Genomic DNA, 69,154 nt, shown 5'->3' on the forward strand with positions numbered 1-69,154 from the left:
ATCCAATGGACATAAGTGCTAACCCACCAACTTCAATCCATTGTTTTACAACAATACATGTTCTGATGCTGTAACCAAATGCCAGAGATTAATTAATTGAATTAAAATATTTTTTAAAAACTATTATTAGTTAAAATAAAGTAATTAAGTCAAAAAATTGATTTTCTACCAGTGACAAGAGAAATTAATTCCTCTGCTATTATGTATAGTTTTGATTTTTATTTATTAAATATTTAGTTATTTATTTGGATCCATGAATAATGCATCAGAGATGAATGCCCATTGTTTTTGGGCCCTTGGCGTTGAAAAAAACAAAGTAAGATAAAGTAACTTTACTTTTACTTTCTTAAACAAGGTAAAGAAAGACATGTAGATCACTGGTAAAAAGACGAAATATTTGTTTTATCGATTTATGTCGGGCGTGAGGATAATGTAAGCACGTTGTTTCTTGCCTGCTTTAACAGGATAAGGAAACGTGTGCAAAACATATAATCAGATTCAAGAATACAGATGACCCAGAAGTTTCAACTTAAAAATTGGTTTCACAGTCAAATGATTTACCATTAGACTGTTATTTTATCAGATTAATTGTAGATATTTACAAATTTTCCATTCAATTTGTCCTTTTTTTGAGTAAATTGAAATATAAATAAGAATAATCTTTATTTTTAAATTTAATTTTATATTCATGAAGTACTTCTAATTACAATTTCAGAAGATGGACCACAATTCACTATAAAAAAATGGATAAAACTAATTTAATTTGCAACCTTATGAAAATACAAAGTAGTATAATGTAGGAGTATTTGGGGAACAGCAAAAGCATGAAGTATCAACTGACCCAAACTGAAAACAACTGTCTGAGACTGTGGTTTTATTTGAAACCATCAAACTGCACCTGCCAAAGTCCTCTCTTTCTCTTTTTTCGAAAATAGTTTTAAGTAAATGATTTATTTTCTTCGCCAAAACTCAGTATAAATATGTCACCAACTTCAGCAGCTACTCAAACAAAAATATTTCACTTATTTATCTGTTTTTATCAACACTTGTTCGTGCAACCAAATTTTGGAAGATGGCCAAGAGAAATGTCGCTGGTAATTCTTCTTTTGAAAGAACTACTTTGGCTTCTATAGATCAAAAGTTGGCCTTGGCCAAGCGCTGTTCTCACGGTAATACAATGCACAACTTTCTGCAAATTTGACCGTATCTAAATATTATTTGGTTTTCATTTAATTTTTGTTTTGTGCGTAAACAGAGGGTGTGATGGCAGGAGCCAAGGCAGCTGTTGTTGCTACTATTGCCAGTGCAATCCCAACTGTAACTATTACTTCCACCTTTTCAATTTTCTTTCTTTCTTTCATTCAATTATTTTAGGCATAAAGTGTTCATGAATCATGATCTGTTTGCATTGGTTCGATCTGCAGCTGGCTAGTGTGAAGATGCTACCTTGGGCAAAAGCAAATCTCAATCACAGTGCTCAAGCTCTCATAATTTCCACAGGTAACTATTATCATCCTAGGATGCTCCAATTCTCTCCTCATAACAGTTGCTATGGTTGTTGGAATTAGTGATCTAATAAGTAGCACATTTTGTAAACAGCGGCTGGAGCAGCATATTTCATCGTAGCAGACAAGACAGTTTTGGCAACCGCAAGAAAGAACTCCTTCAATCCACCCTCCAACCCATGAATTCCAAATCTGACAACTTGGTTGTTGAATTCAGCTATCGTAGCATTAACCGATCATCCAACTCATCACATATGTATGTATTCAGAAAAATTATAATAAAGAAGGCTTTTTGCATTACAGTGAGAGAGCACTTATGTACCAAACATCAGTTAATTATTAAAAATGCAAATCAACTGCCTTTCTTTTTTGCGAGTGCAATTTTCTTAGTATTGAAAATCTATATTTTCTGGGTAGCCCAATGACAACTTCCACAATTACAAGAATCATATACAAACATAAAGATCGTGAAAATAGTAAAGATATTTTTACAATAATGAAATGAATGGATAACTTACCTACTTAACAACAACCATGTATATGGATTCCCTTATATAAATTTAACTTTAAGAAAAGAAAAATAATTCTTTATCACCCCATCCTTTTAAAAAATATTTAGAAAGTAATATGCTAAAGGCTCTTTCAATATTTTTTTTCTTCTTCTTTATTTCTAATTAAGAGATAATATTTTTATTTAGAGAAATTGTAATTCTTTTTACTTGATAAAATGAAGTTCTTACATTGCTATATCAGTATAAAACCCTGGCTGGTCTCACCGCCTATTGACATTATCTCACCATGAGTTCATCAATGTATATTGGTAATAAATAATTAAGTAAAATGTAGGAAAAAATAATGATAAAATGTAGAAAAACAAATATGAGTGGTAAGTGTATAAAATGAAAATGTTTAAATAATAACATAAGAAATTAAACCTTTTATTCATTTATGTCAGATTAAAAGGTTAAGAAGGAAAATGAAAGAGGGAGATAATAAGTACGTATTGGGTCATGAGCATTGCTGTTAAAATATGTCTTCTTCTGTGCTAACAGCCAAGAGCAGTGCAGAGAAAGCATGGATTATAAGGAAGCATTAATCACGTAAAGACTTTATCTTAGTGGCTTATCAGTTATAAAAATGAAACTATTAATTTTAACTTTTGACAGTGATAATTATAAAAAATTAAAGAAAATATAGTGTGAATAAATAATATCCACAACAAGCCCTTGTGTGTATATATTTTATAGTGTAAGGTAAGATCTAATACCACAGAACAGATAAATAAATGCTTAATAAATTAGTCATGAACACTGAACACTTCAGAACAGGAAGGGTAATAGTTTAACAGTAATTTGCTGTGTTTTACTATTTGGACTTTTAGCATATGCATTCTCATGCCACTGTATTAAAATATAGGAAATTAGAAAATAACTGTCATATGGAGATAATCAGCATAGAATCAGTTCAAATGGGAAAAAGTTGAAGTGATAGAACTCAGGTTGGCTGTTTCATCTTTTACAATATTATATTTTTAGTAATTATTTTACCTTTGGTATATCTAAAAATACGTCTCATTAATATTTTAATTTTAATAAATACTTTTTTAATTTTTAAAATAATAAAAAGTTCTAGAAAATAATTTCCTACTTTCTCTCTTCGAAAATAATAAAAAAAACTTATCCCACAGCTTTTTAGAGTCCCACAGCCAGAATATAGCACATGGGGAGTTCAACACGTGTTGCAATCTAACTAAAGATGCCAATGTTTTCTTATTGCAACTTTAACAGTGATGAATCCAATGTTTCATCACATTGAACCCATTTTTGCAAACGCACTCGGTCTTATGAATATATGTATAATTGTTAATGTTATGGTTGGAAAAGAAATTTAAACATGTACCGACGCTAAAATTAATTTATATGTAAATTTAAAAATATATAGATTATATGAGAACTATACGATAATTTATGTATAAGTTATTTTTAGTTTATAAAAATGATCTAATTTATAAAGAAACTTTATCACATCCTTTATATTTTTATTTTTATTAAAGAAAATGACTGGAGATGCAATTACAATAATCTATTAACCTACCCTGAACATGGTATCATGATATTGACTCTGATATCTTAGTACTGTAAAATATTTAGTTATTGGGATTGATGTAGGAGAAATGCCCATGGTTTTTGTCCATATTCTATCTAAACCACCAGCACTCTTTTTTAGTTTTCTTATTATATTACTAAAAAAGTGGCGGACTAAACAAAGATAATCAAAATGTTTTTTTTACACATATCAGTTGAAAATTACTTTTAGACGTATTATGGTTATTCTTACCGGAATTTTTTTCTCTGTTTTTCTTTTTACATGTGATATAACATGTGATTTTAAAGTTGAAAAGATTACAATTTTATTATTTATAAAAACGAAGTAGTGAATATAAATATGATTATTAGAGTATATAAAAAATTAATTATATTTATAAGATTGTACACTTATATTATAATATTGAATAATATTCTAAAAGTAATATTTATTATAAGAAGATGATAATAACAAAATAATATAATATAATATAAATAAGTTAAACTTATTGAAAATAGAAAATTTTAAGAAAAATTGGATTGAAATATATAATCAGTTTAAGTGGTAGTTTATCAAAAATAAAAATTTTAAGAAACTTTGAATTGGAATAGGATTTTTTATTCCTTTAATTCTTTTAAAATAAAAATATAGAAATAATTAAAATATTTGTTTGATCAAAACATTATTTTTAATTTTTATAAGATATTATCATGATAACAATGTTACATCACAATGATATTGATAGTGTTATGTAACATAATATTAATTTATCAGGTGATATTTTTTTTTAATTATAAAAATTAAATATATTATAAACTGTGTGTACAACGTTAATCTTAAAATATAAAAGAAAATTAATTAAACTACTTTTACAAATAGGAGGAATTAATCGGAAAAAATAAAAGAACAGATTAAATCAGGAAAAACAATACTAGAACCAAGACAACAATTAAGGCTTCAAATTAAAGACGGTGTGATTTGGTTTTGGAGTTTTATGGCAGCTGTGGATAAGACCAGTACTTCCATTCCTCAGTGCACTGTGTTAGAATAAGATAGGACAAAAATCCTCACATGCCCAAACTTGGATAAAGTATGAAAATAATTCAGGGAACAACAGAAGCATCAACAGACCAAAACCGAAACGGATACTTTAGTGAAAAACAACTGTCTGAGACCGTGGATTTCAATTGAAACCATCAAACTGCACACTACCCACTTTTTTCGGAAATAGTTTTAAACAAATGATTTTGTTTTCTTCACCAAAACTCAGTATAAATATGCCACCAACTTCAGCAGCTATTCAACCAAACATACTTCAATCATTCATCTGATTTTACCAACACTTGTTCCATTCTTAGCTTTTGTCCAACCAAATTTTGGAAGATGGCCAAGAGAAATGTTGCTGCTAATTCTTCTTTTGAAAGGACAAGCTTGGCTTCCCTGGATCAAAAGTTGGCCTTGGCCAAGCGCTGTTCTCACGGTAATACATGCACAGCTTTCTGCAAATTTCACCATATCTGAATATTATGTGTTTTCATTTACATTTTTGTTTTGTGTGTAAACAGAGGGTGTTATGGCAGGAGTCAAGGCAGCTGTTGTTGCTACTATTGCCACTGCCATCCCAACTGTAAACATTACTTCCACCTTTTGAATTTTCTTTCTTTCATTCAATTATTTTTGGCATAAAGTGTTCATGAATCATGATCTGTTTGCATTGGTTCGATCTGCAGCTGGCTAGTGTGAAGATGCTACCTTGGGCAAAAGCAAATCTCAATCACAGTGCTCAAGCTCTCATAATTTCCACAGGTAACTATTATCATCCTAGGATGCTCCAATTCTCTCCTCATAACAGTTACTATGGTTGTTGGAATAATTAGTGATCTAATAAGTAGCACATTCTGTAAACAGTGGCAGGAGCAGCATACTTCATCGTAGCAGACAAGACCGTTTTGGCAACTGCGAGAAAGAACTCCTTCAACCCACCCTCCAACCCATAAATTCGACATCTGACAACTTGGATATGGAATTCAGCTGCATTACATTGAACTATCTTAGCTTCAACCCAATCAACGAACTCGTCACATGTATATATGCATTTGAAATAAAGAAAGATTTGCATTTCATTGTATAGTGAGAGATCAAATATTTTTCGATTATCGGTTATATGAATGCAAATCGTTGGCCTTTCTTCTATCCAATTCATCAGGTTGACATACTTTCGTCACCTCTCATTGGGTGAACAAAACCCATCTTTGAGAAACGGTGAAGATAATTTTATTATGTTAAAAAATTAGATTTAAAGTGGCACATTGAATTAAGATAACAAATTTAACAACATACAGAGATAATTCTTTTAAAAGAATAATTATTTTTATGGAAAATTTAAAATAGTCTATGACAGAATATATAGTTTAAATATAGAATTTAAAAAAAAAAAGTTAAGAATTTTACAAAAATAATTGGATTATTTAAATTAGATAATTTTAAAATTTATCTAAAAATAATAATTTTAAGTCTTTCATATTTTCATATTTATTTGTTTCTGTATTCCTATTTTCTTCTTAATTTTATTCCGGTTGGTATTTTGTGAAGAATCAAGAATGAGAAATTACTTTTTATAATTGATCTGTCATAATATTTATTTTTTATTTAAATTGTTAGTATTATTTTTCTTCTGTTAATGTTATTCTTATTTTGCAAGATTTTCTTCCTTAATGTTGAGAAGTTATATTTTTGCTTCAACTAAATTTTTTCGTCTATTTTTTTTCTAAGAATAACAAATTTTTTTATTGATATATGATAGATGTTAGAACTATTTTTATTATTTTTTGTAAATTATATTCTTATTTTTTGCTCAATATTTATCAAAATTTTCTCAATTAATATGGAGGAAGTTATTCTTTTACTTAAACTAGACTCTTTTTTTCGATTAACATATATGATGGTCACTTTTTTTGTTGACTAAGAACGAGATTTTTTTCTACATTCTTTTATTGATGTATGATAAGAATTATTTATTTATTTTTATTTTATTGAGGTTTTTTTTTGTTTTTATATTGTAGACCGTGTTATTATTTTTTATTTGATATTTTTTAAGGATTTCTTCTTTATTAATGTCAAAAAACTATATATCGTGAACTAATTTTTTTCACTATTGTCTATCATGATTATTTGTTAATGTTTGTAATCCTAAATATCAATTTTTCTTTTGCCAATAATTTTTTAGATTTTTTTTTCTATTTTTGATTGCGAAAATTTTGAGTCAATATATAGGTAGGATTTTTGTTTGTTATAATGTCAAATGATAAAATATTTTAGCCAACATTGATCTAAAATTTAAGAAAAAAATCAGTAATATAAAAAATTATTTTGATTAATGTTAATTTAAATATTTGTGGTTGACATCAATAAATAATAATCTTCATCGATGTTAATTGAAAAAAAAAAAGAACTTCGTCAATACATGTTAAAAAAATCTTGATAAACCTTAATTGAAAAATAACATCAATTGTTTAAAAATATTATTGATATCTATATTTTTTAATTATTAACAATAGTTTGATATTTAAATATATGTTTTATATTTGATGATGATTGAATTATTTTATTCAAATAAGTTTGTTCCGGTGCAACTTTATTTGAAATTAGGTCAGATTAAGAAAAACATGTTTCGATGGGATCAAATTAAGTATCTATTCGACCAATTAGTTGAACCTAAATCAAATTCAGACTATCTCAAACACTTGTATGATTGATCTCAGATTATGTTTATTCAGTCGATCCTACATCAAATTAAATCTAATTGTTAAAGTTAATCTAATTTAGATTTAATCTAATTCAAATTGAATTAAAAAATATATAAATCAAATAGTTCTAATTAAAATCTTTTGAATTATAAATTTAATTTATTTTATTGAATTTGGATTAGATCTATATTTTTAGATTTTAAAAATTTAATCCATAACCATCCTGAATTCATTGATGATTTCGAAAGAAATTTATTTATTAGATAATTATTTATTATTAAGAGGTATTGCATGTATCCACACCTTCCATTCATACATTTAAAAATAGTCAAGAAACCACTAAATTCCCACCCACCCTTCTCCGTTTTGGAGAGTAATTTTAAGTTAATGATTTATTATCTTCATCAAATCTCGGTACAGATATGCCACCAACTTCATTAATCATTCATCTAAAGCTACCTAAGTTATTCGTCTGTTTACTAGGATAACTTCCATTGTTATCTTTTGATCAATCAAAATTTTGAAGATGGCCCACAGAAATGTTACTGCTAATTCTTCTTTTGGAGTAGTAGCTTGGCTTCACCGGATCAAAAGTTCACCATGGCTAAGCGCTGTTCTAACTGTAGTGTATTATACTTCTCTGTTTTCTTTCCCTTCTTCTTTCATGTCTCGACAAAAACTTTTGAACCGCGGATACAGTTTCAGAACTATTGTCATGGAAGAGATTTGTGAATTTCCAGATATCTGAATATTGTTAGGTTTTGATTTACATTTTTTTTTTTCATTTGTGCGTTAACAGAGGGTGACGGCAGAGCTAAGGCAACTGTTTGTTGCTACTCTCATCATTGTCATTCCAAGTGTAATTACTCCTTCCCCCTATTCAATTTTCTTTGGTTCATTCAATTACTTTGGACATTAAGCTGTAATGAATCTCGATCATTAATGATCGAGATGGTTGTTAAGTGTAATCTAATATTACACTTGCACTTGCACTTATGCAGAAGAAATGGTTGTTAAGTGTAAACTAATATTCTATTGAACAGAGATGAAGTTTCACCAGCAGTCATTGCATGAGCAAAACCCGTCTTTGAAATGGTGAAAACGGTTTCTATCTCTCGCAATTATTTCCCTATTGAAGATCTTGGATATTAGCTTGGTAGCCGAATGGCAATTTCTACAAACACGAAGATTCTTGACGATCCTAATTGTAGTCCCAGGTTTTGTGCTTATCAAGCCGAAGGCAATAGCCAACTTCTCACTGTGTTGACTCAAAGCCCCTTCCTTCCATTCCTCATCCATATCATAGAGTACCTCAGAAGTATCAGGCACAAACCCAGACTCCTCCAAAAGCTTATCTATCTCGTCCAACATTCTATAAATATATTCACTCTGCGAGTGCAGCTTATCACCAACGAGGAACTCATGCACAACACCATCAATCTCTATGGAGGTGCATCCGGGAACTTTCTTCATTCCTTTGTCGTTTAACCTGGTTCTTATCCTTGCAACATCGTCCCACCTGCCAGCTCCTGCATATATGTTTGACAAAAGCACGTATGCCCCGGAATTTTCTGGCTCTAATTGAAAGAGTTGTTCTGCAACATATTCACCGAATTCAACCTGTCCATAAATCCTACAAGCATTTAGCAGGGAACCCCAAATAGCTCCATCCGGTTCCATCTCCATATTTCCCATCATAACTTTAGCTTCTTCGAACTTCCCACTTCTAGCTAGGAGATCTATCATGCAACCATAGTGTTGCAATTTTGGTGAGATCCCGTAATCTTGATTCATTGAAGTAAAATATCGGTGTCCAAGATCTACCAAACCAGCTTGTGTACAAGCAGACAATACTCCAACAAACGTGATATCATCGGGCTGGAACCCCTCTTTGATCATTTCTTCGAAATGTGCAAGAGCCCTCTCTGCATGTCCATTCATAGCGAACCCTGATATCATGGCATTCCAAGAAGCCAAAGTTCTAGACCCATTGCTTCTAAACACTTGTTCCGCCACCTCAACGCAACCACACTTTGCATACATGTCAATGATACTAGTCCAAAGAGAAACATTATTCGTTCCTTTCAAGATTTTATCAACATATGCATGAACCCACTTACCAAGGTCAAGAGCACCTAGGCAAGCACAAGCCGGAAGAACGCCCAAGAACGTTACATCATTAGGCGTCACTTTTTCTCTGAGCATGAGATCAAACAAAGCCAAGGCCTCTGCGTACAAACTCAAGTAGGAATAACCACCAATCATAGTATTCCACAAAATCAAATCTTTTTCCCTTAACTCGTCAAACAGCTCACGAGCCATATCAATTTCACCACACTTACAATACATATCAACAAGCGCGTTAACAAGCTGAATATTCGAACCAAGCCCCTGATCTCTAACCCAAGAACCGATCCATTTTCCCAACTCTAGCGATCCCAAATGCCCACAAGCAGAAAGAACACTCACCATTGTACTCTTATTCGGTGACACGTCAGCCTCCTGCATGCTGCTAAAGCAAGCCAAGGCTTCTTCAAAGCGACCACCTTGAACATACCCAGCAATCATGGCATTCCACGAAACCACATCTTTGGCGGGAATTTCATCAAAAAGGCGTCGGGCATCGTCCACGTGGCCCTCTGAGACATACCCAGTAATAAGAGCGGTGAATGACACAGCATCTCTGAAAGCACTTTTATCAAACACCAATCGCGCATGCTGCAATTCACCCAATTGGGAGTACATGTGAATGAGGGAAGTATGGACGTGGGGATGACAGTGGAGGGCGAGCTTGAACACGTGAGCGTGGAGCTGTTTCCCCAGGTGGGTGGCTCTGGCTTTGGCGCAGGACTTAAAGAGAAAGGGGAAGGTGTGGGAATTGGGATGAAGACCAGAGTGTAACATGTGGTTGTAGAGGTCTAACGAGGAGGTGGGAGAGGGGGTGAGGGAGTGAGCGCGGATGAGGGTGTTGCAGATGAAGATGTTGGGGTGTTGAATGGAATGGAAGAGAGAGAGGGCGTAGGAGAGGTCCTGGGAAGGGGAAAGGGCGCAGAACTCAATGAGCTTGCTCTGAGCGAAGAGGGTATTGTGGAGACCCGTTCTGATGATGAGGGAATGGATTTGTTTGAGGGTAGCGATGTTGGGACAATTGGAGAGGAGAGTGAGATGAGGGTGGTTTTGGAGAATTCTGTAGGGAGGATCGGAGGCGGCGGGGAGAAAGTGAAGAATGGAACAAGACACTGACACACACGACCACGCCATGGTTTTCCCAATCTTCTTGATGATAATTTCTCTGCAACACAAGCCATTGGTTTCGGAGTCCAAAACACGTTAAAATATCACTTGTTACTTTTCGAATTTCTTTTCAAAAATCCTTATCTTCAAATATATCACTTCAATAATAGTTATCTTTTATATCACTTTAATAAGTAATTTTGAATTAAATAGTTTTGTTTCACACTCAACATTTGTTAAGAAACATATGGCTTAAAAAATGGTGTAATTCAATTTTATTAGAAAGATTTCATTTTTTTCTCTTTTTTATTTCGTTCGAGACGTCAGTATTTAGAAATGTAATTTTGTTTATTTAAGTTTTTCAAATTGAGCTTTCAAGGTTTTTTTTTTCTTTAAATCGTGTTTTTGTTTCTCTCTGTTTATTTATTTTTCTTAAAAAGCATGTTTTTAATAATTAATGAGCGCTTTTATTTATTTTAGCAATATTTTTTTTTGTTTTTTACTTATTACTTTTTGAAATATTAAAATTAACATATAGTTTTTAATTTAAAATTAGTTTGTATTTTTTTAAGTATACATTTTTTTTTCATAAAGTTTAATTAGTAATTTAGTTTTTATATTTAGCTATGATTTATTTTATAGATTATATTTTATACTTGAGTTTTGATATTCGTAAGGACATAGAAAATAGAGTATTAGAGTCTACAAGTGTTTTAAATCATTTTTGTATAACTTTTTTTCTAGATTTTCTATCCTTTCTCTTTAAACTTTCTTTTCTTTTTAAACTTTCTAATCCCTTAGTAATTTCTTTGATTGTCAGGAAGTGCTTAAGTGATCACGACAATGAGATCTTCAACTTTCTTTGATCGATTTTCTTTATAGAGTGAGTTAGTTTCTATGCATGCAAGTTAATCTTGCTGCATGTGTCGTTCAATCTCCTTTTCTAATTCCTTGTCGATCAGTGATTCTAAGGGTTTATCCTGATCATAAACTTGTGGTATGTAGGTATCGATAAAGTTATCTGAACTAGGAGAGGAGATGTTTGAGTTTGAGTTGTTTGATTCCACCAGTAAGGAACGCTAATAAATGATTTAATTTCGTATTAAGGAGTATGAATTTATGTTTGATAGATTATAAGATTTATGTTTAGTTAAATATGTTATCAATTGATATGATTGTTGAGTGATATTTGTGTTTTGATGAGTGAATGTTGCTTATTGATGATTAGTGTTGTGTATGATTGTGAATTGGTGCTTGATTAAAAGTTAAATACTAGTATTTTCATTCAATCAATTCAGTTGCTTTCTACAATTTTAGAATTGTTTTATAATTAAAAATCATTATTTTTCATTATTTCAAAAAGAAAAATTCTTAGCTTTAATTAATAAATAAACATGATTTTTCTGAACAAAATAAATTTATGTGAAAAATGATATATGAATTTATTCACTTTTATTACTTATATGATTTAGTACACTTATTAATTTTTTATAACAAAAAACAATAAGTTTTGGATACAACATATTTAAGGAAAAATTAGAAAATGTGAATAAGTTGTAAAATGAAGTAAAAAATAAATTGAAGAATGAAAAATTAATACAACATTCTATCTCCAAGAAAATTCCTAAATGATATTTATTATGAGGATTTAACACTTGAAAAGGTTTTCAAAACAATAAAGTAATAGAAAATAATTCTTAAATATGACTCTAAAGAGAATTTTATTCATTCTTCAAAGAGATTTACTAAAAAACATAAGCTTTTTTATATAAAAAATGTGAACTTAGAAGAGAAAAACACACCTAATAAGAGATTAGAAAAATAAAAAAACTGAGATGTAAACATAAACTATTTAAACTAAAGTTAACTAAAATAATCATATTATTAACACTTAGTCAACTTTTAATTAAAAAAGCATGGGTGACTATTTAAAATTAGGAAAAAATATATTGTAATTTTTAAAATTAAGAAAAAACTATGAAGAAACCCGTGGTTCATGGAGTGGTTAAAAAATACATAAAATCATTATACTTATGAGAAAGACATTTGTGTTTGGAAACTTTCATATGACTTCCAAACTTGGTAATTATGTTTATTTGTGTTTTTTGAATTGTAAAATATTATAAGAGAATAAAAAATATTCTTTAATCCAACGGTTTTTCACGAGTGAGAGTTTCAATATTTCGTTTTTTTAATCTTTTGATCCTTTCTTTTGTAAATATTTTAGAATCTATCGTTAAATATATTGTTAAAAAAATTTTAATGCTTATTTTATTTCTTTTTCTTTATTAAATTTATATGAGCGAAAACTTAGATGGAAAATGCAAAAGCTCATAAGAGAAGAGAAGGATGAAAATGAATCTTACGTAGAAGAGATAAATCTCGTTCAAGAATGAATTAGATATAATCATTGATTTATTAGGAAATTAAATATCATATGAAGTGAGACTATTTAAACAGAAGCTTATATTATTTTTTTTCTTAAAAGAGAAGAAGAGAGAGAATAGAAGAGGATATTAAAGTGATTGTTTTCATAATATCTGTGCTGTATGAATAATTGATATTTTAACCATTTTTTTAATTATTTTTTATAATATAATATGTGTCATTATTTTATTGATTTATTTAAATATATTTTAAAAAAATATTTAAAACGAATCAATCACAAACTATCACGTTATAAAAAAAATTTTTAAAAAAACTTTTTTTTATCTCAAATTATCTATTCATAGCATGGTTTTGCAGCACTTTTGTTAGTAGCAAATAGTCAGAAACATTGAAACAAGTGACAGTTCCAATTCTATGTTGAATTTTAATAATTTTATTTGTCATTAATTAAAGTAGTAGAAAATAATAATTTTTATAAACTTAATTTCTAACATAAGTAATATTTATAAATTTTAAATTATAACTTTTAAGTATAACTTTATTGACAGTAAAAATAATTTAAACTTGAAATAAAGAAAAAAGAAAACAAACTACTCTTTACTTTTTAATGAAGTGGGCCAAATAAACGAGTATTATGAATAAACAGGAATGAACAATTTATTTATTTAGAAGAAAAATACATTGGTGCTATTGACTTATAAGAATTTAAGTTAAAGAGCACTTCTTCTTACATCTCACCTCATTCTTCCTGCACTTCCAATTTTATCATTTTACCCTTCATTTAATAAAGTTGAAACCTAATTAATGATTATTTAATAATATNTAACCACTAACAAATTTTTCTAACTACCAACAAGTCAAATATTTTTGTCTAAGTATAAACCTAACATGCACCCCCTCACCCTGTTCCTGTTCACTGAGTCATTCTTCCTATATACTATTTCATTGGTTTGAGTTGAGAAATTATACATTGATATATTGGTGTTGTTGATCTATGGTTCTGGTGATCTTTGGTGATGGTATTCTACATTGGAGAAGTGAAGAAGATAGAGCGCACCAGGTTAGTTTCAGAACACACTTAACCACATTCGAAATACACCTAACCGCAACTGAAAGTGCGGTTCATACAGGACCGCATTTCGAAGTGCATTTTTTTTATTTGCTTTAGTACATTTGATTATTTTTTTAATTTGATTTGTTTTTATATTTTTTCATTAGTTTATTTAAATATTAAATATCTTGCCTTTACTATTTTGTAATTTATATTTTATTTTTATATGATATTTATTTAAATTTTATTTTTAATATAATTAATTTTTCTTAATTTTAAATTTAAATTTGTTTGTTACGTTTTTGAATCTAATTTTTTAATATGAATTATTTTTAATTATTTGTTATATTTTTTTTAGTTTTTGATTTGATTATTAATTTAAATTTAATTTGTTGTGTTTTTTGTGGTTTTTTAAAAATTTTTTTATTGATTTGTTAACATTTTTAATTTTTATTATATTTGATATTTATTTAATTATTATTTATAATGTAATTAATTTGAAATTTATATTTGTTTGTTAATCTTTAATGTTTTCTTAATATTTTATTTGTTTTNTGTTAAATTTTAAAAATTTAATTTTTAAGTAAATAATTTAATAAAATTCTAAATTCATAAATGAGAATAAATAAATTAACTAAAATTATATACATAATAAATAAAATATGAAAATTTAAAAATTAAAAAAGAACATTTTCAAAAATATTTAACAAAGAAATAAACCAATTCTAAATATACTTGAAAAATATATTAAACCTAATAAAACAAATTTTAATTAACATTTTAACCTAATAAAACAAATTTTACCAACATAATTGAATATAATTTGAAAATAATAACTAAAAACATAAAGGTGAGAAATCAACTGCAACCGCAATTGGAATTGCGTTTTCCCTTAGCCGCAATTCGAATTGCGTTTACCCTTATCCGCAATTCGAATTGCGTTTTCCCTTTCAAATGCGGACAATTCAGGATCATAACCGCATATCCAACTGCGACGGCGGCCATGCACCCCCAATCGACAAATCCGCAATTCGTAATGCGGCAACGTTAACCGTAAATTTACCCTCACAAAACCAGATTCTTCGTAACCAGATTCATACCAGATTCATACAGAATTCACACGTACAAGAAAAGATCAAGCATAATATACTAATTTGGACACGAGAAAAATTTGATATACCTTTGAGAAGAAGATCTGTACAAACAATCCAAGCAACATAGATAACGTCAAAGTGGTAAAAACTATGGAGGAGGGGAGGAGGGAAGACGACCAAAGAGAGAAACAACAAATATTAGGGAGTGTAGGGTTTGATATCCTGTGAAATGCGATTAAAGAACTTTTTATAAAACCAAAGGCTTTTAGGGATAGGGGTAAAGTTGGTATTAAAAAAAATTTAGGAGGTGCAGGACGAGATTAGGGAGGTGCAGGAAGAATGCCTCTAAGTTAAAAGAGAGCAAGGAGATCAAATGCGTTGGAGCCCATGTTTAACCACACCCTGTATTTTTACTTGTGAACACGACTACAAGAATCAAACTTCAAAATAAAATAGTAAATCATACTAATTCACGTTAAAAACACCTAAATGATTTGAATAGTATAAAAAATATTAAACTAAGAAAAAGTATAACAAAATGAAGAAAAAAAAAAAGTATGCCATTTGGGCTTGGCTATTATGAATCAAAATCCAAAAAGAAAAGATCATGCATTGAATAGCAGTGAATGAGACGCTGTTGCAGTTGCACACACAGTAACATCACATCACCATCAATTAACCACCGTTTATCCATCAACCTCCGTAATGGCTAAACACCGAACACTGCGCCGCCGGCCTCGTCACCACCCCGCCGGCGCTCGCCGGACACGTCATGACGACCGCGGGGGGCGGCACCATGCAGTTGTAGGACACGCACAACGACGCCGCATCGGGCAGCACCACTCCCTCCCGCAGCGGAATCCCCGTAAGGTAGTTATGCTGTAGGTACAGCAATCTGGTGCTGCCGCGCCACACGCTCTTCACGTACGCCTCCGGAACCTCCCCCGCAAAACGGTTATTGTTCAAAAACAAACTCTCCACTCCCTCCAGCACACTCGAAAGCTCTCCACTAAGAGAATTATGACTCAGATCGACTATGGATCCGGGTACAGGTCCGGTTCTGGGCCCGGACCCAAGCCCACCAGAGAGATTATTCCGTTGTAAGAAAATATTCGAGAGAGCGGGGAGGGAGAACAACTGGGCCGGCATGGGCCCGGAGAAACGGTTCATACTGAGGTCGAGGAAAGCCAGTTCGGAAAGCAATTGAAGGCCGTTGGGGAGAGGGCCCCACATGAGGTTCTGCGAGAGCGACAGATAACGCAGAGATGACGGAAGAGACAACGGTAACGGTCCCGTGATTTTGTTGTCTTTTAGGTCGAGGTGGAGTAACGGGGAGTTAACGGTTTTGGGTAACGTGCCGGAGAGAGAGTTGGAGGCGAGGATGAGGATTTTGAGTTGGGGCAAGTCAGTGAGAGTCGGGGGGACTGAGCCGGAGAGTTGGTTGCAGCTGAGGTCGAGGGTGTGGAGGCGGCGGAGGGTGGAGAGTGCGGTGGGGATGGGGCCGGTGAGGCGGTTGGAGGGGAGAGAAAGGACGCGGAGGTTGGTGAGTTGGGCGAGCTGTAGGGGGATGGGGCCGGTGACGAGACCGGGAGAGAGGAGGAGCTGAGTCAAGTCGGTGAGGAGGGAGAGGGAGGATGGGAGGGTGCCGGCGAGGGGGAAGGAGGTTCCGCCGAGGGAGAGGGCGGTGACGCGGTGGAGGGTGCAGGTGAGGCCGGCGAAGGAAGAGCAAGGATCGGGGGCGGTGAGGTTCCAGGTGGAGAAAAAAGGATTGGTGGGAGAGAGGTCGGTAAGAGTGGCCTTGATGGAGAGGAGGGCTGTGAGGTCGCTTGGGTGCAGGTTTTGTGGGAGAGATGAGGGAATAAGAAGAATCAGAAGCTGAAGGAGGAGAATAAGAGTGGCCATTGATGGTTTCAGTTGCAGAGTTTTAGAATAAAGTGTTCTGAGAGTGAAGGTGAGGGAAGTGTTGTTGATGGAGAAAAGGACACATCACAACTTTTTGAGCCTTGGGATTCATTTTAAATTGTCCCCTATTTATTACTCTCTCTCTCTCTCTCTCTCTTCAACTTGAGTTTTACTAACAGTTAAGAAGTGTTATCTAATTAAGAGTTACATTTTACATAACTTTTAAAATGATTAATGTAAAATCAACAAGTTTATTGTATGTACTTTATTATTAACTTATTTGTATTCTTTATTTAGACTAGAAGATGGTTTGATTCTGAGAAATTATTCTTGTATGTCAATAAGAAGATCACAGTGAAAAGTTCCTTCACCCATCCCAGTATTCTTGTCCTTTAATTCATACGTTACATCCAATCGATTAAATATATATTATGGGATTTCCATTTCACTTTAAGCTTTTTTATTTATTTAAACACATGAATAAATCATGATATTAAAATTAAAATATTTTACATTTCTCTTCTGTTGTAAGGTAGAATGTTACTGAGGTTTATTCCATTAAGATTTTAAAAATTCGTTGATGTAAAAATTCGGCGAAATTTAAAATAGTTTGCGAGAAAGTAATACTTTGTAAAGTATTTTCCTAATTAAAATCTTAAAGAAATTATCAAATATAAAATAATAAGAATGGAAAGGATTATGAATGTAAAATAATATGATAATTTCGGACATTTATATTTTGGAAATTTCATTTTTACTTATTATCCTATTTTATAACATCATGTAAATCAAATTCTATGAATTAGAGTACATTTTACTAGAAGACGAGTAATTCAAGATACAATCAACATTTCATTATAAATTATTATTCTAAATTGTTATTGTTGGGTGGTAGAGAGATAAGTTATCAGTCTTCAAGAAAAGTAAAGTAAACTCGAGAATAATAAGTTACAAAATAACTACCGCATGTAATGAAAAAGATAACACGTCAATTATAATTTTTTTATTAAAATAATACAAAATCAACATAAATTATATTAAATATTTGATTCTAACTTATTGAGTTAGAATACTCGTTCAATTCACTATTCTATTTATATATTTTATAATTTTTTAAAATTTTTATTAACTTAGTGTCAGAAAATTTTATATAAATAAATCTTTTTTTTAATGCTTATTTGTCTAAAAATCATTGAGTAATTTTGGTAATTGTTTTTTTTGTTTGTAACATGTAATATTTGTTTGGTACAAACAAATTATTAAATACTTAGAAAGTAATAACTTATTATAAAATTATAAAAATTACTTAGATATAAAACAATATTTAAAATTGGAAGAAAGAGAGTGATATATATTATTGTTAATGTTGAAATTAAGTCTAAATGAAAGTTAAAAAAGTCCTAACAGAAATAGAAAAAACTTACGAGATTACAGAAATAGAAAAATTACGAGATTATATTATATGAAATTATTGTTTATTCATATAAACAGAAAGTCACATTAATAAAATCTAATATATAATAAACACAACAAAACATAAATTTTGTTACTCAACTTTAAAAATAAGTTTATGAATTTTATTAATGTAACTTCGTTTTAATATAATTAAAGTGGGATCTTCAACAATAATTAAAAACACTCACTAATCTTGATTGAATACTAAGAAGTATTTTTTATAAAATAAAATTCTGATCGAAGATACTTCCTTATTGAAATAGTCTATATAAAAAAACTAATACTTTTGTATAAATTAATTTTCACTTGGTATATATATAACATAACAAGGAGTGTGAGAATTTGGACAAAATATTAGGTATAAAAAAATACAAAAATGAATTTAATGTGAAATTACTTGTATATAACATTTCTATACTTTTTTCAGGACAATATCACCTCTATGCTGTTATTAAATGGTAAGTATTATATTTATCTTAAAAATATTTCAGAATGTTTATTTTAATCCTTGTAAAAATTTTGTATGTTAATAGTCTATATATTTATTCACAAATATAAGATTTTATTGTATCCAACAAATGACTGGAACGACAACAATTTTAATAAATATAGGAATTAAAAATATATTTTGAAGGAAAAGTGCATTAATTACTTTTCTATTAGTTCTCTGCCATAACGTCTAAAGACAGAAATCTCTGGGAAATAAAATAAAAAGATGACTAAGGTCTGACTATGACTTGAATATGGTTTTCAAAACTACCTGTAACAACAACTAGTAATTAGAAGCAATATGACATAACATCCTTATTTCATCCTAATGAAAAAGCAATTCTATGACTATTCCAGAGGGCCTTGATCCATGATTTATCATAGAATGAATGTCGTTTGAAGAAGAAAGTTCATCTGAAATTTCTTCTTCTAGTCAAAAGTTAGAGTCCCTCACCAAAATCCCTAGGCATTTGGCATTTAAAGCATTCTTCTCTGCTAGCATAATTATGCCCTCCACACCCTATTCTGTTACACAAGAAGAAGGAAAAAATTTCATTCAGTCTCAGGTTGGATATGCTCACTATTATGCAGGTTCTTCGTCCTAGTGTGTTGAGAATTGTAGCGTGAGTAAAAATGACTAACCTACAACTTTAAGTAATGGATTTATAGAATTTTTTCTGTGTTTAACTTTTTCATCTCATTTATAGGAAGAATTAGATTGACACTGAATTTCCAAATGAAAAAGTTTTAACGTGATGAAAATGTAGGATAAGAAAGAGTTACTATTTTGAGTACTGAAAATTGGAATGGACCTTGGGCAAAGCCAGTCTCCAGTCTTCCATCCTGGGGGGAGAGTGTCAGATCCATATTCTCCAGAGTTGGTGCCATATACTGAAAAGTAATGATCTTTTACTGCACCACATTTATAGCACCTTGATCTACTGGCATAGTTGTGACCTCCACAGTTGCAGAACCAGTCCCCTGCCAAAGCTTCGGTCCTGTTGTATCTGTAGGTTGAAGGGTCAGGTTCCCCATACTTGGGGTATCCACAGCTCTGGCATGCTTCCCTCTTTTTGAAATTTATATGCTGGCAAACACCACACATCCAATCTCCTCCAGACCAGCTCATTTTCCTGATCAATATGTTCAATTGAGGTCCTAAATTAATAAATTTGTGTTCCATCGTTTCTCAGTTGAACAGAAAAGGGATGTATGTGCATGTAGTCTAGTCACAAAAATGGGAGATATTATCAATCCTTCTATAATGCATTAAGAGTTATGATCCTAGCTTCTATTAAAAGTATGCAGTGTTTGGTTAACCTGCATAGGAACTATATGTCATGGTAGCATAGCATAGCAATTTCCATTTGTCCTACTCTAGTAAATCTATTCATAGGGGTTGAACCTATATGAAGCTCCACAGCACTGCATTAACAAAGAAAGATCACACATAAGGAATTGTTTATGATTCCAATGAGGAGTATATTAACAAAAATTTACCTTTCAAGGAGAATTAGGAACACTATAAGTACTACGGAAGTAATGACTTGTGAGCTACTGTAGTAGTAGTTTTAGAATATCAGAGTCAAGATGGTGGTGACTCTGTTGGTTGTGTTGTGAGACTTCATATATTAGTGTAAAACCCATTCTGGTGGGAGCATAAATACAATGTCTCTTCGTAGAAATTACTAGAAGGCCTAAATAAAAGACACTTTACTGCAATTGAGTGCCTAGAAATGTGTTATAAAATTATTTTTGAAGAATGAAGGTATAATGTTTAAGAAACATGACGGTTTAAGAAACATTTTTTCAAGATTATTCATATTAAGAAACATATTAAGTCGTTCTTCATTCAAAGAATTTAAGATTTTTCATCCATTCCACGCTCATCTTATCAATTTGTGCCATGAACAAATTATATAAGAGATTGAAAACCAACGTCAACTTAAAACTTTAAAACAATGATTATTTGAGGGTTTTTTTTTTTTTTCTCGTTCATTACTCAATGACACTCATTTATATTCTCACTTAGAATCGTAATATTATTATATTACATATAAAATAAATTTGGTGTAAAGAAAATATAATTGAAAAGACAAATAGAGGCATTGACGAGGAGTAGAATATATGAATTTTAGCCATATGAAAAGAATAAGATAGATAGTAAATTATTAAGAAAATCACATAATAAATAATATTTATAGGAAACTGGGTGCTAAGTCGAATAACATTATGACATGTATGAAGGCTGTCTTAATGGAATTAGACTAATGGTGTTCTTAGTGGAAAAGTGGAGAAAAAGGATAACAACAGTGCATGCATACACGTTTGTTTATCTAGTCTTTTGCCTATCTTTAAGTGATTCCTATGAATTATTGAGAGGAACATATCCAAGCTAGGTAAGGCTACGAGGATAGTTGCTATGTGGGAGATATTTGTTCAATATTTTTTTATTCTCCTTCTACTTCCTTTTCTCATTTATTAATTTTATTTATTTAAATGAAAGAAGGTAGGGGCAATGAGACAAAGAATCAGGTCAAAAATGGCTTCTTCTATGCTGAGTGTAAAAGAGCAGGGGCATGCAGGGTAAGCATGAACTAATCTTAAAAAAACATTAATCATGTGAAAGCAAGAAGAACCAAGAAAATTAAATGAGAATCAAACAAAAAAATACCGCAAATGAAGCAGAAGATTTGCTCAGAAGGCATGGAAAAAACATGAAACAGGCATGAAAAATGGTGGAAGAAATACAAAAGAGGGGTGCTGGTTCTTATTGGGTAAACATCAGATTAGAGTATAACAGGGAGAAGGAACAGGTGAGTGTGGGTTGATACTCTTTGAAAATCTTTCCCTCAAAGAGAATGAAAAAGCAGAGATGTGAATGAGATTTTCAGACAGATTTTAGACAAAAGGGTTTGTTTTTTCACACTCCAAAATCTCTTTCTCTGCTTACTCTCCTTTCAATAATAATAATGATGTACGAATATTTATATGGAGTCATACACCTATTATCCAATTAACATTTTTTTATTATAACAATATTTGTAATAAGAGTGAGGACGTATACCATTAATTGATTCATGGTGCACTACAATAGTTATTAAATTAACTTTATGGAGATAATAGAAAATGCAGAAAAGAGTAAGTAGAAGAAAGATAATACAAGATACAGAGAAGGGGAAATAAGGTAAATTTAAATCAATTTTACAAAATTGGTTTATTTGTGAGATGAGATCTATGTTTACTTTTATATAATCTTATTTCTAATAAATATGATATCTTCAGCATTTGAATTTCTAATTGTATTATACATTAATTCTTATTCTTTTTCTAATGTTATGGAATACTTAAAATTATAAAAATCAACTATACATATTCAAATAATTTTATTATGAAAATTTAAAGGGTAAAATATATGTTTTTATTTTCTAATATATTTAAATTCATTTTTATCTCAAATTTTAATATATTTTGATTCTCAATTTTAAAAAATAAATAAATATAATTCTTTTAATCTAACAATTTTTAATTTGTTTACGTGTTAAATAACATTCTAGACATTGGAGTTGAAATACATCTCAAATCCTGAAACTTTATTTGACATATTTGTTAATATAATTGAATTAAGAGGACTATATTTATTCATATAAGTTTATAGGCTAAAAATATATTTAATTCAAATTTAAAATATTAATTTCATGAAAATGACAATGAGGTTAGGTGAGTGAATGTCTCACTTTTGAATCTTAATTTTCAATGTAAAAGTTCATCTCATCTCCATCTTCATTTATAATAAATTTGAAATTTCACTTTTATTTGTTTTCTATCCATGTTAAATATTAATAAAGAAATTATAATAACCTATAACAAACTTCACTAAAATAGGCTCTAACCTATAACTCTGATATTATGAGAGAAATATGTTGAAGATAAGATAATAATATATTAATATGACAATAATAATATACATATATAGAAAATGCTAGTCATACATATATGGTTATGACTAGTGTTTTGTGGTGTAGGGTCCATGTCAATGATCCAACATCTAGTAGGTTGTCTAAGGTTCTAAATGTGTTCTTCAAATCCAAGTTCTCTTGTAGACGTTCATTTGAACCATTTAGAAGATACTTACATAATAAACTTTGATGAAAAAGTTAACTTAATTTTTGACGGTTCAGATATTAATAATATAATAAATACAAACCACCTATCTTCTTACTTGAACCTTATATTTATAAGTTTTTAAGTGAACTTTTGATTAGCAACAATCTAATAATTACAACTCAATTGTTGATACTTTAAATTGTTTGGCATTCATGTTAATCACCTTGACCATTAACCGATCTGATTCCTCTAGTTTGTTTGTATGTTTTCATGATAAGTAATCGTCTGGTTTATAGTTGATCAGACGGTCATACAATACATATTTACATATAAAAACATGTATAGAAAAAAAAAATGAAACTAAAAAATATATTTTTATCATTATCCTCGTACTTATATAAAAAAAAATTAAATATTATTTATATTCATGTTCCTATCAATTAATTCAAAAAAATTTCATAATGAATACTAAAAAAAGAAGTTTTCTTAATGTAAAAAAGTAGTTAGATACAATAAATGTTACCTATAAACATAACTTCCTCCGCGTTAAGATTTTCAAATTATAAATTAAACTCAGAATTCGGTACAAGTCTCACTAAGGATAACGTGGAATTCGGTGTCTGAAACAAGCACTGAAAACCCTAGTCGGTGACGCACCCTTGATATTCTTGTTGGAAAATGCTCTAGCTTTGGATGTAATGTAACACAAGGAAAAACCATGGAAATAATTGATGGATCTGATAATTCACGTGCCTTCAAAACAAAACTTGTTTTGTATTGTGTCGTAATGTTTACGAGTAGATACATCTTAAATGTTAATTGCGTCACTTCACAATTTTTTAAATTTGATAGACTAAAATACTTTTTCAATTTTTAATTAACTTTAGTTATTCTATGTATCAATTAAATAAATTAACGGATGGCATTCCATCTAAAGATAGGGTCATTGATTCAATTCGGAATGGGCCATAAAAGTGATATAAACAATACTTTTTTGAAAGCATAAACAACATATACTATATATTTAGACATGTGACTTTATCACATTTTGAATTTTATATAAGACCATCCATTTGATAATGCATTACATGTACGAACGGATGAAATCGATTGGGTGAGTTTATCTTCTGTTTTAATTCTTTGTTCAAAGGATTAAATAAGTAACACTTGATTACTTTCTGAAGATTCACCCTTAAATTTAATGACAATGGAAAGTAGAGATTCAAAATTTAATTTTAAAAATTGAATGAAAAATTCAATTTCCAGCCTCATTTTCTTTATTTAAACTATGAAATTTAGCTGTTCATCCACTTTTATGATTTTTATAATCTTATATATGTATTTTAAGAAACAAATTTTGATTTTTACTTCTTCATATCTGTATAATATATGTTATGGATTTTCAGAATACTGTATATTGATATGGTGTGATGCATAACATTTTATATTATTGTTTTTAGGATTAATTGTGGTTTTAGTATTTGAATTTTGATATATCTAATTCGAATTCGTTTCAATACGAAACGTTAATATATATATATATATATATATATATATATATATATATATATATATATATATATATATATATATATATATTAATCTTTTTAAAAATAAATAAATATATTTTTTTAATTCTATTATGTCAAGTGTATTTTGCTATATACATTAAAAATTAAACATGTCGTTCAAATATTAACATAAAACATTTTTTTAACGTAAAAAAAAATTAAGTAATTGAATTAAAATAATTATATTTATTATTTTTTTAAAATTTAAAAATTAAAATATATCAAAATTTCGAATTACAAAGAAATTCTAATTTCACGTAAGTAAACATTGAAAAAAAATTAAACATTATAAACAATTCAAATATAACATGAAATGTTTTTGATAGGTAAAAAAAGTTAACATTCAAACATAAACTATTATTTTTTAAAGATTAAGATGTATGAGAATTTGAAACATAAACTATATAATTAATTTATTTAATGTAAACTTTATAAAATTCTTTAAGATGAGATGTAGCTTATTGTGTGGTAAACATAGAGATGAGTATTTTTGGGTTTAGATTGGCGTAAGGAGTTTGATTATGCTAAATTTGTGATATAGTTAAAATTCTCAAAGCAACGGCTATATTTTAGAGGTAGTGTGATTGGGTTGTGGATTCTCTAAGTATTATTGAATAGAATAGAGAGAAAAGGTTGATAGTGGGGGTATGAACTTTGAGTCTAAGGTTTTATTTGATGTCAATACATGCAGAATATTCATCTTGTCTGCAGAAAATTAGTGATTACGATTCCTCCTTATCGAACCTGGGCCAACAACCCAGCATTCAGCCCACGCTGGATTCCACCCATTTCAGCCATGTCACCAAACCCACGCCATCTTCCAAAAAATAACTGCTTCTTTACTATACTCAATAATAATTTTACCTTTTTTTTTTCTTTTATTATTATCAAAACATAGGGATAGAGTGAAGTAACCAGAAGATGTGTGTAGAAGAAAATCTCAACTTATTAAGTATATATTAGCGAAAGTATACACTATTAGCGTCATGAAAACGAAGGAACATATATATATATATATATATATATATATATATATATATTTGCTTTTCTAAACCTCATAAGTTCAATTATATTATGCTTTAAACTTCATTTTTATTTTTACTCCTCTTAAATAAAGAAATACTTTTCATAAGATTAAAAGATAAATATAACTTTTATAATTTGTTTTTATTTATCTTTATAAAAGTTTATTTTCTGGACATCACTTAGAATTTGGGTGTTTCAATCATGTTCATCCTCTAAAGTTCATTAGGTATGCACTCTTGAAGAAAATGATATTTATAGATAAAGAAAAAAAAATATAAACAAGTATTAATACAGGCAACCGAAACTAACTCGTGATATAATCATGAAAATCTATATTCTGATAGTTCAAACCGATTTCGAAATAAATCTTGGGTGATACAAGTAGACAAGTTTTAAACTAAACAATTTTTTCTTATAATCATTTTTTAAATTTGCCACAAATTACTTGTAAATTTATATATATATATATATATATATATATATAGTTTTTTTATTACACTTTTTGTAACTTATTCAACATGTCACATCGGAAATATATACTACATCAACAATCACGTGACAGTCACATGGCAACATATGTCATTCTGGGAATAGCACTTAAATAGATATATTACTGGGCAAAACAATGTCAAGTATAGACAATGAGGGTAATTGAGATATAATATTTTGTTGATTCTGACGTAATATTTTGTGAAAAAAATAACTTTTTATGATAAAGACTAGAAGAGATATTTATTTTATGTGTAGGCCAACCTATTACATGAATAACTAACAGTGTAACTATGGGAAGAAGAAAAAGTATGAGATGCTTCAGCCCATCTTTCAGTTGAATTGGAACAAGAGAAAATGAGAAAAAAAAAAAAAAAACAGTGATATTACTGTATGATCCACTTGTGTATGTATATATATTAGTTTGGAGGTCGAAAGACTTTGATTCCCCTGTAGCACTTTTTTGAAACCTACATAAGTAGGTTCACCTGTCGAATTTTCCCGGCGTCGACCCGCTGCATATTTTTCCACAAAATTTTTCTCTTACCACTTTTCTTTATACTTAAAAAACAATAAGGAAACAGCGGTTGTCTGATTGGACAATTTAGTCCAATATCTTGTCGAATATTTAAATGTTTAAAGGATTGATGAAAAGAAGAAAGATGAGGAAATTTAAAGTGTATAAAAATGGAGAATTTGACGGTGAGATGAATAACATGTGTTTAGTAGAGTGGTATGTAAAGAAGGAAAAGAAAGTGTTGGCAATGGATGTGAATCTTGGAATGGCATTTCAATTATTGTCCTAAAGGAATTGAGAGAAAGGAAAGAAGATGGAAATGGATGTGCATGAGGTTGGAATCAATTCCCCATAATACTAATAATAATAATAATAATAATAATAATAATAATCTCAGTATCACTACTCCCCCTTTAACTACACAGCACAGCACACCACTGCATAAGCCTACCCACTGAAGGCTTACTTAGAATGCATGGATCCGATGGCTATTCGGTGGGATGAGTTCATCTGGCTATTAAGCCGTAGGTGGGGTTAAAGAGATATGGGATTCTGTATTAGATTTGCAGCCTACCACATAACAACTACCCCATATAGTCTTACATCCCCTGGATATGTTCCTCTCAATAATTCATAGGAATCAGGTAAAGATGGGCCAAAAAGACTAGATACAAAAAATAAACGTGTATGCAAATGCAAATGCATCAACTGTTCTTATTGTTACTACGCTAAAATAAGTTTTTAATTCTTATATCAGAAATTCAAATTCCTTTTCTTTCTTACTTTAAAAGTCTTTCAGTATAGTCATTCAAATCTAAGAACTGCAACTATTTTTTAGGTGTTAAATGATATTCCAGGATCATATTCAATATAATCATATTCTTTAGTTGAGCATTATTTTAATTCAAATATTAATATAAACTATAAAAAATAATATTATTAGATCAAAAAAATTATATTAGTTCAAGAACAAAAATTAATTAAAGTTGGATATTTTAAGTTAAAACATATTTAAGCATTGTTATTATTATTAGTGGTTATTACCCATCTTTCCCACCATTTCTAAGAATAATACACATTTTTATCACATCTTCCAGTAAATTCTCCAGTTTAGAATCCTTTGTGAAGAAATCCATTACCAGGGAACCAGAACTGGCATTTATGTCCCACTCAATAGCTCTTACAACCAGTATATAAAGCTTCACAACACAACCATCTTTACTCTCAACCTATCCTAAAATCTCTACTATACCAATAACAACTCATTTCTCGTCTGATACTTCAATTATTCACATAATTCTTCTTCAAGGGTAAATTTCTTGCTTTTATGCTTGTCATTCGCATTTTAAATAATTTGTTAAACTCGGATGTTATGTGTTAGTTTCTTTGTTAATGCAGTGCTGTGGAACCTTTTGGTTCAACTCCTATGAATAGATTGAGTAGAGCATAAAAATTGACAAGATTGCTATGCTATCTTGACAGAGTATTCTATCACTAACACAGTACTTTCTAATGCAAATAACCTATATGTGGATAAAAAATTGCATGCCTTTTATAGTAGTTAGGATCATAACTCATAATGCATAAAACAAGGACTGTGACTGGGCTGCATGCATATATAGCCCTTATTATCTGGTTACACTGAATGATGGAACAAATAATTATTGTTTACGAGTTCAATTGAACATATTGATCAGGAAAATGAGCTGGTCTGGAAGAGATTGGATGTGTGGTGTTTGCCAGCACATAAATTTCAAGAAGAGGGAAGCATGCCAGAGTTGTGGATACCCCAAGTATGGAGGACCCGACCCTTCAACCTACAGATACAACAGGACTGAAGCTTTGGCAGGGGACTGGTTCTGCAACTGTGGAGGTCACAACTATGCCAGTCGATCAAACTGCTACAGATGTGGTGCAATGAAAGATGATTATTCTTCAGGATATGCCAACAACTCTGGAGGGTATGGATCTGACACTTTCCCTCCAGGATGGAAGACTGGAGACTGGCTTTGCCCAAGGTCTTTTCACATTATCCTCATATTTTCAGTATTCGGAATAGAGTCTCTATTTTGTTCCACATTGTCATCACATTTTCAGCTGTTTCAGTTCATTAAAGAGCCTGCATTTAATTGCATCTACAAACACTAACTACATGCCACCTACATGTCCAACTACTCCAAGTACTTAAATGCACAAACAATCTATGATAGAGTTTTTAACTTCATTTTACTTAGGCTGAGTAGGACGATCCATCCAACTATCATAAAATCTGAACAATGTAATTTAATACCATGTGATTGATGTACACACTAGCTGCATTGTATGGAAGGTACAGTCTCTTTTTCTTTCTCCCAAAGAAAGAGAGAATTATACTCAATGTTGCACATAGGCATGTAGAGAGACACGATAATTACAGTACGGATGGTGGCCAGTTGTTATTTCGTTGCATACATCAAACAAAATATGAAATATGATAGAAATAATTTTGTCTTAAAAGATATCTTTCTCATTCAAAGTAAATTTCACCTTTCTTTTTTTCTTTTTCTAATATAACAGACATGGATGTGGAGTGCACAACTATGCCAGCAGGACAGAATGCTATAAATGCAAAATGCCAAGGGATTTTGGTGAGAACAGTTTAGTGTTCTGACGTTTCATCTGTTCTTTTTGAAAAATATGGTCAAGATGTTTCTAAAACATACTATTAAACCTCAATTCCAATCACATATTTTTTACTTTTCTTTCAGGTGGTGCAGATTGAAAGAAGAAACTTCACAAGACCTGCAATATCATTGATTTTTTCCTTGGCGTCTTTCTTATCCTAACAATACCCTATCTTGTTTTCCCTATGTCGAGTCAAGTTCTAGATAAATCATGGATGAAGACCTCTGTTAGAATCATAGCAATGTTTTTTCATTAGGAAGGAATATGGTATCCGGCTGTCATTGTTTCTTGCTAGATATGTACTGACAAGAAGGTTATGAAATCCATACACTTTATTTTCCATATTTGTTACTGACATAATTAAGCTTTAGGACCTAATATTAACCCTTCCTCGCCAAACTTTCCCTTGTTATCTTCACCAATTCAAATGCAAGTGTTCATGGATGCTTTTTTCACTATTTTTCAGAAACGGTGTGTGCGTGGAAGAGAGTGGAAAGGTGAGAGTGAGACATTGTGTGCTGGCGGGGGAACATCTGCTTTGTTCAGTTGCCACTGTTGGGGTGGTCCAAAGAATGCTTTTTATAATTCATACATCAGACTGAGAAATCAGACCCGAGTCATGAATCACTATGAGCACCAGACTCTACAACACTAAGGGAAATCAATGAGTTTACCACCTAAATGAAGAGCTCAAGATATAGCTCTCAGAGCTTCCAAACATGTATAAGTTCTGAGCAAGGAAATAATTAAACATGCAAGAATCTAATGCAGCATACGAAAGCATACATGTTTCAACTAAACTTCAAACAGACCAAACATAATTATTTATACTAATTAATTGTAGCTTGGGCATGAGTACTCTCTTGATTGCTAATTGAGCACTGTAACCAGGAAGGAATTCTAAATTTCAAATAATTAATCACTGTGATTGCTAATTGCTAATTGGTTGATTATCTTTCTGTAGGCTTCACTGACTTAATAGCAACTTTAGGAAGTGGAGGTTGACTATATGTTCTTTGTTTGTCACTGTGCCCCGTTATAAAATATTCCGGACTTTCATTAAGCTAGCTTTTGGTTTATATGCTTTGAAGATGTTATAAGTTAGGACCCCACTTTTAATGAACTAGTTCCCCAGCATATTGCAAGGATCCAAAGTGTTGGACAATCTATCTGAATTAATGCAGTAACTGCTTTTCCTTTCTGGTATCCTCATCTAGGAAAAAGACGCACCAGATTAAGGAAGTAATACTATTTGTGGCACAGGATTTATAAACAATTACTTTCTCAAGATTCCTTTATCTTGTTGGAGCACATTAGATGATGCAAAATAATGAAATTATTAAAGAATTTTCTTAACTAAAAAAAAGACCTAAAGAATCACTTTCAAGAGGCATCTAAAATCTACAATGTTACATTTCTTAACTATGTTTTGTACAATTAACTTTATTAGAAAGTTTAAGTATGAATTGAAAATATCACATTAAATAAAAATAAGAAATTTGACTGGTATATATAAAAAATTGAAACTGATGTCATATGTATAAACCACTCATACCTCAAAAAAGTGATTTGTCCCACGACATGTTCCAAATATACTAATAGGCTTAAATTTCTTACAACAATTGGGTAATGCATGTTCCTTTGTTTCGTTGCATTAAAGCTGTCAACGAACAGATAAAGGCTCTTGTTTCTGTGTCGAAGACCGGACGACGTGTGAAGACTCCGAACTGATGGAGATGGCACGGCTTGTGAAGACTTGACTGGTAGAGATCGGACAGGCTAGTGAGGAATGGGCGTTGAGGCCGAATGGTTACCTGTTTCTTCCTCGTACTCCAAGTTGACGCTCAAGTAAGTAAGAGTGACTGAAGGGTCATCACTATAAGGGATGCATGCGGTGTGCATAATCTAGATCTTCAAACCTTCAGTGAATGGATGGCGCNTGAGATTGAGATAAAGAAAACAGAATTCCGATTCAAAAGCTGTAAGAAATGCGGTTTCTACACTCTGATTTATCTGACTTCGAATTATTCAGATGATCAGCTTTAGGTACGTAGTCGCTCGAACGATAGAGATAGGACTGATACCTACTTAGAATCGATTTAAATACAATAACTTTATTGGGAGGAGTCGTCGGGACTATTTCACCCCTAATGAAAACCATGTGTTAAGCAAGGTTACGATCAAAGTGAAGGTATAACATCTACCTCCAGGATGTTACCTGAGACCATTTATACTAGCTATAACGGGCTTTTACCTTTTGTGGGCCTGATAACGGTCCAATCATACCTTAATCTCCATCAGGGCTTTTAATGAGCTATTATCGTTAATAACCAAACCATGTGCTCGGCCAAACTAGTTGGCCTGATGGTTGGTTGATTGGTCGACTGGGTACCCTAGGTACCGTACGGCTGTTGGTTGGTTGGTCTGATGGTTGGTTCAGACGGTCAACCAGGTTGGAATGGCCTGATGTTCTAGCTCTGCGTAGGAGACCGTACGATAGCGTACCGTATCGTAATGCTCTCTTTTATTTTTCTAATTTATAATTATTACCTTTCTTCCTAGTACCTTCATAGACTTTTATTTTGTACTATGGTCCATCAAATTTTTCATCCATCCTCAATCTCTCCCAAATGATCATTATAGAATTTTCATCAATTAGCACAAAAATCAAAGGGAAAAAGACAGTATTTAATATTAAGATGAGGTATGAAATAACATAATATAATTTAGTTAAACTTATGAAAATAGCTTATAAGAGTCTTTTCAACTTATTTCAATACTTTGTTTTAAGTTTCATATACTCTAGGATATTTTTGTTGGAACAAATTTGAAGAACTTAGGGAAACAAGATGAACAACAATGTAGACTTGATATATTCTTCTAGACGTGAATACACACTTTCCTAAAAACAATATTTTGTTCCTTATAAGAGTAAAGGGGATCACGAAATCCGCTTTTGAAATACAAAGAAGAAATACAACGATAATGCTCACTCATAGTATTAACGTTAAACAAGAATATGATTGTCAGGAATTGATTTGTGTGTTAAGAGAATGACTGAATGTAGAGAAAAAGTCTCACTACTATCTTCTTTCAATAGAGCATAGGATCTCTTTATATAGATATTGATCAAATATCTTTCAAGTCGAAAAGATACTAGATTTTGATTAGTTACATTTATTTATGAATGATTATAACTTTTCATGAATTGTATCTCTTCATAAATAATTGTAACTCTTTATCAATGATTGTAACTCTTTATGAATAATTCTAACTCTTCATGAATCTGAAAACGATCTGTAATACTCTTAAATTCCAACAATTTTCACATCTCTTATTCTAAATACAAATAACAAATAACTTTTTTATATGATAATATTAATATCTAAATCGATTAGTAATGTCATGACAAATAATTAAGTAAGCATATCACTATTCTTTATTAACTAAACTTTCATATAATTTTATTAACTACCTGTTACACACCCAGTAGCCATGACACCATAGTACAGCTGCTATTGAAAAAACCTGGGCATGTGCAGTAAAATGCTTGATTGTATATTGACATGCAGATGCAGACTAATTTCTCTGATTTTTCTTGTTGTAAAGAAGAATCACCTGAAAAAGTAATCTTCTTCAGACAATTCCTGTCATAAAAATGTGAGAAGAACATACTTTATGGTTCATGTAACTTCCTCCTTCTGGTATTCCTTAGTGAGAGCACTTGCATTCACCTTTGTCCCACTCTTAAATTTTTAATCTTCAAGCTAAGTTATCTCAAATAACCCCTGATAATATGTTATACTAAAATCTCATTAGAGAGCTTTATGTCAATATACAACATTATGTATTATGAACATCTTTTTTTTTCTTGAATTTCATAAACAAGTTGCCTTCAAGTTAAAATAATTGAGAACTGTCCTATTCATTGTAGCAAAATTATGTTTCATGTTTTTTGTATTAACTATAATAACAAGTAAGTGGTGGAAAATACTTTCGATTGGTTTATTTAAATTTTTTGGACCATTTTTCTAAAAAAAAAAAGTTGCATTTAAAAGCGTTGGAAGGATAATTGAATATTGGAGTTATATAGGATGTGAGATTGAAATTGAAATTGAAAAATCTGATGAAAATTTAAAAAATGGTTAGTTAATACAATTTATAATTTGACATAAGTTAGAATTGATAAGAAGTTTATGACAATGACCTTCAGTGAGTATATTAAGATAAATGTCAACATCATATGATTCAATTTATTTTTTTTAAATGTTTGAATATTTATAAAAATATAGTTTATTATATAAATAGTAATAAAATTTATTTTATTTAGAATAATAATACTAATTGAAATAATGAATAATAAAATATTGTGATAAGTTTGTTTATAAACATAAATTGTTTTTAAATACTTTTATCTATAATGATTTAATATAAAGTAATATTTAAATTTTAAATAAATTAATAAATTTGGTTTATAAATAAATAATTGTCAAATTAAATGACCTCAATTTTTATTATTTTTTTTAATTTTCTTGACAAAAATCAACTTAAATTATCATTAAATAGACGATAATATCTTTCTAAATTATTATTGACATTTATAATTTAAAATAACTGGAACAGTTAAAATCACTTAAAATGATATAAAATAATTTATATTTTTTTTTGTTTTTATTATAAAAATAACTATATATAGTTAATCAGGTGTGCATTTAATTTCATCCTTAATTATATATGACTAATTTACTTTAACTCTTATTTATTGTCATCCACAAAATATATATATATATATATATATATATATATATATATATATATATATATATATAATATTTTGTTATAAATTTTTTTACTTATAATGATAGTAATTAAATTAACATAATCGGTAAAATCATTTACTTGCAACTTTATTTTATTAAAAATATTATAAGTAAACCAATTTAATCTGAATATTTAATGTCATTAAAAATCTTTTATATAACTATTCATTTTGAATTTTGCTGTCTTCGTCTAATTGAAGGTATGTTGTAATTTACAATTTTTTTCGGTGCAATTCAAAATAATTTTTCTATGCAATTTGAAAATCTAGTGTTAAAACTTTATAATGTTTCTGTACAATTTGTAATTTAACTTGTACAACTTTGCAAGTTTTCTATGATTAAAAAAAAATTATTAATCACTTAGACTACTTTACGTCTTGATTCCTTTATGACAATAACCCTCCATACAACCATTTTATAGTTGTTTTTTTTAGCTTTCATAATATATTTCAAGTTCAATAAATTTCCTCAACACATAATTTATTCATAATCCGTGTTTCATAATGTATAATCATTTTGATTTTCATAAATATTGTAACTAATAAAATTAAAATTATAATAATTAATCTATTAAACAAAAATTTCTACTTTAATTAAAAAAAACTATATATACTTTCTTTGTGAAAAATATCTACCTCTTATTTTGTTTTATTTTATTATTTTGGTAAAAAAAGCGATAATACGTTAAAAGACTTTTTTATATATATAATCAAAGTTATTAAGAGAATTTATGAATAAAATATTGATGTTAATTTTTATAATTAAATATTTTTAATAATTCATAAAAAATATTTAAAAAAATTGTAATTAAAGTTTTTCTCATAAAATTTGTAATTAAAATTGTAAAAAATTTACTCACATATATTATAGTTTTTTTAATAAAAACATACTTCTTTGTTCATTTAAAATATTTTTTTAATAAATTAAAGCATTTTTTATGTTTTTTAAAAATATTCATTAAATTTTGATATATTAATTAAAATATCAATACGACAAAATATATAATGTATTTATCATTTAACTTTATTTTTAAGATATATATATATATATATATATATATATATATTTATATTTGTAAAATAAAATTTTAAATATCTATAGATTTTTTTTAAATGAGTATTTGAGTAGGTGGATTTTTTTTGTAGCAGATAAGATAGTCGGTAGACATTATCTATCCTCGACCAGATTATTGTCATCCTTAATTAAAACTATTACAATAAACTTCTCTTTAAAATTCCTTTCACAACATACACCATACATACTTATAGCTAAGTTATAATCCATCAATCCTCACAAATTCATAATAAACATACATATAACCCATGGCAAACAACCTCAAACAATCAAACGATTAAAAAATCACAGAAAACATACACTAGCGCTAAGAGTGACATTCAACGTAAAACCTCTTGTAAAAGAGAGTGTTAAGTGTCAAACCTCTTGCAAAATGTCTTGTCTAGTGAGGCTCAACAAATTAGAATTAAAATGGTTTTAAACCTACAGTGAAAAATGACACTCAACGGTATCCTGTCACCACTATACGCTAAACCATTCACTCAAATGGTTGCTTAGCGGTCAAGGTGGATGCTCAGCGGCAGTCTAGAGCACAATTGTTTCTAGACTTGTAGAACCAAGTTGCACTCAACGTCACACCAGTACCGCTCAATGCATATTAGAAACCAACACATTCAAATTTATAATTTTGAGAACCATAGACTTGTTCAGACGATTAAATTGGTATTCCTGACTTAGTGTCTACTTTAATTTTAAAAATAATATTATTAAAATAATCAAATTTTACTATTCTAAATACACAATCAATTATAAAGCACAATTATATTTTTTTACCGACTATAAATCAACAAATATAGATGAAATATAAAATGTATTTATTTTAAAGATTAAAACTACACTCCTTGTCTTATCTGAATATAGATATTTAAATTATCATCTCAAAGTTTTAAGATATATTTTTAAGTTTAATCAACACTTTGATGATAAGAGTGTGTCAAGTTAGTCTCAATTTAAAAAAAAAATCAATTACATCCAAATTTTTGAAAAGAATCTAAATTTAGTATTTTTTTAAAAAAAAAAATACTAAGGGCATGTCATGTTATTGCTTGCCTTAGTAATTTTTTTTGTTAAGAAGAACATGTAATTGAAATACTTTTTCAATAAAAAAAACATATTTTAAAGGTTTTTAAAAATGGAGACCAACTTAACACATTGCCATTAAATTTTAAATAAAACTGATTGATGAAAATAAAATATCTTTTTATTGTTAATATCTTGTTATATTTCTCTTTGAAGAAGATTGAGAATATGATATCTCTATTGGAATATAAAGAGTATGCTTGATACATATGGTACTTTCAATTTTATTGAAATTATTTTATTTGAAAAGTAATAAATCATAATCAATTACTATTTTTTAAATATAGATCAAAACAATATTTCTAGTTAAAATATTTCAAAAATATTATTATTTTTAAAATATAACATAATTTTGTAAAACAAGCATTCTTCTAAATCTTGTCATCAAAATTAGATGAAGGACATGTTTGATTTTTTTAATGACTTAAAAAGAAATAGCATTTTTTAATGGTTTGTTTCAATTGAAAAAAAAGAAGTGGGAAACAGTTGAAAACTCATTTCAATATTGCACAAATGTTTAATAAAAAAAATAAATTGTAATTAAACAAATAATTTTTATTTTTGAAATAATCATTTACATTTTATTTTAAGTATAAACAAACTTCTCCAAAATCCAATTGAATAAAAGGAGATATTTTTCTCATTAATATCATCTTGTAAATGGAACGAATATTTTGATTACAATTTGATAATTTTTTTTCCCATCCAATTGAATAAAAGGAGATATTTTTCTCATTAATATCACCTTGTAAATGGAACAAATATTTTGATTACAATTTGATAATTTTTTTTCCCATCTCTTTATATAATTTCTTTTTGATTTGTTGTTTTTCTTGTTAATCAGTCAATCAGGGTTAGATAGGCGGCTAGGGTTTTGACTTTCTCATGCTACCAAAAGGCTTAAACCTCGCATTTGCCTCCCCACATTCCCTTCCTTTCTCTTCTCCGCCCTTTTATTAAATACCGGTGATCAATTCCCTAAAAGATCAAACTTTGATCAGCCCACCAGTTTCTTTCCAACATTCTCATCTGGGTATTCCCAATTTTTTGATTTCATCTTTCTCCCTCTCAGAAGCTGTCCACATTCTAGACTCTCACCTTTTCTTTATTGTCTGTTCAGTATTGATCATTTGATTGTATATCAGTGTTTTAAATTTGATAAAGTTATTGATTCAGTTTATTTTGGGCTTGAAACATACTACTGATTCAAGTCCATTAGCCAAGAATCAAATCAAGATAGAATCAAAATTTGATTGAATTTGATCAAAATTTCGCCATGAGTTTCTCTGACCACATTCCATCTTTTATGATGTCACCGCCGTCATTTTCGACAGACACAGATGCCATTGAAGTGAGGCTTCAATTTCCAATGAACAACGATTCATTGGAGCAACATTCACAGCAGGATCAACCCCCTTCGATCAAGAGGGCAAGAATTGGTGATAACAACAACTCCTATCCAATGGCATGCCCTCCAAGGATGATTCAGAACCCCAATTTTAATAAGGGAACCAGCCACATTTTCTTCAAGACTCGCATGTGTGCAAAATTCAGAGTTGGGGCTTGTAGGAACGGTGAGAATTGCAACTTTGCACATGGAGTTGAGGACATGAGGCAGCCACCCCCGAACTGGCAAGAGCTTGTTGGATTACGCAATGAGGAGCGGCTACCCTCCGGGAATTGGGATGATGACCAGAAAATTATACAGAAGATGAAGCTGTGCAAGAAGTATTATATTGGGGATGAATGCCCCTATGGTGATAAATGTAGTTTTCTTCATGAAGACCCTGCTAAGTTCAGGGATGATTCGGGGAGGTACAGAGAGAGCACAGCTATAAACATCGGAACTAATGGATCTCCAAAGGCATATGGTGATCCTTCAAATTGTTTAGAGAGTAATAAGGTTGTCAACACTGGCTTAAATGTTTCCCGGTCGAATGTTAAGTCCACCTATTGGAAGACTAAACTGTGCATCAAATTTGAGACAACAGGGCACTGCCCCTTTGGGGATGACTGTCACTTTGCTCATGGGCAAGCAGGTACTTCGAATTTCCCTTTTTGATTGATTGATTGTTGGTTTTGGTTCTACATTGTTTTCATTTGTTCTGTTAGATCATTTGAAATCAGTTCTTGATTTAGACCAGATTTTGATAAAATTTTCCTTAATCACTTGTAGCAGAAAAAAGTAAGTCGAATTTCTAATTTGTGCAGTTAGTCTTCTATGAATATTGTAGAAAAAAACTATACAAACATAGCTCCTTCAAGGTTATGTTTAGAACTAGAAGGTCATTTTCTATGATGCTGTTGTACTTGTTAATGATCTAATCTCCAAAGAGATTGCTTCCTAAACAAACAAGATACAAAGAGCGTACTTGATTGAGTGTCATTTGGTCTTTGTGTATGAGCATTGAGTATTTCTTGGTGCAACAGACGTTGCTTCTGTTCAAAAGTAATTAAACATTTCTATAGTGTTTAATTAAATCTTTGTTCACATGTCACATATGCATGGAAATAAACATTTTACTATAAACCGTCGTTAGGAATTTTCTGTGATAGAAATGTCCTAGATTTTCTCTATAATTAAGTAGTTGACCATCTATTTTGTAATGCATTAAAATTAAAATACAAAGAGTGCACTTGACTGAAGTTTATAGTAGTTTGGTTTGGCATACTTTGTGAAAAAAAATCTCGAGTGTTACCAGCAATCCCCATGCTGAAGAATTAAACATGGTGTCATGACCCACTTGATTATTTATGTCTTTCAAATATATCACAAAAGATCAGGATATTGCTTCTGCATAATTCTGAATGATCAATTTGTCATCATCGCTTGATTTCTGCTAATGGCTCAGATATTTTATGCCCGGCTCATAAAAAATTTAGATGTACTTTCACTAGGATGGGATAATAACTTTATGTTCTTATTATGAGCAAAATGTACGTGTACACTCTTGAAGTACCATGATTCCTTAGTGTTTTTGTGTTGCAAACCCAGAGCTACAATTTCCTGGTGGACGCAATGAGGCAGAAACTGCAGGTGCCGCTCCAGTTTCAAATAAAGCTACCATTCCAACCTTAGCAAGAGCTACACCAGTTCCTTCTAATGATGCTCCTCCAAGCCAGAGAGCAAGTGTACCTCCTGCAAATGAAGAGGAGCAGGGCAAGAAACATTTACTGAAGTGGAAGGGACCCAAGAAAATCAACCGAATTTATGGTGATTGGCTTGACGATTTACCACTTGGTCACAACTTGCCAGGTAGAGTTGGAATCTGAATTGAAGTCTGTGCTCTTGAAAAGTCTCATCAATTGGATTAGGAGATTGAATTCTTCGTTGACAGAATTTTGAAGTGTGATCACTCGGTGATGGTGATCAGTTCATAGATTTATTTGTTCTTACTTATTTTTTCTATCAATTGTTATAGTTTTCTTATTCTAATTAGAGATGTGCAATCTCATTGTACATTGAGGTTTTGATGGATTTAGGAATTTAGCCAAATTTGTGAGAAGAAAACCAAATTCTGAGTTGTGTGCGATCCTGATTCAGGTTCATCAATTGTCAAATTTTCTGGAGCGAACCCAGGTCTTAAATAGTTAAACTATAGTATTCTATTTTTACTCATGCATTGAATATGATCATTTGGCCTTTGGTACGTTTTCTTTTTCCAGTTCCATCACACCATACGTTGTTCTCGTAAGTTTCAACGTTGGATCAAGCTTATTGCAAATGATCCACACAATTCATAGAAACAAATGTAGAGAAAACACTTAATTGTGTGAATTTTTTGCAAGTTTACTTCAAATAGAAGGGTTGTGTTTTTATAAGATTTGTATCTGCATCAAAATATAGCTGTGTGAGATTCAGGTTTAGCAGTTATTCTATGATTTGTTATCTCTTGTTTTGACTGGTTAAGTAACCAACATTTTTTAAATGAAAATTAATTAGCAAACTAAAACTAGTTATAAAAGATTGGTTATAATATAGTTATAAAAGGTTGACCTAGCTACTTATTATAGACTTTTTAAAAAGGTTTAGTCTAAACTAGGAATCTTTTTAAAAATTTATTTTACTATATCAATATGGACCTAAGTATAGATCAGTTTATTCAATTCAAATCACATAAGCAAGCACAAAAATTATACATACATGTATAATTGTTAAAATAAACTTAACCTATTGCACGTACCCAAAATAACTGCAAGTCGAGTCTGACCATATGTTCTAATTTGAATTGGATTATTTTTAACTCATCCCATTTGATCTAGTCTAAATGGATTTAGATCAGGTCATTTATAAGATAATAGTTATAATTAAAAATTTAAAATAATATATATATATATATATTTTTAACTTGAATAGATATATTATAATATATATATATATATATATATATATATATATATATATATATATATATATAAATTTTTCATACCTAAAATTTAAATTTACATTCAATAATGACTTAAATGTTAAAAATTTATATTTGTGTTTTTATTTATTTAATTTCTATTAATATTAATTTTAAACTTGGTTTTTGAAACCATGTATTATAAATTAATTTTATTAAATAAAAAAATTGTATCGAACTATATAGTTTGATGTAAAATATTTAGTATTTTAATGTTTTTGTATGGTTTGTAGTGTAGCCAAGTCATGAGTGGGACCGGAAACTGAAAAAGCGACACGTGTCTCACTATTGATATTTTCCACAACGATCATCGTCACCTACCAACCACTTCTAGTCTCCCTTTTGACCTTGCACCTGTCAAAAATGGAAGCAAAACTTGAGCTTGTCAAGTTTCTTCAATGCTTTGCAAAATTATTCTTCCATAACAGACTCCCCACCAAACTGCGGTATCTCTAACAAGACATTTCTCGCAAAAGCAAGGCTTCTCCCGCCAGCATGTCCATAAACGTTCACTCCCATGCCTTCGCCGGCAACCCTCTTCTCTCCAAATTCTCGTGTTCAGGCCACCCCCTTCCACCCTCTTCAGCTCTTGAAGCCCTCAACGCGAAAATTGGGCTACCGAATACTCATTCGTATCCCTCACTGAGCTTCAAGGTACTACCTTTCAGAAATGGGAGGCCCTTGGCTTCGTCCGAGGCCAGCTCCGGCGACTCGCCACCGATTTGGCATCTGGGTTGGCTCGGCCTGGACGATCTCAGGGTTATTTTCGACAAGTCCGGTGCCCAGTTGAGTGTGGACTCGTTGGTGTATCTGAATTCGAGTGCAGAGGACGACGCCGTTTACTGGGCAATCGATGTTTCTGCTGAGGTAATTGAATTGGGTAGCAAAACGGGTTTGAGTTTTGTGGAGCTTCGAACGCTCATGGTGGCTACCGACTGGTCGGATTTGCAAGCAATGGGAAGCTTGGCTATTGCTGGTCATGTAAGTTCATTTTGTAACATGATCAAACCACTAAGTTTTTTTGTTACATAATATACATTATCACTAAAATAGTTACAAATTCTAATTATATGAAGCACATAAAACAAAACTCTTATTACTGTGAGAAATAAAAATTATAAATATAGTCTATTAAGTTATATTTGAGTTATCAAAGTTATCACTTTAATTGGTGAGTACCACTCTGCATTTTAGTCAAACATTTTATACTGTAATAAAATGCGCAATTTCTTAGAGGCGTCAAATTCATAGTTATCTATTTATCTTATTTTAGTTGGCCTTTTATCAAACTATTACTTATATAGTGAATTAGTGTATGATACTGTCGGAGCAATGTCACTGCAACTTCTTAATAACTGGGTTTGGCCTAGCCAGGCTAAAGCGCTGCTAGAATGGCATAATGTATCACGATTTTGTGGACATTGTGGTGAGAAAACAGTCCCAATGGAAGCTGGACGAAGGAAGCAATGTTCTAATGGTTCATGCAAAAAGAGGATATACCCGCGTGTTGATCCGGTTAGTTGTCTTCTGTTTCTAAGTGTTGATTTGATAAAAGGATGATCAAGTGTTAAATCAATTATTTGTTTGTTGCTTACATGATCTTATGTAGGTGGTCATTATGCTTGTAATTGATAGAGAGAATGACCGTGCTCTTTTGGCTAAGCGACCAATGCGTCTACATCGATTGTATACTTGCTTATCAGGTTTCACAGAGGTACATCTCGACAACTTTAAGACCTTTCATTTTTTAGGGACTTAAAAAGGTTTTCTGTTGTCACATTACAGCATGAGGTAGCATAGCTTGGTAAATTGACATTTTTCTGTTTGTGTTCCTTGAAGCTTCCATTTATGTGGTCTGGAATTCTTGAACTTCCTTTGGTTCTGTAAATTGGTCACTATTATACGTGCTGACAGACAAAAACTCTGTAATTTTTTATCTGTGACAAGTTCAACCTTCTCCTTAAAAGGAGAAAAAGTGCCTCTAAGGCCAGGTTTCATGAGCTTAAGAGTTCTTTTTTGTCTGGGGATCGCGTTTCATAGTTGTTTTCGATTTGATTTTTATTTTCCTTCTATACAAAAATATAATTAGATTCTATCCCCTTGTTCCATTTAGCCAGGGGAAAGCTTGGAGGAAGCTGTGAGAAGAGAAACATGGGAAGAGACTCGTGTTGAAGTGGGAGAAGTTGTATATCACAGTTCTCAACCGTGGCCTGGTATATCACTTAATTTTAATTAAACTCTAGTCTTTGATAATTTTATCATATCGCTTTTGTTTGCATGAGAAACATTTAGGTTTGAAACATGAAAAGAGATTTACAAACATATCCTTTGAAATTAGGAGTGTAACCAATAAATAAACATAAAGAAGATCTTAAATCAAGTTTGTTTGAATTATATGGGTGTGGCACAGGGTAACAAGCACAACCAAAAGGTTTTAGAAAATGATAGTCTGGTAAATTTTTAAACAGAAGACGATATGGAGACACATTATTCAACACAGGTGGGGCAGCACGTTAATAATAGATATAGCAAAATTAATAGCTTCCCCCAGTAACTCATAGGTAAAGACGATCCAGCCAATAATGATAAAACCAACATCAACCACATGTCTATGTTTTCTTTTTATAGAACCATTTTGTTCATGTGTATATGGACAAGTTAGGCGATCACATATTCCATACTCACGTAAAACAGTAGAAAAGCATAGAAATTCTTTAGTTTATCTGTTTGAATGCATTTTAGTTTGCAGCCAGTTTGAGTTTCTGGAAAAACTTTGAACAGTTTGAAAACAGATGCACTTGAGATTTGGAGTGTATCAAGTATAGCCAAGTATAACGTGAGAAAGCATCAAGAAATGGAATATAATAACGAGTTAGGAGCAGATCCTCATATATCAATAAACACTGATTGTAAAGGAGCAGTGTAAACAGTGTTTGATCTAGAAAATGGAAGCTCATGTGACTTAGCAAGAACACACGATTCACAAATAGTATTCGGTTTATTACAAGATATATTGCAGTAAGCACACTTTGAACAACATTGGATGATGCATAGCCAAGTCTTGAGTGCCAAAGAGTAAACGTAGATTTCACAGGTTTATACGTAGCAGAGTGCACATAGTATTTGTTTGAGTTATAACAAGGGAAAACATATAGGGCATCTTTAAGATTTCCATGTAAATTATCTCCTGAGTTGCCTGGTTTTTAACATAGCAGGTGTTAGAGTGAAATTCAAAAAACGCATTATTCTATTTGGCAAATTTAGATACACTCAAGGTTCTTCATAATTTCCTGAACATGCAAAGGATTATTAAGCAAGATTGATGATTGTGAGTGGAAACCTAAAACGTGCAGTACCTACATACATGAAAGATGCGCATACCTGAGTCATTTCCAAGTTTTACAATGTCGTTGTAGTTGAAGACGTGTTTTTCTGAAAATATTAGCATGATTGGTAATGTGATGTATGGCTCCACTACCAGGATACCACAATGGATCATTAAGTGTGGAGGGTGTGACAAGAATTGATGAATCATTATCACATGAGAGAAAAAGTTGAGAGGAGTTAGCTGTTATAGAAGTAGAATTGTTTTGTTCATACCTGTGCCAACAGTCCAGAGCACTATGACCATTTTTTCCAAAAATTTGACATTGGAGCCGATTCATGTGGTTAGAATTATTTGTTGTTGAGTTTCTGGTATTGTTTATGAAGGAAGACCTTGAGTTTCTGTTGTTAAATCTGAACCTGCCTCCTCTATTTTTACTAGATGAAGATCTGTTAAAATTTCTTGAAGTATTATTCGAGGTGGAAGCAACATTTGCTTGCACTATCTGTTGTTCTTGGAGGCGGTGTCTGTCAAATCTTTCTTCTTGGGCTAATAGAAGGGCTTCAATATCTTGAATACTGTGAGGAACGATTTTTGAGGTCACTGATATGACAAAACTGTCAGTCGGATAAACCATCTAGGATAGCTTCAATATGGTCATCGGGAGTAATAGGAGACCCAACTAACCAGATCTGTCTTTTTTGGTTTGTTGGAGTTGGATTTTGAGTTTTTTTACTTTGGCAGGTGTTTGAGTGGCATAGTAGGTGTTCAGCCGATCCCTTATCTGAGAAGACGTATGAAGGTCCACCATCTTGGTGAGGATAGGCGTGATCATTAAAGCCAGCAGCCAGGCAACTAGCAGGTGATCCTGCTGTTCATGATTGCGAAAATCTTGAGAAATTATATTGTTTGCAACATCCATATCGTTGGAGAAGCATGTGGAGAAGCGTGGAGGCGCACAAGAACCATCCAGGAAGTGCATAAGATTGAGGCCCGGTGGCAAGGACTTGTTGTTGCCAAATCAAGTAGTTGTCCTCATTCAATTTGCGATTGATAGGGGTATTGAAGGTGTAGGGAATAAATGAAGAACGATCAATTGTAAGAAGAGGAGTGCTAATAGTGGAGGAGGAGGAAGAAGTCATTGTGACAAAAAAAAAACCCGGCTCTAGATACCATGAAAGATGAAAAGAAAGAAAGGAGGTGAAAGAATAAGGTTTTGCATTATCAGAAAATGATTAAAAAGTACATCTGAACCCTGCACCAAAGACGTCTATATATACTGGTTTTTAAGATAACCCATGCATGTGTCCATGAATATACAAAGTTACGTAATAAGGATTTTTAGTAAAAGCATTCAAGTATATATTATTTGAATATGCTTTTATTTGTATGGTATTAGCTAGGGCTGAAACAAATTGAGTTAAGCTAAGCATTTGAAGCTCAAGTTTCGCTATAGAAAAAACAAGCTACTTGAGTTTGGTTGATTTCAAATTTAGTGTTCATATTTGTGATTGAAAAGGAAAAGAAATTGAAACAGAATTTTTTCTTTTCTTTTCTTAATTAATTTTGGGGTAACTTTAATGATCTTATATAGTTTTATTTGCATATTAAGTATCATAATTTCTGGATACATAATGCCCCTTTCCTCGTGAGTGAAACTAAAATTACCTGGTCAATATATTAATTCTATGTACACACTCATGCGTGCTGATAAAAAAAATGTACACACTCATGCACATGTAGAAGGGCTATTCGTGAGCTTTTGACATCGAGCTTTGAATTAGAAATCTTAGCTTCAGGTACAAACTTACAAATGAACTTGGTCTAGCTTGAAAAAGCTCAAATAATTCGCACTTAATTCATTTAGATACCCGTTGGATTAACAATAGGAACTGACCCTGTCCATTTCTTTACACCTTACTTTAATTTGGGGATTTGCATGTGGCTAATGGAGAACATGAGTGAATTCTTGAAATTAATTGCTGGTAGTTCTGTGGTGGTTTGAACATGTTCAAAGTAAATAAGAACTTGGTGATATCTTAAATATGTTTGAAATTCTTAATTCTTCTCAAACGCGTGGGCAGCTTTCAGAAGTTGACTACAGGTGAACATAATCTCATGTAATGATGAGTTAACATAATTCTGTGTATTTTACCATTTTCCTTATTAGTTTTTGTAATTATATTTCTCCCCTTATTGTCTATTAATATGACAATCTACATTGTTTTTTTTTTCTAGTTGGACCAAGTGCCATTCCATGCCAGTTGATGGTTGGGTTCTTTGCATATGCAAAATCGCTTGAAATAACTGTGGACAAGAAAGAGTTAGAAGGTGCATTGACCTCGCTTATATATACTAGAACTTAGCCCTGATACTGTTTTCTTTTTTTCTTATTTCCCATTTATTTATATGCATGACTTGAAATGGTGAGTTAGTCTGTAAAACCTTATTTGTGAGACAGATTTAGGTATAACGTTTGTATGTTGGTGGAGTGGCTGATTTCTCAGTTGTACACGTGTCACTTTTTTATGAAACTTCAGCTGCACCATATCCGTATATATGGTGTAGGCAATGCAAGTATTTTCCTTGAGTTATGAACTTATGCACAGATAATTTCAGTTTATCTCAATTTCTTTTGTTTCGTTTATTTAATTGGCGACAACTGATTCCGCAACTTGCTTTTCTAGATGCTCAGTGGTACAGTAGAGAAGAAGTAAGAAAAGCATTGACGTCTGCTAAATACAAGGAAACCCAAAGAACTGCAGCAGAAAAGGTCGAGCAAATATGTAAGGGACTAGAAGAGAACAGAAGCTTCGCTTCAGATTTCAACGTGGAAAGTACTGGTGAAAATGCGCCAATAGTTTTCCCTGGACCCTTTGCTATAGCCCATCACCTTATTTCTTCTTGGGCATTCTCGGATTAAAATGTCGTGCATCACTCAAAATAACCCATCAGTTCTTTGATAAATTCGTTGGAGTTTCAGAAACTCTTTTTCAAGGAGCCTCTGGAAATAAAATTTGTAATTATAATTAAATATATTTTTATCCCCTATAATGTAGAGGGGTTCTGCTGCTGGTGATGATATTTTATCGTCAAACTGTTTTTAGATTCTGCAGTCTTGGAATTGAAGAGCTCGACTTTTGATTTTTCATTATTCGTTCACGTACTTATGGTCTATTATCAACGATCTTATTGATATTATATAAGACCATTTACTTGTTATGGTTTCATGATGCTTCTTTGATTACCTTGCAGTTGATCTTAAATTTTGTTTTACCCGAGATTTGGAGGTTTGCATTTAGTAATGCCCTTATGTTGTGCGTAACCTACTAGGCTTATTGTACGCCATGTGATTGCTTTGCATGGTCGATAGAATTGCTTTGCATGGTCGATAGAATCCCTTATGCAATGACAAAGTCGAATCTTTTTTTGGATGTTCTGTCTTGGAGAATAAACATTGCATTCCAACACTTTCTAGCTTTCTCATGATTGGAAACGACAAATATCACAATGTGATATTCTGCTATATCTAAGAAACATAAAATAGGCATCCTCGTGATTGGCAGCGAACATGGAGTGATTTCACTATGGCAGGCTTTCGGAAGAAGGGGTACTATAATTTCTTGTGCACGTTTGCCGTTGTTTCTGCCCAATGTATAATTGACCTTGCCAAAGCATCCATGGGGTCTATACATTTCCTGAGAAGAGGATCATTGTGAGGGAGAACCCCCAGCAAATCATCAGATGCCAGAAGCACCAGGTTCACTGCCCTAACCAAAAGAACATGGATTGCAATTCTCAATAAATTTCTAGCCCCTTCGATGTCCTTTCTGTACAATGCCTCCATTGCAGGAACCAATACATGCTCCTCGGTAGCCTTATCTAGCAACACTACTTCAAATCCCTGCACATAAATTTTACCATCATTTACACAAAATAAAATTCAATCTGGTACACCAACAAAAGTACCGAAAGCAACCGATAGTATTGAATTTGCGAAGTGTTTGGAATGTTTGTTACTTTCTGTTATTAAAACGATTCATTATGAATACCTGACTTTGAAGCTTCTCCTGGTAATAACTAGCTACAAAAGCGGAATCCGTAGTCAGCAATCCAATCCTCACAGTATAAGCAGCATGCATTGGTTTCAACTTGGCGTTTTTGAGTTCCATGGCCACACAATCACCAACATGAAGAAAGGGTAGGGAACTATCCTCAGAAATTTCACTGTGCCACGCATGTGAGAGATGGCAAGGCATGGCCAATCCCTGAGCTCCAGACTGCTGAAGAAAATTCCTTTTGCATCTCAAATTCTCAATCACAAGGTCCTGATTCAATTTGATACGATCGATTCTGCTTCTTGCAGAAGAGAGGGGACCACGAAACGAAAGCACTTTGCTTAGCACAGAATCACTGGAAACAACGAAAGGTGGGCATTCCCTACCATTTCTTGAACCCCAACAAGCAAGCTTCTCCAAGAAAATCAGAGTTGATAGAACTGACACTCCTCCTATAACACCAACAGTGTTTGGTTGGCTTATCAGAGAACCAGAGCTTTCACATCTCATAAGGGAACTACCTGGCTCTGCATATTTTCCATTCTCTTCAGAAGATAACTGCAAACCTGTGCTTAAATTTGATTTCGCTCTGCACCGAGTCTGAGTCCTCTTTCTAAAGGCATCACCAGTAAGAAATGGAGGGTGATTTAGTGTCTGCAGAGACATCAATATGCCCCTCTCTAGCATCTCTAGCATCCCAGTTTCTATGAAAATATTTTCTCCTCTAAATGGCAAGCGTCTATTTACCATCACCAGTGAAAAGTCGACAAGTGCTCAAGAAAGTTGTCACAGTCACGTCACTAAATACCAGGACCCTGTTGCTTGGGTTTTCATGGTTTCGGTGTTTGGCCTTTGGCAAACCTATAGCAGATTTTAAAGCCGAATCAGCAAGAGCACAAGCTGACATCACTTTCTATACCAGATTCCCCAGAACAGAATCTAGGACAAAATGACAATATTCAAATAACCACAATGTATCTTATATATAAGGTTTTATATTTATATACTCTAGTAACCAATAATTGGTGACATGTAAAATGCAAAAGGGTAGGTAACTGAGTAAAAAGTGACAACTAGCTTCCAAAAAAGTAACAGGTAAAAACACCACCCTCCAACATTGCCTTGCTTATGTCTGTAGTACGAAATTTAAGGCAGTACCTTAGAATGTTTTTAATTGAAAGTTTAGCATCGCCTAAAAATAAAATTAATTTATAATATATAAAATACAAACCTTATCTTAAAAAATTATTTTGTTAAATTGAGTTAAGTTTAATACATTCAATTTTATTTTCTTAATTTTGTTATTTTCCTTTTATTGTTACTTTCAACAAAAATCAAAATCAACATTAGATTTTTATATTTATTATTAGTATTTTTTTTTTCCAAGTTTCTGGGCTAGTACATTGTAGACCGTTGAGGAAATCAATGAATGCGATAGATGGTGGATCCAATAAAACTACTCTAAGTTGTAATCTTTGAATCGAGGACATGTGATCCGTCATGTCACAACTTATTTGTTTCACTGAATTATTAGATATTATTTGTTTCTTTCTACAATACCACGGAAAACAATAAATACTTGACGCGCGTCTTTAGTGTTCGATTAAAATTAGGCACATCAAATCCATTTGCCATTCCTCCTCCGTTTGTTCCATATGCTCCGGCCAATGAAACACATTATAGTTCTTTTCAAATTTAAAAAGGAAAAAGTTCATTTGTCTCATGCTCAATGATTGTCCCCACTCCCCTGATTATTAATTTGCAATTTTCTTCAATAAATGTCTCTCTCTCTCTGCCTGCATGTTATATTTATATATGTAAGGAAATAATCACATATTAAATTAAAGTTTTGATGGATGGGAATTTATTTAATTAGTTAAGAGACTATTAGATCAAGTTATAATAAAGAAGTAAATGAGGGTAGAAAATAAAATTGTTTGAATGGATGGAGACTGAGTTGAAAATTTGTAATAAATTTTTTATGTGATCAAATAAATTTGATTATATATGAATATGTTTAAAACAGAATAGAAAAAATTAGAGTGAAAAACCCTTCACTTCATGTTCATTTTTCCTTTTTCTTTCACAAGTTATTTCTTTCTTTCATTTTTCTAAATTTTTTCCTCATTTTTATTCATTTGAAAATTTGATCATATCTAATTGAAATTTAAGATCTAAAGAATATTTTGAATCAATCAAATTTTAAAACAGAATAAGTTTTTATTTATTTTATAAAATTATTTTTCTTTAACTTTCGAATTGTTTTAGTCATCACACTTAATTGAGATAATTGAAAAAAGTGATAATTTAGTTTTAATCTATCTTATATTGAACTTCTGTTTTTTTTGGATGTTTTGCGTTAGACCCCTAGTTTATTATAATTTAATTTATTGAATTGTGAAATTTTGACTTGAAAAAAACTCATAAAATATATTATAACAATAATGAGTCATGAGTTTAACTTATTTAAAGAATTGATAACATCTCTTACCCAAAATTTTAAGATAATAATTTATGTATCTTCTTTCTTATATGAATTTAGATTTACAAATGAATATCTTAATTTATATTTAAGTTATAATTTCTTTTTTAAATTTTGACATTGAAAAAAAGAAAATGTATTTCCTTTTAAAATTGAGTACTTAATAAAATGAGGTTTCATTTATTGTGATTTTTGTTTTTATAAAAAAATATTTAATTAATATTTATAACAATGAAAGAACTAATGTAAAAGAGAATATAAATATCTGTTCTTCGACGAAAATGAGATAAAAAAATTTATTTATATATTAAATATATAAGTTATAAGTTATAGTTACAGTGATAGTGACTACATATTTAGGAGATATCATCTATAGTAGTATATAAAAATTATATACTATCTTATATTTGATATTCCTATCTTTCAATTATATTTCAAAATTAAAAATGAAAATAAGTTATCTAAGTGATAAATAAAAGCAACTATACCAATCACTCCCTTATTTTAACAATACAATATATTTGAAATCACATATTATTAATTTTATTTTCTTTAAGAAATAAAGAGATAGAAAGTATACCTTATATATTAATGCGAAATAATTGGAGCTTGTATACATTTTTTTTATTATTATTTAGAATTACGAGAATTTTATAGAAACTTGTAGAATTAGAACACGGGATGTACCACTCACTTTTAAGACTGAAGAAGGATGAAAAGATACTGAAGTGATCACAACTAAAATACTTCTCTAATTTAATTGGTCATTGGATTCTAGTAAATCGATTTAGAAAATGTGTCTAAGCAATAATTGATGAGGTAATAATGGATAATGATTCTTAGACAATATTTTTTTTTAAATATTTGAACATTATTTACGTGTCATTCTGTGAATGGTTCATGATAGTATTTATGATTATTATTATTGATTGTAAAGTAATTCTAGACCAATATACGTAGATGATATTCAAATATTGTTAAAAAATGTTGTCTAAGTATCATTGTTCAATCATCATAAAACAAACTCATCGTTTGAGTATACTTGGAGCGAAACATGATTGTTGGGAACAAACTATGAAGCAATGACACTTGGCTGTTTCTTATTAAAGTTATAAAGTTCAAGAATATCACATCAAAGTTACAAGTAATGTTTGAAAATTATACCAAATATCATAGCTTCAAGACTCACATGTCCACGTTGAAATTAAAAATAATAAAACAATACAATTTATTTAATAACATTGTGAATTTCTAACATCATAACTTAATAATACTAAAAAGCTAGAATAAATATTTTATCAGTTTCCAACATTCGAGATACATAAAAATAGTATATATCATAATATTTAGATTTAAGATTCAACAATATAGGATAACTTTCTTTAAAGTTAACAAATTCTTGGGAGAAAAACAAAAAAAATACTGCACATCTATTTTATGTTTTTGAGACAAATAAAATAAAAGAAGAACTTTAAACTATTTTTTCTTATTTACTATTTTTTTCACCTATTTTCTAAAACCATTGAATTAGAAAGTAACTGTGGAACGTAGAAAATAGTATAAAAATAGTGGTGATTTTTAGAAGAGAATATTATAATATTTTAATAATAAAAGGTTTAGATTATATTTTCTGTTAAAAGAAATTTATTATATAAATATTACTATCTTTATATATATATATATATATATATATATATATATATATATATATATATATATATATATATATATATATATATATATATATATATATATATNATATATATATATATATATATATATATATATATATATATATATATATATATATATATATATATATATATATATATATATATATATATATATAACTTCTTTTATACATTTTCTCTATATTTTTAACCTCAATCTTTATTTGTTTGAAGATCAATAATCATAAAATAATTCATGATGAAGAGTTTTATATATTCATTCGATAAAAAGTCTAAAAGAATAAGTATTTTTGTTCTTTTGAGATATTTTAGTTCTTTAGGTTGTTTATAGATGAAGTATACACGTGACTCAAAAATATTCTCTATGATCATATGCTTAGATTTCTAATTAGAATTTTTTTTATCAAATTTTTTTTGTTAGATAAAATTCTATAGAACATCTTTAAACTATTTCAGGTATGATAATATATATATATATATATATATATATATATATATATATATATTGTTTTTTTTGTTATGAATTAACTCTATTTAAGAGTTATATTTTTTTTAATTGTTGATTGATATAATAATAAACACATAAAAATATTTATATAAATATATAGACTATATATTTACGAGTGTGGATAACCTGTGAAGAGAATATGTGCTCTTCTTTCTCTACCAATAATTTTTATGCATAAATACTTTCACCAATTTAATTACACTTTAGATCTTAGAATTATCTCCACAAAAATTAATTCTTTTCAGCATTTAAAGTTTTTTTTTTACCTAAATTAATAAATAATTATAGTTTTTTTTAAATAACGTAAGTTCTATAAAAAAAAAATATATCAAGACTTATTCACTTTATTACTCATCAATATTCGATAATAATGATATTCATTAAAATATAATCATAACTAGATCAAATCAATAAAGTATCAATAATATTTTCTTATGGAACTAGTACATCTAATATTAGTTGTTTAAATTTGAACATCTTTCCTAATATAATGAATTGTTTCTTGTGGAAAAAATTATCCACAACATTATATTTAACATAAAATAAACTTATTTTAACTCAATAAAACTACTCTCATTTCATTAAAATTAACTTCATAATTAACTTTTAGATGAAGTATTGCACATAATAAAGAAACTTCAAAACTAACATAAAATCTGAGCTAGTCTAACATGCCAACCAACTATACAATTTGTTTGTTTTTTTCACTCTTAAATTCTTTTCATTATTTTCTTTCAAATCTACTTAAGTGAACAAGATAAAAAAAAATTCATTTCAAAGTTCGTGTGCTTATCAACAAATATTATGTGTTGATATCTATTTAAGAATTAATGTGGCGTTTGCCAAAGAAAAAAATATGAAGAAAATGCTGAACTTGAAATTTGTCACATCCACAAATTAGTCTTGGATTTTGACGAGCAATGTTCTCGTAAAAAAATGGATACATAATGTCAAAATTGTAAAAGGAAGTGTTTTTTACAATAAGAATCCAATTAGTTTGCTGTTTAAGCAAATAATATATTCATTATATATTTTCAAAGAGTATAAAAACTGTAAAAAAATGGTTTATCTCATTATATTTCCTTCACAAATTATCGTGTACTAAGGATGAAAGAAATCTTAATTTAGGTTGTGTTTGTTTAGGACAATTTAAAATCTTAAAAGAAGGGTTTATGAAGCAGTGGCAACGACTGGTCGTTTAATATTTGCAATAAAAACAAACAGAAGCAGGCGTGAAAGTGAGAGTTAGGGGTTGAAACACTTGATCCCTTGCTGTGTTTGCCTTGCGTTGTGCGCTTCTGGAATCTGTCCCTAAAACACAACCCAAATGGCTGCTCTCTTGAGAAGGTTTGCGAGAGCTACTCCGATACCGTTCGCTGCCCAATCCAACCCCTCTCACTCCAATCTCCGCCTTCCCTTCGCTGCTATCGCCGCCATTTCCGGCGGAGTCTCCTTCCTTTACTACTATTCCTCTCCCAGCCTCGTAATTATTCTCTCCCATTCCTAATTATCGTTTTTTGAAAGATGATTCTTGATTTTTTGGATCGATTCTTTTCTCGTATGAACACTAACACTAACGGAATAATAAAGCGGTTACGGTGTCTGTTTGCAGGTTCATTCGCAACAAACAGAACAAGAGGAAAGTAGAAATACCGGTGAGTGTGGGTGTGCATTTGATTTGGAATTGCCTTTCGCTTCTAATGCTTCACAAACAAGATTCTGTACTTTTCTTTTTCAGCGCTCAACCCGGACAAATGGATCGAGTTTAAGTTGCAGGACACTGCCAGGGTTAGTCACAATACTCAGCTATTCAGGTATGGCAAATCGTGGATCGTAAATAGCTGTGTGTAGAAGGCATGCTTCTATCTAGCAATACTGAAGCCTTATTTCTTATCACACCCAGTTATCTGTCGAAAATGCTTGTCTAACTTTTACTTTGTAAAATATTCTGGTTAAGAGAATTGAAATGCTTATCATAATAAGCACGTCAACTGAAGCAACGAGCTGGAAATTTGGAGAAAAAGACAGGTGTTTAGAAGAGATTCTTAGGAGCTTAGTTAAGCTTATCTGGTCGTATTAACATGCAAGCTTGCTTTTGGTTTGGTTAAGTTTATGAAAGTGGTTTGTGGCCCTTATTTAATTAAGCTCTAATTATGTTATCGTGTAAGTTTCGTTGTGAGGCTGCTTATCAAATAAGTTGTAAGTTCTCAAGTGATAAGGCTCCTATTTAAAGAACTTAATTCAACTGTTTTGACATATTCAAGCCAAACCATACAAGGCATGGTTTCATTGTTGATGCACATATTCATTAATATTTTAGATTCATGCGTGCAAATGCATTTTCAACTTTTATCTTGTATTGGTATAACTGTGTCTCTTCTCCTGTGACTGGTGTCAGGTTTTCGTTTGATCCCACTCAGAAATTGGGTCTGGATATTGCTTCTTGCATCCTTACAAGGTTTTGCTAGATTTTCAATCGTTAATATGTTTTTGCTTATGACATGTTTCTTCTTTGTTCCAATACTATGTTTAAAGCATACGATTAACTGCAGGGCTCCATTGGGACAAGATGCTGAAGGAAAACCAAAATTTGTTGTACGCCCGTAAGTTTTCCTGTTCAGACAATGAGTTCATCTCAAGATAATTTTTTATTATGCCTCTTGATCATGTAACCTTATGCCAATCTTCAGTCTGAAACATTCACAATTATTTATTATCAGTTTCTTAAATTTTAGTCTTCATATGCTTTTTCTCTAAACTTATTTTTCTGTTTGCCACGATGGCCTTAGTGTGATTACTTAGTACAGCTTTTCAGAAGGCTTGTTGTCGTCTTAACACCCTACCTCGTTGGTTTTAAATGTATATGAAAAGCATTCATATGTTGTGTATTCTTTTCCACTTATTTTCTGGACCTCAGAAATTCGTTTAGCTACACATTAATTATTAAATGAAAAGATTAAATTTCCCTTCTCACTATTTCTTTATCATGTTACTCCTTCCTGTGTGACCTTTTTTTGGGTCCCTTTCATGGATGTTAATGTAAAAGGGTGCTTGTTTCTGAATCTTCAGGTATACTCCTATTTCAGATCCAGAATCCAAAGGATATTTTGACTTGCTAATCAAGGTTTGTCACCATTATGAAGGCATTACGTTTCTCACCTTTTAGATAGTCTATGCTTGGAAGAGCTTCTCGACAAGTGCTTCTAGGAGAGAGATATAAGATGAGAAAAAAAGGAATTAACTTCTCCATAAGTTTAAGTTAACTTTTGCAGAAGTTAAAAAAAAAAAAAGATAGTTATACAAGAGAGCTTTTACAAATGAGCTCATGGAGAAACTAATTTCAAAATTTCCTCTTATTTTTCTCTCCCATAAGGAGCTTATGGAGAAGTTTGTTCATCCAGACCCTAGCCTACCATTTTAAAGGAGCACTTTGTTGATCCACTTTTCAAATTGTTTCAGGTGTATCCTGAAGGGAAGATGAGCCAGCATTTTGCAAGCTTAAAACCAGGTGATGTTGTTGAAGTGAAAGGGTATGTCATTTGAAATAACAATTTAAGATCAGAAGGACACTTTCCATATTTAAAATTTATATAAGAAACCCTTGTTATTTTCAGGCCCATTGAAAAACTCAGATATACTCCTAATATGAAGAAACAGATTGGCATGGTAAGCATATTCACACCTGTAGCCATGGACAATACTGGGGTATTGTGTTCGGTATCATCATTTTAATTTATTCTTAAGATGGACTGAGTTTACTGAATGTGGCTCCTGGAAAGTATATACTTCCTAAATAAAAGATTCTTTTCAACATATTAAGCCTATTTTGTCACCTTGTCTTTCAAAATGGAAAAGCATGAATTTAGGTACTCCTTCTCTCAAAAGTTTGTTTGGATGCCTACACAGAACTCGTGATATAAGCCTACTCAGAACTTTTTTTAATCACTTTATTTCATGTAGATCTAATGGCACGAGTGATACGTTGAGTTTGTATAAATATCTCTATTTGCTTTCCCTGCTATACTTGCCTGAGCTCTCTCTTTTTCTTTTTTTTATTGTATGACCCAGATTGCTGGAGGCTCAGGAATTACTCCGATGCTTCAGGTAATTGAAGCTATTTTGAAGAATCCTGACGACAAAACTCAGGTAGGTGGTAAGCGTCTGCTTTTCATTCCCTGAATATATATAGTTTGTTTTTATATACTCGTAATTTTGTTATCAAATAGTACCGTGTTGACTGTTATTTTTTTACTTATTTAAACTTTTGGGCATCTTAATTCATATCGGTATATATGTACTGTCATTTTGTTTATTATGCATATTAATTTGTTTTTTTAATTTATTTATTTCTGACAAACACAATTGCATAAGAATATCACAGCTTCTATTGGCCTTTTACATGTACAGGTATCATTACTTTATGCTAATGTCTCCCCAGATGACATTCTGCTTAAACAAAAGCTTGACATTCTAGCAACAAGCCACCCAAACTTAAAGGTAAAATCTTTAGCAAAGATGACATTATTAGCCAATTACAAAATATTTTAATTGGAAACTCTTTTCTCTGATAAAATTTTCAGATATTCTACACTGTTGATAATCCAACAAAAAATTGGAGAGGAGGTGCAGGTTACATATCAAAGGATATGGTTGTGAAAGGCTTACCTGCTCCTAGTGATGATACTCTTATACTGGTGAGTTTTTCTTCAAGTAATACCTACATAGCATTAACAGAACTCTTTTAATGTTGTCCTACTGAGGATCTATTTAAAAATCTAATTTGAACCTTTAGGAATATTATAACATGTTTTTTCTTTTCTTCTGAGGGCAATAATTAGCCATGTGAGATACTGCATTGGTTGTCACTAGTGGTAGTTACACGTGTTTCATAATTAGGTGGTTTACAGTTCAAATTCTGGTAATACCACTTTGGGTATGGAATATATCATGCTGAGAGGAAAATACTCATTTGGTGTGTGCTTAAGATCCCTGGCAGTGTTGGTCATTGTTTTCAGCGGTGAGTAGTCCGAATTAATACCACTGTTAGTAGAAAACTTATTCATGTCAGATAGCTGAAATATGCCCAGGATTAAATGTTGCATTCGTAATTTTTTTAAGGGGTGAGGTGGACAAAGGAGAAGTCCACCTCCGGAAGTCATGATGAGAGTACTCTAAAGTGGGGGCAACCTTAGGGATTTGGACCCAGGCGCAAATAGTTCCCGTTAGGATCAGGTGCTACTGGGCTCATGGCTTTTGAGCTATTGGCCAATGCTATGTAGAAATTTTTTCTGACATAGCATACTTTTGCTTTTTTATTTCCCAAGGAAGCACACTGTAGTTAATATTTACATTAGCATGGTTTTTGGATAAGTCAGAATTCGGTTCGGGTAATCGAAGTCTAACTTAAGTTTTTGTAAATTTAGCCGAGGTGTGGTTCAGAATTCAGATTTCGGGAAGTCGAATTCTGAAATAGGTTTTCGTGATTTTGGCCGAGATGTATCTTGGACTTTGGTTTTCGGGCAGCTAAGTTCTAACTTAGTTTTTCAGACAGCACGTTTTGACTTGGTTTTTTGTGATTTTAAATCAAATCAAAACTCGGCTGCTCGGAAACCAAATTCCGAGATATATTTGTAGCTGATATTAATCTGGTCACAAATCTCAATTACTTTTCAAGACTTCAGAATCAATTCTATTCAATTTTAAAACGAATGGACAATTAAACTTCTGAAGGTTGGCGCAATCTGCAAATAGTCTTGATCTGTGTCAGAAATCCTTATGCCAAAACTATCGCCTCGTACTATTTTATGTTAATATGTATGTTTCAGTTTTTTCCATTAAGGTTTATAGATGGATTAGGGTAAATGTTTAGCAGTTTGATTATTGTTTGGAACGTTTCTCCAGTTAATTCCGAACCATTATCACCTGCGTTTCAGGTATGTGGACCTCCTGGGATGATGAAACAAATATCTGGAGAGAAGGCCAAGGACTGGACACAAGGAGAGGTATGAAATTATTTTGTGATGTGTCTGATTTTATGGATCCCTGGAATCATGCTCTGTATTTTATTGTTGATTTGCTGCAGGTTTCTGGCATCCTGAAAGAGGCTGGATACACTGAACAAATGGTTTACAAATTCTGAGAAATTTAGGTTTCTCGCCTGATACTAGCATTCTTGTCACTGCAGAATTCGTTACTGAAATGGTTTTCTGAAGAATAACCGTTGGCTGCGGTTGAAAATTCGAACACGAAATAAATATAGAATTACAAAGCACTGAAAATGATTGATTGTTATGTATTTTCAAAATTTTGTGGACACTTAATCAAGCATTTATATGGATGTCAATAAAGGGCATCTCTCCCACCCTACTTTCTAACATTTTCTTAAAGAACCCTATAAGCTATGTTGCAGGTTTAGAATTTTCAACATTTTCTTAAAGAACCTTTATGAGGGATGCTGCAGATTTAGAATTTTTTTATAATTACAAAATTACATAATCTATAACTATAACTATATATATATATATATATATATATATATATATATATATATATATATATATATATANTATATATATATATATATATATATATATAGGGATTTGTTAACACGCGTACGTCTGTTTTTCAGTTGGTATGTTTTAACAATGTGTACTGGATTATAGTAGACAAAAATACCCTCATTTATCATGGATTCTAAGTTTTCAGGTCAAAGATATTTAAATAATTTTCATTCTCAAAACTAAAAAAAACAAAAAAGAAAAACTCCCAAACCCTTACTTACCTCCCTCATTCCTCTCAACCTTCTCTCTTTCATTTCTTTCACTCCCTTACTCACCTCCCTCATTCCTCTCAACCCTCTCTCTTTCATTTCTTTCACTCCAACATTTTCTCTGTCATCCCTATTGCCCCAATTTAAAAAAAGAAACCCCAAACCCTTACTCACCTCCCTCATTCCTCTCAACCCTCTCTCTTTCATCTCTCTCACTTCAACATTTTCTCTGTCATCCCTATTGTCCCAATTGAAAAAAAAAAAATCAGAAACATTTGTCTAATCCTAATCCACCTTCCTCACTTATTCAATTTGTTTCTCTCTCATCTCCATACTCTCCCTTGGCCACACACAACAATCCATGACATCGTAATTTGTTGCTCTTTCTCTGTTCGTTCATTTGGAGATGTGTTATATATTTTCCCTTCTTATTATTATTAAATTTAATTTTTAAATTAAATCATGTAAATAAAGCCTTCATAAATCAATTAAATTTTCATATATTATTTACACATCTACATCACATTTCATTATACTTTTAAAGAACAAGATATTTCCCTCTATTGTCTTTTTTCCTTTACACAAAGTGTTTCTTTTTCCTTTCTCTATTGGTATGGGATATACATGATGTAAGATTATAACCTAGAATTGAAAGAATTGTACTCCTAGGGAGCTCTTCTATACCTATTTCTTTAATTTCCTTATGTCCCTTTTTTATCACTGAATCAACTTCTACAGGCGTTTAGAATAAACTTTAACCACTGTGCAAGATAAATAACAGTAAAACCATTTTTTACCTTTGAGATTTGGAAAGAGTAACATANANTGACAAAGTTTATATTCATTTTACACACATTAATAAATATAAAATGATTATAAAAGAGTAAACTTTTTCAATTTTTAAAAAATATCTCTGATTCAAATTACCACCACCATCTTCAATTGGGTTGAGATGAGAGAAAAAATGTTGGAGTGATGACAGAAAATGTCGAGATGAGAGAGAAAATATCTCTGATGACAAATGATTTCTGATTTTTTTTTTCAATTAGGGCAACAGGAATGACAGAGAAAATGTTGGAGTGAGAGAGATGATAGAGGAAATGTTGGAGTGAGAGAGATGAAGGGAGGTGAGTAAGGGTTTGTGGGTTTCTTTTTTTTTTTAATTTTGAGAATGAAAATTATTTAAATATCCTTGANCTTAAAATTTAGAATCCATAATAAATGAGGGTATTTTTGTCTACTATAATCCGGTACACATTGTTAAAACGTACCAACTGAAAAACAGGCGTACGCGTGTTAACAAACCCCATATATATATATATATATATATATATATATATATGCTTCTTTCTTGTTCTTATTTGTTTTTTCAATTTTACCATCTCAATTATTATTATTTTCAATTTAAATAATTATTCATAATAAAAAAAATATTTTTCAGTTTTATCAGGTTAGTAATTAACTTTTTCAAATCAAATCATTATTCATTATAAAGTTATTTATTTTTTATCATTTTAGTAACTATTTATAATTATATAAAAAGAGAATATACGTCTTTGGTATTCTCATTTGTTTTTTTAATTTCATCTTAATTATTATTTTTTAAATTTAAATCATTATTTATAATAAAATAACTATTTTTTAGTTTTATGAGCGACTACTTTTTTTTTAATTTAAATTACTTATTATAAAAAATCATTTAGTCTTTTAAATTTTAGTAACTATTTCAAATTTAAATAATTAATTATAATAAAAATGTTATTTACACACTATTGTTTATAATACTTTTTATTTTAATAACTAAGATTTATCTTATTTACAAATATATATTTTTTATTTCTTCATTTTATTCTTTTAATTACTTACTATTTTTAAAACAAATAATTTATAAATATTTGAAAAATATGTACACAGTTGTCATAATTTCTGTGAATAGGTGACTCTTGCTTTGTATGGATAATCATTACGATTATAAAATTTTATTTTTATCTGTAATATTAATAAATAACTTTTCCTTTTAAAAATCATTTTTTTTTACACAAATTTTTATAATTTCATATTTTAAGTTAAAAAATTAATTTAATAATACTTTATATTTAAATAATTATCGTAATAAATAATTTCTTTTGTTATAATAAAAAATATATAAACATGTGAGCATGACATGAGTTAAAAGAGATTCTTCCTTTTAACAACATTTCTAGTATAAACAATTTTTTACTATTTGATGTAATTAATTTGTAAATTCAAGTAACTATTCAACCTTACTCAAAAAAGTTTATCTACAATCTATGATATTAAAGTGTCTTTCTATATAAATATTTACTACTTCATCTTATAAGTAACTTTTTTTTAAATGTTTTTTAAACTGAAATTACTCTTCGTGATATAGTAAAACTACATACAAATTCTAAAATTATTATATTTATTATTTTAATTATTTTATTATTTATTTTTTATAATGATTATAATAAAGATATTTATTATTGAAAAAGTGGGTATATTTTCACCAGTAATACTAATGGAGAAAGTTTTTCCTTTTAAGTACATTTTCTTCAGTACAGAAATTATTATCACTTTATTTTTTCACATAAATTTTTGTACCCTTTTTTATAAGATTATGTTAATGTAATAAATATACAAATGTGCACTATTTATACTTATTAATAAAAAAACTATCTCTGTATCACCTTGTAACTATTTTCGGTGTACACATTTTTTTTTTCTTTCAAAATTTTATCTTTATTAATATATTTTTTTAAAATTTTTCCTTTTAAATTTTATAATTAATTTTTAATATTTTAATTAATTACTTATAAAACAATTAAATTCAACAAAAATAAGTCAAAAATATTTTTAGTTCTTAAACTTTAACAATAAAATTAATTGTTATTAGATGATAAATTTTGATTTTCAAACTTTAGAAATAAGTAGATATAATTTTTTAACTTAATTATTTTAAAAAAATTTGATATATCAAATATGTGTGTTAATATTTGAATTGTTTACTGTCATTTGACACATTCTCACTCAATATGTATAAAAAAATTAAATTAATTGGATTAAAAGAATTATATCTTCTCACTTTTATAATTCGGGAATCAAAATATTTTTAACCCAATTATGTTAAAAAAAATTGACCTATTGAACATGTTTAATACTAGTATTTGAATTATTTACACAGTTTAACATATTCCTATTTTAATATTTATTACAAAACGTGTTTGACACGTAAAAAAAATTAAAGTAATTAAAATAATAACATTTACTCATTTTTATAATTTGAAAACCTATATATAAAGTTTCATATAAGAAATTTCAAATTCGCATGAAAATTCTAAGACCGAAAACATAATTAGTCTTATAAAATTAACCTATTATAAAAATTACTTATTTTATATTTAATTTTTAATAATTATATTATTTTTTATTGTGCAAAATCAAGGGAAGATCAAGTTGATCTTCCATGGAAAAAAATTAAATAAGTTTGGACCATGTAATGAAAGAATTCAATCATTTGTGTTGAATTTCGGTTTGATGTCTTTTGTTGATATTTCATACGACTATGTCGAAAAAGGTTTATTATTAGCGTTCGTTGAGAGGTGACACTTTGATACTAGCACTTCCCATCTCCCGGTGGATGAGATATTGGTCATATTGGATTATGTGTTGTCGTTACTCTACCTCTCAATCATAAGACAATTTTGTAATATCCACAAGTTAGAATTTGAAGAAGCTCAACCGACCATTGTAAAGCTTTTAGGCATGGATCGTGGGAGGGCTGGTGCTGAGGTGAAAGAAGCACGCAGTCCGAAAGTGAGGTTGAGCTAGTTGAGAGATATCTATGATGAGTGTTGTAAGCAACAATACTGGGAGTATTGCCCGAGCATATTTGCTACATCTAGTTGGATGCATTATATTCGTGAATAAGAGTACCACATCCATCTGTGTGTCTTACTTATTGTTATTCAGAGACTTACATGCATGTGGCGGATATGCCTTTGGCATTGTTGCACTAGCCCACATGTACGAGCAACTAGGAGATGTCAACTTTGTTGTAACAAAGCAAATGGTAAGATATTTGACTCTTTTCACATGTACACATATACTTTGCACCTTGATTTCCTTTAATTGTTTCGATATTGTTGATCAAGGATTAATTGGTTTTTTTTAATGTTAGATTTATGAGCACTTCCTTGGGATGGGAAGGAGGCGTGTGTTGTCTTCTTATAATGAAGACAGACCGTGTGTCGCTCGGTGGGTGGCGAGGAGTCAAGTTTGCAACTTGGTACAAGCGAGGTCGCATCTCGATGGGCTCACATACGATGCGGTGATTTTGTATCTGTATGAGTCACATCTGGCCACTTGTCCATTTTTGGGCATCTGTATGTTCTCTGGGTGGATAAAGATTTGTGAGATGCTTAACCAATATTTGATTGAACGTTTCTTGAGGTAGTTTGGGTTTTAGCAGATCATCCCATGACTGCCACATGTTGTTTTAGAGGTGGACATACTCACCGTCGATGTTGCCTAGTTGCACTATGTAGACCATGTTATAAGAAATTTAAGATTGACCTCATCTTGATCTAATTCTGTTGAGGGATACCTAAAGTGGTTCATAAGGACTTCCCATCCACATGTTACTCCTATTGTCAATCAAGACCAACCCAATCTTGCTCCTATACTAAAATGACATATTCCAGATGATGTGCTCGTTCGTCCTAGATCATCCACAGATTTTGGTTTGTTGGTATGTTATCCTACATTGTTTATGTTATAACTTTTATTTATAAATGTTTATTTATTTTCGTGTCACCGTTATAATGCAAGGTTTTGTGAAGCACATTTCCAAAATCTTACAAACGATGATCTCTTATCGGGATGAGCGAGAGGACTATAGCATGGGATCGTACGAATGAGGTCCTACAAATAGTTTGTGCATTCGTTAAGAACATTTACCAAACAATAGATGTCGTAGAAATGTATGTGGAAGATGTTCATCTTCGTTTAGATAACATTATCCTCTCTTATGTATTAATTTTATTATGATTGTTTAATTTTTTTTATTGAAGGGAAATTTTATTTTATGAATATTATTTAACATCTTAGTATATTTTACAAACATGTTCTTTTATATGTACTTTGTTGATGGAAAGGATGTGAGATTTATATACATGCGAGTAGAACACTTTATAATTAATTAACAACAATTATTAATGTTTATTTGCATATATCGACACATTACATAAATATCATGATTAATCTAAGTCAATTTAAGAGGTAGTAACATTTATTAATTGTGCAAATACTTGCATCATACTTATATAAAAACATGACCACGCTCGCGCCTCATGATAACAGTGTGTTGAGGATATGATATCAACCATAGGAAAATGACAATCTTCTTTTAAGTGAACCTATATTATTAATATTAGTATAGTTAACTAAATGACAAGTGATTTTAAAATGAAATTAAAGAATAATATTACTTGCACGAAATGACATCCATGAATGTGTCTTATACAAATTAATCGATGTTGTCTTATATCAGAAAGCGATTTACTACGTAGCAGGAAGATAATATAATTTTGACCGTATGGCAAACGAACTAAGATGATATTATATCGATTAACAATTGTATAACCAATGTCTTATATAGTCATCCACTTGTTCGCATTAGTCTATAAGGAATAAAAGAAATTGTTACCAAACAAGAAGAAAAGAAATAATAAATACTTCTTCAATATAGGTCATGAACTGTAGGCGTATTGAAGACGATTCACATATTCAAAGTATGTATTGCATGGAAGAATCCAAGTATTATTCGTATATTCAAAGAATAAAGGCCATAAACTTATCACGAGAGAAAAAGTGTTTCATTTGTTGTAAAATTATTTATAGAATCTCCCTTTGCCACTTCATTTATGAAAGAAAAATTTTTTGATATGAAACTAGAATTTACTTGAGAATCCATACCATATGCATATTCTTCCATTTTATATAATTACCTATAATATAATATTTACCCCTAAATATCTAACATTATTCATAATAATCTACCACATTATTAAAAAAACATCTGATAAATTTTAAATAATAAAAATTCAAAATAATATAATTAAAATCTATCTAACACATTATTCATACGTTCAAAATAATAAAACTTAAAAAAAATACATATAAAAAAGTCAAAAATAAATAAAACATTTATAATAAATCAGAAATAGTAAAATTTAAAAAATAATAATTGAAATATTTTTCAACGAGTTTTGAAATTCGTTAAAGAGTATTTTGATTATTGGTTCAATGAATTTCGAAATTCATTGAAATCTTTAATGAATTTTGAATGTTGTCATAGTTTTTGACGGATTCAAAATTTGTTCAAGGATGTGAATTCAAAAATAGTTTTCATACACCTGTTTTTGTTTAATGAAGTGAAACTTTGAGACACAATACTACCACTTAGCAACTAACAACACCTCTTAGACAAAACGACCAACACTGTCAATCACACACACAATAGTCCACAATAAGATAAACATAAAAGAAAACTTTGAGACAAAGTGAACTGTAGAGAAAGCACAATGAGAGTGGGACCACACATGACAAAACAACCAAAGCATTTGAAGAAATTTGGAAGTGTAGAGGATATAAAAGGGAAAGAAGGTGGTTGGAAGTTCGATACTTAACTAACCTCATTTACTTACTGAGACCAGTGACAAAAAAATCCGTGGATAAAAATCCGCGACAGGTAGTTACTATGCGGGAATATATTACCTGCAGGTAACGAGTAACGGGTATTTTAATATTCGCTTTTAAACGGGTTAGGTACTCTAATACCCAACCTGCGGGTACCCGTTACCTGCAAAAAAGTAAAATAAAAATTAATTTATATGTTTTTTAATTAAAAATAAAATAAAATTATATTTTATTAAGTTAAATTTAATTAAAATTAAATTTTAATTTATATTTAATTTAATTTATATTATATATATATATATATATATATATTATAATTATATAATTTTATTTAAAAAATGTATAAAATATTTTGTTTATTTTTTGCAGGATATCTGCGAGTATCGGTAGACTTTAAAATATCCGCGTGTATTTTCTAAATAGGTATCTACGCGGATAACGGGTCAGGTAGTAAGTACAGTTTTTTTCGAAAGATCGGATTGCAGGTAGAAACTATCCGTGTCTGATCCGTTATCATTTCTAACCGAGACATTTTCGGAATTTGGAGGTACACGAAGAAAGGTTTGAAGGGGCAAATAGAAGCTCCCAGTCCGTTTATGATGATGGGCCGAATCTGAACCCAAAGGTTGGAAGTCCAACTAACAACTAAACCATATGGGGTTTGTTTGTCTTTGTCTACAAACAGTGAAATAGTGAAATAATGAGGATGGTTGTTTCTTTGGGGATGCTAATGCCATTCACCACTGATTAACATTGAACGGTAATGTGAGAGCAAAATTGGAACGTGGTGATTTCCTTCTTCTTCTTCTCTTCCAAATACCCCTTTTCACTCTTCCAATATGGACGAAGATTCGCTCAAACGCAACACTGATTGCGTTTATTTTTTGGCCTCTCCCCTCACTTGCAAAAAGGTTCTCTCTTTCTCCCTTTCACTTTTTTTCAATGCACATTTTTTCTTCTCCTCTGCGCAATTCTATTTCCTCGTTTCGTATGCCGTTTCTTGTCTCCTCGATTGTCGGAAACCTAGTTTTATTTCATCCTTTTCGACTATGTTCCGTTTCATGTTTTCCAGTGCTTCGATTATACAATGCTTGGTGTTCAGGAGTCTACGTGACTTTACTTTTCGTAATTGCTGATGTTTAATTATCTTTAGATTTTATGCATTTTGCTCTTTGTTTCCCAGGGGGCTGAATGTGAGTATCGGCACAATGAGATTGCGAGGCTTAACCCTAGGGATTGCTGGTACTGGGTATCTGGCCAATGCCTGAATCCAACGTGTGCTTTTAGACACCCGGTGAGTTTTTTTAATCATTATTTATTTTATGTCACGAATTCAAGGCTCGTTCGCATTTTTCACTTCTCATTTGCTCTTCAATTTATTGCTTAAGTGAAACACTGATATTTTGGACAGTATTGGCACGTGTGTGGTTGAATAGAAGTCTGCTTGTCTCTGTTTGCTGTTTTTTCTATTACGGTTTCTCAAATATATGCTGAATGAAGGATGTGTTTCTGTTAAACCCTTATAAATACCGGCGCTGTTGCATTTTGCTCTCATGCAATATTAAAAAAAAGCATTTATTTGGTATCCATTTGGTTACTGTTATCCCTTTCACACACCCCCTCCCCATTATTTGATCTCCACTTTGTTATATTTTTTCTTTTTTAACACTAATCTCCATCTCTTAGGCCAGTTTTAACCTCCTATGACTGTCCGATTGATTTTTATATCCTTTTCTCAGCCTCTGGATGGGCACACTGGAGTGCCAGCCCCATCTGAACCTGCACAGATTTCATTGCCTGCAAACAAGACAATGGTTCCGTGTTATTTTTTCTTCAATGGATTTTGCAACAAAGGTGACAAATGCTTCTTTTTGCATGGGTCTGATGATAGCATTTTTACTGTAAAACCTGTGAAGAATGATAACGGAAGCACCGATGCACGCAATCTAGAAAATAAAACATCATCAGGAAATGGAACTGCTGTAGCGTCAGTACCAACTCACCAATCTTTAACTGCTCCAAAGCATTTGTCTGATTTTAAGCGTCAGCCCAAGGAACAGTTACCGTTATCCAAAAATGTTAAGCAGCAAGGCGATTCCCTAGTGATATCTGCTTCTGAATACAAAGAAGCTGCAGTGAGTAGGTCAGACTCTCCGTTTCCAGATGATGGCTTTGTACATAATGTATCTCATTTACGCACTGAGCGGAGTTCGGAGGAGCAAGTAAATAGTCAAATTGAGCCTGAGGAGAGGTGGGAATCATCCCCTCATTCCCCTGGATTTGACGTTCTTGTTCACAATGAATTGGAGAACTTGGGTTACGAGGAAGATTCTGAATATTTACCAGTGCTTGATAGGAATGAGCAAGAGCTGAATGAACAGTACTTGGGGTATGAATTTAAGGATCCAGTTGAGTATGATACTATGTGCCCGGAAGCTGATATTCTGTATCCACAAGAAACATATGATGGTTACAGATGTTTTGATAGTGACCTTGCTCACGGTAATGGCAGAACAGTTCGTACTTATTCCAGAGATATATTCTTAGATTCTATATTCTCCAGGAAAAGGATTCGGATGTCAGCTGAGGTGGCTGCCTATGACAATAATTTAGATCTGCGTGACCATCTGAGGAGACGTAGAGAAAATAACGAGCCTCCCATTGCAGGTTTCTTAAGAAGACAAGAATCGTCTTCTTTGATGATTCGAAACCAGGAAAGGCACCAGAGGCCTGGCATTGACCAGCGGCCAAGTAGAAGATTGACATCACAACTAGGATATAGTGCTATAGATTCGATTGGAGAGGTTGAAACTCTTTCAATCGCTAACAAGCACAGGTTATTCAGGCGTTCCCAGCAACACAAACCAAGGAAGCATTATAGAGAAAAGCCAGCGAAACGACCATTTCTGTCATCTAAAA

At 30.8% G+C, this 69,154-nt stretch overlaps 12 protein-coding genes across 17 annotated transcripts in view; 7 read left to right on the top strand and 5 right to left on the bottom strand.

Annotated features, from left to right (window-relative positions):
• Positions 1–997: 997 nt before the first annotated feature.
• LOC106767689 (early nodulin-93-like) lies at positions 998–1,886 on the top strand. The gene is made up of 4 exons (XM_014652629.2): positions 998–1,169; positions 1,256–1,317; positions 1,425–1,500; positions 1,600–1,886. The coding sequence occupies exons 1-4, from the start codon at positions 1,073–1,075 to the stop codon at positions 1,686–1,688; spliced, it is 324 nt and encodes a 107-aa protein (XP_014508115.1). The 5' UTR covers positions 998–1,072; the 3' UTR covers positions 1,689–1,886.
• Positions 1,887–4,877: 2,991 nt separating this feature from the next.
• Positions 4,878–5,788, top strand: LOC106767688 (early nodulin-93). Its single transcript, XM_014652628.2, has 4 exons — positions 4,878–5,070; positions 5,156–5,217; positions 5,321–5,396; positions 5,499–5,788. The coding sequence occupies exons 1-4, from the start codon at positions 4,974–4,976 to the stop codon at positions 5,585–5,587; spliced, it is 324 nt and encodes a 107-aa protein (XP_014508114.1). The 5' UTR covers positions 4,878–4,973; the 3' UTR covers positions 5,588–5,788.
• A 2,469-nt stretch (positions 5,789–8,257) lies between these two features.
• On the bottom strand, positions 8,258–10,662 carry LOC106765837 (pentatricopeptide repeat-containing protein At1g08070, chloroplastic). Its single transcript, XM_014650594.2, has one exon. It carries the CDS (start codon positions 10,595–10,597, stop codon positions 8,390–8,392), a length of 2,208 nt encoding a protein of 735 aa, XP_014506080.1. The 5' UTR covers positions 10,598–10,662; the 3' UTR covers positions 8,258–8,389.
• Positions 10,663–15,509: 4,847 nt separating this feature from the next.
• On the bottom strand, positions 15,510–17,139 carry LOC106767588 (probable inactive leucine-rich repeat receptor kinase XIAO). Its single transcript, XM_014652511.2, has one exon. It carries the CDS (start codon positions 17,003–17,005, stop codon positions 15,797–15,799), a length of 1,209 nt encoding a protein of 402 aa, XP_014507997.1. The 5' UTR covers positions 17,006–17,139; the 3' UTR covers positions 15,510–15,796.
• Positions 17,140–19,103: 1,964 nt separating this feature from the next.
• LOC106767631 (ranBP2-type zinc finger protein At1g67325-like) lies at positions 19,104–21,919 on the bottom strand. Of its 4 annotated transcripts, none has more exons than XM_022782939.1 (4): positions 21,624–21,919; positions 20,270–20,374; positions 19,762–20,082; positions 19,104–19,474 (listed from the first exon to the last, which is right to left on the bottom strand). In XM_022782939.1, the coding sequence occupies exons 3-4, from the start codon at positions 20,076–20,078 to the stop codon at positions 19,390–19,392; spliced, it is 402 nt and encodes a 133-aa protein (XP_022638660.1). In that variant the 5' UTR covers positions 20,079–20,082; positions 20,270–20,374; positions 21,624–21,919; the 3' UTR covers positions 19,104–19,389. The 4 variants fall into 4 exon arrangements, with proteins under 4 accessions (XP_022638660.1, XP_022638661.1, XP_014508046.1 ...); XM_022782940.1 differs by lacking the exon at positions 21,624–21,919 and adding an exon at positions 20,450–20,717; XM_014652560.2 differs by lacking the exon at positions 20,270–20,374 and having other exon boundaries at positions 21,624–21,918.
• A 5,949-nt stretch (positions 21,920–27,868) lies between these two features.
• Positions 27,869–30,242, top strand: LOC106765886 (ranBP2-type zinc finger protein At1g67325). Of its 2 annotated transcripts, none has more exons than XM_014650659.2 (4): positions 27,869–27,969; positions 28,357–28,677; positions 29,216–29,295; positions 29,407–30,242. In XM_014650659.2, exons 2-4 carry the CDS (start codon positions 28,361–28,363, stop codon positions 29,418–29,420), a joined length of 411 nt encoding a protein of 136 aa, XP_014506145.1. In that variant the 5' UTR covers positions 27,869–27,969; positions 28,357–28,360; the 3' UTR covers positions 29,421–30,242. The 2 variants fall into 2 exon arrangements, with proteins under 2 accessions (XP_014506145.1, XP_014506144.1); XM_014650658.2 differs by having other exon boundaries at positions 29,216–29,286.
• A 6,903-nt stretch (positions 30,243–37,145) lies between these two features.
• Positions 37,146–40,022, top strand: LOC106767594 (zinc finger CCCH domain-containing protein 39). 2 transcript variants are annotated; one of them, XM_022783772.1, is made up of 3 exons: positions 37,146–37,330; positions 37,632–38,336; positions 39,293–40,022. In XM_022783772.1, exons 2-3 carry the CDS (start codon positions 37,667–37,669, stop codon positions 39,568–39,570), a joined length of 948 nt encoding a protein of 315 aa, XP_022639493.1. In that variant the 5' UTR covers positions 37,146–37,330; positions 37,632–37,666; the 3' UTR covers positions 39,571–40,022. The 2 variants fall into 2 exon arrangements, with proteins under 2 accessions (XP_022639493.1, XP_014508003.1); XM_014652517.2 differs by having other exon boundaries at positions 37,146–38,336.
• Positions 40,023–40,997: 975 nt separating this feature from the next.
• Positions 40,998–47,258, top strand: LOC106769400 (nudix hydrolase 19, chloroplastic). Its single transcript, XM_014655007.2, has 6 exons — positions 40,998–41,684; positions 42,078–42,218; positions 42,313–42,417; positions 42,817–42,916; positions 46,267–46,359; positions 46,716–47,258. Exons 1-6 carry the CDS (start codon positions 41,199–41,201, stop codon positions 46,949–46,951), a joined length of 1,161 nt encoding a protein of 386 aa, XP_014510493.1. The 5' UTR covers positions 40,998–41,198; the 3' UTR covers positions 46,952–47,258.
• LOC111242076 lies at positions 42,932–46,258 on the bottom strand. The gene is made up of 3 exons (XM_022783774.1): positions 44,304–46,258; positions 44,085–44,135; positions 42,932–43,899 (listed from the first exon to the last, which is right to left on the bottom strand). The coding sequence occupies exons 1-3, from the start codon at positions 44,332–44,334 to the stop codon at positions 43,442–43,444; spliced, it is 540 nt and encodes a 179-aa protein (XP_022639495.1). The 5' UTR covers positions 44,335–46,258; the 3' UTR covers positions 42,932–43,441.
• Positions 47,259–47,403: 145 nt separating the features above from the next.
• Positions 47,404–49,144, bottom strand: LOC106766466 (probable amino-acid racemase). Its single transcript, XM_022783773.1, has 2 exons — positions 48,081–49,144; positions 47,404–47,932 (listed from the first exon to the last, which is right to left on the bottom strand). The coding sequence occupies exons 1-2, from the start codon at positions 48,834–48,836 to the stop codon at positions 47,642–47,644; spliced, it is 1,047 nt and encodes a 348-aa protein (XP_022639494.1). The 5' UTR covers positions 48,837–49,144; the 3' UTR covers positions 47,404–47,641.
• Positions 49,145–53,979: 4,835 nt separating this feature from the next.
• LOC106766879 (NADH-cytochrome b5 reductase-like protein) lies at positions 53,980–59,191 on the top strand. Its single transcript, XM_014651657.2, has 13 exons — positions 53,980–54,250; positions 54,380–54,422; positions 54,506–54,581; positions 55,166–55,225; positions 55,320–55,370; positions 55,837–55,891; positions 56,227–56,297; positions 56,382–56,433; positions 56,836–56,913; positions 57,175–57,264; positions 57,348–57,461; positions 58,701–58,769; positions 58,850–59,191. Exons 1-13 carry the CDS (start codon positions 54,095–54,097, stop codon positions 58,904–58,906), a joined length of 972 nt encoding a protein of 323 aa, XP_014507143.1. The 5' UTR covers positions 53,980–54,094; the 3' UTR covers positions 58,907–59,191.
• Positions 59,192–66,895: 7,704 nt separating this feature from the next.
• The window catches only part of LOC106766964 (zinc finger CCCH domain-containing protein 32), a 2,927-nt gene continuing 668 nt past the window's right edge, over positions 66,896–69,154 (top strand). The window contains exons 1-3 of the mRNA XM_014651766.2: positions 66,896–67,146; positions 67,419–67,529; positions 67,975–69,154. The exon at positions 67,975–69,154 is cut by the window's right edge and continues 668 nt beyond it. Coding sequence (XP_014507252.1) covers positions 67,075–67,146; positions 67,419–67,529; positions 67,975–69,154 — 1,363 coding nt within the window. The 5' untranslated portion in view covers positions 66,896–67,074. The remainder of the gene's footprint in view (positions 67,147–67,418; positions 67,530–67,974) is intronic.

Source organism: Vigna radiata, chromosome 7, assembly GCF_000741045.1.
Source record: "Vigna radiata var. radiata cultivar VC1973A chromosome 7, Vradiata_ver6, whole genome shotgun sequence".
NCBI classification, from domain to species: Eukaryota; Viridiplantae; Streptophyta; class Magnoliopsida; order Fabales; family Fabaceae; genus Vigna; species Vigna radiata.

Excerpts from the sequence above, each read along its gene's own strand:
- LOC106767689 (XM_014652629.2), top strand. The coding sequence starts at position 1,073 with ATGGCCAAGAGAAATGTCGCTGGTAATTCTTCTTTTGAAAGAACTACT. Across the intron at positions 1,170-1,255 it reads GGCCAAGCGCTGTTCTCACG|AGGGTGTGATGGCAGGAGCC; the intron begins GTAATACAATGC and ends GTGCGTAAACAG. Across the intron at positions 1,318-1,424 it reads TTGCCAGTGCAATCCCAACT|CTGGCTAGTGTGAAGATGCT; the intron begins GTAACTATTACT and ends TTCGATCTGCAG.
- LOC106767688 (XM_014652628.2), top strand. The coding sequence starts at position 4,974 with ATGGCCAAGAGAAATGTTGCTGCTAATTCTTCTTTTGAAAGGACAAGC. Across the intron at positions 5,071-5,155 it reads GGCCAAGCGCTGTTCTCACG|AGGGTGTTATGGCAGGAGTC; the intron begins GTAATACATGCA and ends GTGTGTAAACAG. Across the intron at positions 5,397-5,498 it reads AGCTCTCATAATTTCCACAG|TGGCAGGAGCAGCATACTTC; the intron begins GTAACTATTATC and ends TTCTGTAAACAG.
- LOC106765837 (XM_014650594.2), bottom strand. The coding sequence starts at position 10,597 with ATGGCGTGGTCGTGTGTGTCAGTGTCTTGTTCCATTCTTCACTTTCTC.
- LOC106767588 (XM_014652511.2), bottom strand. The coding sequence starts at position 17,005 with ATGGCCACTCTTATTCTCCTCCTTCAGCTTCTGATTCTTCTTATTCCC.
- LOC106767631 (XM_022782939.1), bottom strand. The coding sequence starts at position 20,078 with ATGAGCTGGTCTGGAGGAGATTGGATGTGTGGTGTTTGCCAGCATATA. Across the intron at positions 19,475-19,761 it reads GGAGACTGGCTTTGCCCAAG|AATAGGGTGTGGAGGGCATA; the intron begins GTCCATTCCAAT and ends CTTGTGTAACAG.
- LOC106765886 (XM_014650659.2), top strand. The coding sequence starts at position 28,361 with ATGAGCTGGTCTGGAAGAGATTGGATGTGTGGTGTTTGCCAGCACATA. Across the intron at positions 28,678-29,215 it reads GGAGACTGGCTTTGCCCAAG|ACATGGATGTGGAGTGCACA; the intron begins GTCTTTTCACAT and ends CTAATATAACAG.
- LOC106767594 (XM_014652517.2), top strand. The coding sequence starts at position 37,574 with ATGAGTTTCTCTGACCACATTCCATCTTTTATGATGTCACCGCCGTCA. Across the intron at positions 38,337-39,292 it reads CTTTGCTCATGGGCAAGCAG|AGCTACAATTTCCTGGTGGA; the intron begins GTACTTCGAATT and ends TTGCAAACCCAG.
- LOC106769400 (XM_014655007.2), top strand. The coding sequence starts at position 41,199 with ATGTCCATAAACGTTCACTCCCATGCCTTCGCCGGCAACCCTCTTCTC. Across the intron at positions 42,219-42,312 it reads TATACCCGCGTGTTGATCCG|GTGGTCATTATGCTTGTAAT; the intron begins GTTAGTTGTCTT and ends GATCTTATGTAG. Across the intron at positions 42,418-42,816 it reads GCTTATCAGGTTTCACAGAG|CCAGGGGAAAGCTTGGAGGA; the intron begins GTACATCTCGAC and ends TGTTCCATTTAG.
- LOC111242076 (XM_022783774.1), bottom strand. The coding sequence starts at position 44,334 with ATGGTCATAGTGCTCTGGACTGTTGGCACAG. Across the intron at positions 44,136-44,303 it reads GCTCTGGACTGTTGGCACAG|AAAAACACGTCTTCAACTAC; the intron begins GTATGAACAAAA and ends TAATATTTTCAG. Across the intron at positions 43,900-44,084 it reads AAAACTTGGAAATGACTCAG|GCAACTCAGGAGATAATTTA; the intron begins GTATGCGCATCT and ends GTTAAAAACCAG.
- LOC106766466 (XM_022783773.1), bottom strand. The coding sequence starts at position 48,836 with ATGGTAAATAGACGCTTGCCATTTAGAGGAGAAAATATTTTCATAGAA. Across the intron at positions 47,933-48,080 it reads AGGAGAAGCTTCAAAGTCAG|GGATTTGAAGTAGTGTTGCT; the intron begins GTATTCATAATG and ends ATTTATGTGCAG.
- LOC106766879 (XM_014651657.2), top strand. The coding sequence starts at position 54,095 with ATGGCTGCTCTCTTGAGAAGGTTTGCGAGAGCTACTCCGATACCGTTC. Across the intron at positions 56,298-56,381 it reads GATGTTGTTGAAGTGAAAGG|GCCCATTGAAAAACTCAGAT; the intron begins GTATGTCATTTG and ends TGTTATTTTCAG. Across the intron at positions 57,265-57,347 it reads CAAGCCACCCAAACTTAAAG|ATATTCTACACTGTTGATAA; the intron begins GTAAAATCTTTA and ends TAAAATTTTCAG.